Raw genomic sequence first — 70,771 nt, forward strand, 5'->3', positions numbered from 1 at the left:
ATGCAGTCCCTTCAGGTCTGCCTCTGGGGCACCAAACAGGTGGACAGGGATGGAGAGTGCTCTGGAGGACAAACAGGGAATGCCCAGCACAGCAATGGAAGCCTATTATTCTGAGTTCAGGGAGAAGCCACCAGGGGGTCTAAACCGGACAGTGACCTGATTTGGAAGTCCGCAGGCCTCTCTGGCTGCTCTCTGGGGAGTGGGTATGGTGGGGAGGGTCAGGGCAGGGTAGGGAGAGCAGTTTGGAGGCTGTTCTAGTCCTCTAGGGGGAGGACGGTGGCTGGGACCAGGGAGGGCGCAGGGAGGATGGACTGAAGAGCCCAGGCTCAGGGTTATACTCTGACCTGAAATGGACGGGAATTGCTGGTGGATTGGATGGGGGCGGGGGGGGGGGAAGGGGTGTGGCCACCTGAGGAAGGAGCCCAAGGAAGGGAATAATGGGCCACTTAAAGTTCAGGAAGTGCACAGCTCTGTGTGTGACACCCTCTGGACTTGTCCCCTTTGCCCACCCTCACCACTTCATAGGGAAAGGAGACTTGGATAACACCCTTAGGAGAGCTCTATGTGGCATGTGTTTTTATCACAAGTGAAGAATTCACACATCAGAGAGGTTAAGACATCTGCCCAAGATCACACGGCAAGTAGGTGCAAATGGGGATTTGGACCTGGGTCTGTCTGATTCCCGAATACTCTGAGCAGAAGGACTTTGATGAGGGCTCTTGCCTTACATGTTAGATCTGCCCTCGAGACAGGCTGCAAGCACATCACCAACATGGGCAGGCTGTGGCATGCAGGAATTCGGGTAGAGCTCAGCAGAGGTTATTTGGGTTGTTTTAATTCTTATCATTACAGAATTGGGGAACAAGAAAGGAAACTAACATTTATAAAGCTCATTCATTCATTTATTTATCCTCTAATTAAAAAAACCTGTTCCTGAATTCCAGTCTTTTTGCTGGACAGGTGACTTGGATTATCTCATTTTATCCCCCAAACGAACAACCCAGCCAAGGTGAACATCCTGCTTCACCCATTTTGCGGGCCTCCAGAAATGGGGGCGCAGAGAGGGGAATGACTTGCTCAAGGTAACACACCCACCTCTTCTTCCTTCCCACTGAGTCTGAGGCCAGCTGCATGTCAGACTGTAGGGTGCAGAAATCAGGGCGTCTTTGTTCAATTCTTGGCTCTCTTTCGAGAGAGGTGTGACCTCGGTTTCCACATATGTGAAACGCGGTTAGGAACAGTAACTATCTGAAAGGCTGTTGCTGGGATTGATGGGGATGAGGTATACAATGGAACAGAGCAAGGGCTCAGGGCACCTTGACCATCACTGTGATCTCCGTTCCTGAAACCAGTGTGAAGTGCAAATGCCTCTGGAGAGGATCCCCAGCCATCTCTGAGCTCCCTTAGTCAGCAAGCACCACAGCTGTCACGCCTGGCCGTGGTGGGGAGGGGACAGCTGCAGATGTAGGCACGCACGTCAGAATGCAATAGGTACGGTGGTAGAGGTGGGTTCACATCAGAGCGGTGACAACAGGGTCCCCCATCCCAGCCCTTTTTAGTGAGTCACTTCGTTTCTGTCTCATTTATTCCCAGCACTTCCTAGGATCCAGAATCATCTTTCGCATTCCTTGGTTGACTTGTTTGTGGCCGGCCTGCATCACTAAGTACGCCGTCCACCACTGTCCCCTCGCTGTCCAGCACAGTGCCTGGCGTCCGCAGACACTCAGGAAATACCGACTGAATGCAGGAATGAGCTGTCGGGTGAAATGAAGTCCCGCGTGTCCGTGCAAGGAGCAAGCCCTCAGTCACTGTTAGCCACGCCCTTTCCAAGAGTCCAGGACCTCGGCCACCGCCCTCGGCCACCGCCAGGCTCCGCTGCTGCTCCTCCATGGGACCCGCTTTCCAAGATCTACCAGCGGCCGCTGGGCTGCAGCAAAGAGCTTCCCTCAATGCTTCAGACGTGACTCTGAAAAACAGGGAAAAAAACCCTCTGGATTGTTGCCCGCGGCAGACAGTTTAAATTAACTTAAACCATTTCCTGCTCCCACCCTCATCTCGTTATCCTTTTTCACGGAGGCGAGAAAGAGAAAACCTTTGCGGGAGAAGCCACGGGAGACGCTTCTCCCTCTCTTCCCTCCAGCGGATGCCAGACCCGGAGATGCTAAAGTTTGCAGCCCGCGCGCGGCGGCGGGAGCGCGGGCCCTGGCAGCCCCGGCCGGTTGCTAGGGAACGCGTGGGCGGGGCGCGGGGCGGGGCGGGGCGGGGCGGGGCGGGGCGGCCGCGCGCCGTCCCCGGGGAGGGTGCTGCAGTGCCGCGCGCCGCCGCTAGGGTGCAGCAAGGCCGCGCGGATGCCCGGCGCCCGCTCCCCGTAGCGAATGCCGAGCACGTCCCGGCCAGGCGGCGGGATGCAGAAGCCGGCGGCGGCGCTGCGACCCGGGCGCGGCTCTGGGCGGCTGGGGCCGGAGGGCGTCGGCCTGAGACCGTCTTCTCCCGACCCTCAGCTCCGGCGGCCCTGGTCGCCTAGGATCAGAGCTCGCCCAGGGCGGCTTCCGTCCCCGTTCATCTCTCCCGTAATTCATTAACTCATCCTTTCTCCCTTCATTCCTTCAACCCCTCCCCACACTACTATTCCTCCCTTTCTCCCTCCCTGACTTCTTTTCTTCCCTTCCTCCCTTCTTCCTTCCTTTCCACACGCCCACCCACCACCCATCCATTCTTCTATCCATCCATCCATCCATCCATCCATCCATCCATCCATCCATCCAACCATCTCTCCAAATTCTTCCCTCCCTCCCTCTCTTCCTTCTGGATTCTGGAGTCAGACTAACCTCAGACTCCCCTGCCAGGCACACGTCTCTGGGCAGGTTGTTAAATTTTCTGCCTCGTCCCTCGGGCCTCTGGGCAGTGAGGACACCAGGGCCAGCCTCACTCGTGGGACCGCTGTGAGGGTGTAGTGACCCTCCACGGAGGAATCTTGCACAAAGCCTGGCATCCAGTGAGCGCCCTACGTGGGGAGCAGCACCTCACTCTGCTTCTCCACTCCTGCAGCACCTTAGACCCACTTGGGGGAGCTTTTAAAACAAGGCCCGGAGGTGCCTGGCTGGCCAGTCAGAGGAGCATCCTGCTCTCGATCTCGGGATTGTGAGTCTGAGCCCCACCTTGGGTGTAGAGATTACTTAAAATAAATATATAGAAATTTAAGACAGTGCTAATTCCTGGGCCACTCTGGAAACTCCAGTGGGACCCAGACACTGGCACATTCTGCAAGGTCTGTAGCCCAGTGGAGACTTGCTGGGAAGACTATTTGATGGATGCCAGCTAGTGGTAGGCTCTGTGCCAGGCGAACTGGGGTGAAGTGGGGGAGTGGGGACTTAACGTCCTTCCTCGGTCACCTGTCTCCTCTCCTCCCACTCCCTGGTTCCCGAGCCTCCAGCCTCTCTTCAGCATCGCCCTCCCCTCAAGGAACCAAGCACAAACATCTGCAGACTCTTGCATACGTAGTCCCCCTGCCTGGGAAACACCGTACCTCCTAGGCGGGTGCCCCTTCCCTGGGCAGCCTTCCCTGGCCACACTCTCCAGGCAGCCCACATCCCTTCCTTTGCACCCCTAAATCTGCTATCGCAGTGGCCTGTTTGGAAGCATCTCCAGGGCAGGTCCTAGATTTGAGTCTTCTGAGTGTCCCAAGCCTGGCCTGGAGCAGGCACTGATGTTTCTGCTATTAGGACTTGCCTTTTTTTTTTTTTTAAGATTTTATTTGTTTATTTGAGAGAGAGAACAAGGAAGAGGGAGAAGCAGGCCCCCCACTGAGCAGGGAGCCCTGATGCAGGACTTGATCCCAGGACCCTGGGATCAGGACCTGAGCCAAAGGCAGACGCTTAACCAACTGAGCCAGCCAGGGGCCCCAGGACTTGGTTTTGATTAAACCAGCTAACATGGTCACCAGCAAATCCAACCCCCCGAGCCCACATTTCCCTGGGATCGGCCCCTCCAGCTGCCCAGTGACCCTTCTGGGAGAGACTGCTTCCTGGGTATGGCATCTCCTCTCTTGAGAGGGGAAATAGTAAGGTGTTTGGGCCCAGGAACACCCACTCAAAGGGAAAACGTCCTACTTCCAGCCTCTCACTGACCCAACATGTAGCTAGAGCTTCTAAACTTGCCAAAGCTCCTCCACTGACTTTTTGTTTGGTGCACATAGAGTTAATTTTCTTCCTAAGAAATAGTTGTCAACCTTAAAAAGCTGGCACATTTCAGACAAAAATGGGGATTTTCACCTTGTCTTGAAAAACAAGAGCTCTGGCAACATGCCAACCCACCCCCAACCCCACCCCACCCCCAACCCTGCATAACTGGCATGAGTGGGCTAGAGGGAGGAGGGAGGTGGGGAGCTCGGCTAGGATTCTTTATTTTATGGATGAGGAAGCTAGGGCCCAGAGAGGGCTGTGCACTTGGAAAGGGTCACACATCAACTGTTGGGAGGTGCCTGGATCAGATAGCAGAGACACAGAGGAGAGATTAGGTCTTACAAAGGTCTCTTCTGGGGAGAGACCTGAATGGAGGGGAGTCTGAAAATCATGAGAAGGAGATGGGGTTGCTGGGACTCTTTCATCTGAGACAAGAGATGCCTTGGGGAGTGAATTTTTAGTTGTTTCCAGGTGGGAAGGGTATTCTGTGTGCCTTTTGGAGGTTGTGATACATCACAGCTGGCGTGTGCCAGACACAATGCAAAGTGTGTCTGAGTAGCATCCTTCATAACAGCCCAAAGAAATAGACATATTCATACTCTGCTTTTGATAAGAAACGTAGGCTCAGAGGGGCTTAGCAAATTGCTTGGCATCACTGTGCTGGACTTTACTATTAGCATGACTATTTTGCTTTTTTCTCCTTCCTGAGGACCCAGAAAAGCACATTTCTGAGCCCCTTGCCATTGGGCAGGGCCACTGGACTCGTTCTGGCCGGTGAAATATGGGTGGAAGTGATGGGTGCCTGTTCTGGGCTGAAGCTGGGAAAACCTTTCTATAATTATGGAGTCTGTTCCTCTCCTCCCACCCACCCATCCAGGTGGTGGACCGGGCTTTGTTGAGGTGGTGGGACCACAAGTTCAAAGCAGTTAGCAAAAGTAGGACAGCCACCCTGCCCAGTGGCCATGACCTTGAGTAGATCGGCATAAAACTAACTTTTATTGGGGTAAGCCGCTGAGATTTTGCGGTTGTTTGTTACCATGGCAGATCCTAGCCAACCTTGAAGAATACATCACAGAGCTAGGAAGCCGAGTGGCTGGGATTTCAACCCACACCTTTCTGACAGAAGACTCTTATTTATTACTTTAGAAGCAGCATCCATAAGGGGGGGGGGTGCTGCAGAGTCTGCTGATCCAAAGACACCTGTGTCCCCCTCCATACACATTTTAACCTTTCTGAAATCAGGGCTCATCTTAGAATCCACAGTGTCTCGCAGTCTTTGTTGGCCTGGTGACAGTGACATGGTTGCCTGATAATTTCTGGCAAGATTTAAAAAAGAAGCACCCGCGTCAAAACTTGAAGAGTGAGTGTCTACTTGAAACAAACTCTCTGGGACACAGTGGCATGCTCTTTTAAGAAGTGTCACACTACCTACACTCTTGATGTCCCAGAAGAGGATATTGTGTGAAAAATGCAAACATCAAGGAGTCTGAGATGACAAGAGATTCACAAGAGTCAGACTCTGAATGGGAAGAGGTTTTAGGCTAACTTGACCAATTTATTTTGCTGAGGTTTTCCATTTTATATAGGCACAGTGGTGATAGGGGATAAAAATCTGTCTAAATAAGACTAAATGAGCCCTTTCAGTAGATAATGAAAATTCGAAGTGATAATAAAGCATCATGTCTTGGTTTAATTGGTAGTGTTTTTTCTTTCTTAGTGGTACATAAAGATGCACCTTTCAATCGATGGCATCTTATATTTGTGGAAATATAGTCCCCATGGATCCCAGCAGGCTGAATGGCCACAACAGGAAGCCTGGGGCCCCTGCACAGCCTGCTCATGTGGAGGACTTGGCACCATCCTTGGGGCTCCATTTTTCAGGTCTCTTCTATGCTCCAGGAACCCAGCTTTGACTTTCTTCTCCACAGATTCTCTTTCTGACAGCTTCTGGTTTATGGCTGCTCAGTGGCGCTGATAGATCAGGATAAATGCAGGCTCCACAGAGGGAATGAGCAATCCTCCGAATGTAATAAAGAGCAAGAGAGAGGGCTGCCCAGGCCCCTTCCAGGGAAATCAAGTGAAATTCCTGGAATGAAGATGAAGACAACTGGTGTCTTTTTCTGTCTGTCTTCCTTCCTTAGTGTCAGGGGCCTGGGCTGTGGCCGTGGCTCAGACAGTGACTCTGTGGGACCAGACCTGGGAAGGGGGGCGCTGAAAAGGGAAAGGGCAGGAACTACTAATTCCAGTCCTTTCTTGTCCTCATCCCTGCTCCCTGTTGTCCCTGCCAGTGTTCCTGTCCCTGACCATATCAGTCAGGGCAGGCCGTGTCATGATGAGGTAACAAACATCCCCATATCTCAGTCAGTAGCTTGTGACCACAAAGGTTTCAATTTCCATCATGCTTTCTGCCCCTCATAAGCCCCTCTTCATGCAGGGACCTGGTGGACAGAGCATCCCCCATCTGGGACATCCCAGATTGTCTGCTTAGTAGTGACATCTACTACTTCTGCTAGTACATCATGCTAACCCAAGTCATATGGCCACAGCTCATGTAAAAGGAAATGCAATCGGGGCACCTGGGTGGCTCAGTCATTAAGCGTCTGCCTTCGGCTCAGGTCATGATCTCAGGGTCCTGGGATCGAGCCCCGCATCGGGCTCCCTGCTCCACGGGAAGCCTGCTTCTCCCTCTCCCACTCCCCCTGCTTGTGTTCCTGCTCTCATTGTCTCTCTCTCTGTCAAATAAATAAACCTTAAAAAAAAAAAAAAAAAAAAAGGAAATGCAATCTTACCACATAACCAGAAGACCAAGAGTGGAATATTTCCGAAAAACCCTATTGACTGTCACATTGACCACATCCCCGTTTCTTGCCAGGACCTTGTCTGTTACTACTCTCATTGCTGGCCATGCTCTGTCCCTCACAGTCTCCTCATCCCTGAACATGTGCCCATGAGAAGCTGTGCTTCTGAGGCCGTGAGGCCTGGCATTTGCTTCTGGAAATGTAGACCTGTTTCTGTTCTTCTCCTCTGACACCTGCCACATCATACACCTATTTCCATGGCTGATTGCCCTGCTGGGCTGTGAGCTTTCATTCTATAGGACGGTGGCCATTCATTCTGTGCCTCCTGTGCCCAGCACAAAGCCTGGCAGGTGGTGAGGAGGTGAGCATTTGGAAGAAGAATGGGTAATTAAATGAAAAATACAATGAGCCTGTGCAAGAATGAAGTTCTCCTTATGTGGGGGCGTCCATACAGCCTAAGCTGGAATCCCACTTTCTGACCTTAGATCGGCACTGTCAGAAATGCCCAGGGATCTCAGTGTGTGTGTGTGTGTGTGTGTGTGTGTGTGTGTGTGTGATGTGTGGAGACCCTGGTACTTCAGACACATCCTTAGGAGCTGAGCTGTGGCCTGGCTGAGAAAAGGCAGGTTTGGGTAGGTGGATCTCCATGAGTCATCTCATTCCGGAGATTCCTGAGAAAGGTTGTCACCAGATCAACAGAGTTGTTCCGTTTAGACCAATGGTTCTCAACCTCCCTGCCCCCCTCCCCCCCCATGGCAAATGGCATACACATGAGTGCCTTGTTATGGGACATAGCCAGCCTATGATCAGAAGCGCAGACAAAGCAGACCCTGGGTTACATACAATCCCCAGTAACCCACTGTGTACCCACTGCTTTCTTTCTCTGCAAGGAAGCTGATCTGAAAGCAAGTGAGAGAGAGTAACTTTTTTACGGGATGTTTTTCTCAGGACACTTCTTGGCCGCAGGCGATATAGAACCAATTAAAACGTCTTGTGGAAACAAAAGGGAGTTTTGTTTATCCAAAAGTTTCAAGGTAAACGACTTCAGGCACACCTGCATCAAATGATGTGGCCGGATGTCTGCTGATGAGGTTCTTCTGTTCAAAAGAACACACTGACGTTTATTGAGTATTTGCTTTGTTCTGGGAACTGAGCTAACACTTTACATCGTGTCTCATCACATTTAATGCTCACAACCCTACGAAGTAGGTTCTATTATAAATTACAAGACACAGCTGAGGAAAGGAAAGCTCAGAGACGTTCAGTAACGTGCCCAAGGTCACACAGCCAGTAGGTAGCAGAGGCAGGATTCCATTGCTGTCTGACTCTGGCTTTCCTTAGTTCTCGTTACGTTCCCGCTTGAGATATGTATCCCCCCACACCCCTGACTCTCTCGCTCAGATTCCAGGAGGCAGGTTCCCTGAGGGGCACCATTTCAGTCCTTAGGAGCCCCAGGACTAGAGATGTTGTCACCGGCCATCAGCCCCTTTCTGTGAGAAGCTCCGCACAGCCCTTGCCTCCACCTCCCAGCACCGCTTGTAGTGGATGACTCCACCCCTTCTCTTCCCTGCCCCGGCTGATTGGACCAACAGTGGCCACGTGACCCGAGAGCTGCCTATCTACAGGCTGGCCCACCACCTATCACAGTGTGGCTTGGCTGGGGTTGGCCAATCAGATTCGCTCCTGCAATTTAAACTCAGACTCAAGGAAGTTCCAGTTGGGGGTGGCGTTGAACTTGGATGCGGAGTAGATTCAGGGTTGGAGCGGCCGTTTTGGACAGCTGAGTCCCAGAGGAAGCCAGGCGATGACACGGGAGGTCGCCGCTGCAGAAGGCAGAGCAGAGATGCCACGAAGGAGCGACTTTCTAAAGGTGAGCAGCTGTCTCTGCTTTGCCCTTTCATGCACGGTACCAACCCTTCCTGCAGCTCTGGGATGCTTTCCGCACCCACCTGCGGACGGAAGCATTTCCTGTCCTCTCCCTTCGGTGCAGAGGTTCAGAGAGCTCCGTCGAAATAAATCAGATGGCATTGAAGTGAATGCAGCCAGTGGTTTCTGGGCTCCAGCGCTTCGTGTCAGGGACTGTTGCCAGGTTCCGTGAGTAGGGCTGGGATCTGTCGGGAGATGTGGACTCTCGCCCCATTCCTGACGTGTAAGGGTTGCTGAGGGCTCTGCACATAAATCAGGCTCTGTCGTGTCTGTTCTTCTCTGATCATGGGCTGGATATGTCCGTGGGGCTAAGGCACTCATGCGGAGGTCATTTGCCGTGGTCGGCTGGTGGTGGTGAGAGTGGGCAGGGAGGTTGAGACCCATTGGGCTAGACTGACCAACTGTGTTGATCTGGTCACACCCTCTCTCGGGTCTTTGTGAGGCCCAGAGATTGGGTCAGCTGTGTGCGCAGGCCTTTCTAGACCCGTGACTTGGGGGAAGACAGTGGGCTTTCTCCTTCCCTCCAAACCCCACAATGGCCAAGGTTTGAGCAGCGAAGGGGAGGAGAGGGTGCCGACTGTCCTAGCTGGCCCCTACTGCCCTGGCCATGCAGACTCTTGGAGTGTTCAGCCAGCCCGAGGTCTTCTCTATGGGGATCCAGCAGTGAGTCAGAAAAGCCCATGACCTCTCCTGGGTGCAGGGAAACATCTGGTACGCCGGGACCAAGGATGCTCTCTTCCCTTTCTTTCCTTCATACCTTTTTCTTATTTTCAATTACACAAAACAGTGTGTAAAGCACACACACAGAGTTTAAAAAATGACAGTAAAATAAACACCCAGGTTGAGAAATAGAACATTACCAGTGGAACCTCCTAGATGCTCTTCCTCAATTCCAGTTTGACCCCCTTCCCCCAAATTACCACCATCCTGGATTTTGTGCTAATGTATTCATTTTTGCTCCTGTCTGGTGTACTGTTGTATGAATTGACTACAGATTATTTATCCATTCTGTCGGACGGACACATGGATTGCTTTTCGTTTGGGGGGATTATGAGCATTCTGGTATACTTGTTCACAGGTTGATCTAGGTACGTGCCTGGGGGTAAGACTGTCGGGTTGGAGGGGTTGTTTTCTTACCTAAAACTTGAAAGGGAACTCCAGCGTGGTTTCAGAGTGGTTGGACCAATTTACGCCCCACCAGCAGTGTATGAGAATTCCTGTCATTCCACTTGCTAGCATTTGCTAATATTTTACTTTAAAATTTTTGCCCATATGTTTGGTGGGAATTGACATCTCATTGTGGCTTTAATTTGCATTTTATGCCTACAAATGAGATTGAGCATCTTTTATATGTTTATCAGTTGTTTGCATTCCTTTTCTGGAAAATTCCTCTTGGTGTCTTCTGCCATTTTTTTTTCTGATGGGTTTTGTCTTCTTCTTACCAATTCGTGGGAATTCTCATTATAATCTGAACAACAATACTTTGTCAATTTGTTTTATATGGTGTAAATATTTTCTCTTCCATGGATACATGCTTGAAAAAAATTCATGTATGGCTGATACTAAAGTTCCACTTGAAATCCCCCTCGATCCATCCCCCTTTCTCTCCAGATGTAGCAACTTTCATCAGTTACATGTGTTTTCTTTCGGCCGTTTTCTATGTATTTGTGCACACGTGCACATGCACACCCACATGCACGTGCACACACGTGCATTCCTATAGGAATAGTTTATGTTGTTTTCTTCAGTTTGTTCCAATACATATGGGATTATACTGTGCTTATTATTCTATGACACTCTTATGTCACTTAATATGTCTTGGGCTTCCTCTGTCTATGGTCATTCATCTCGATCTAGCTCATTCTGTTTATCTGCTCCATAGTATTCCATAATATGATTGTATTATTTTAATGTAGTCATTTCTAAATCTAGAGACATTTAGACTGCTTCCAAATTTTCACTATTACAGGTGATACTTGCAGTGACCACCGCTGTTTATGCCTCCTTGGGCCTGAATATGAGTAGTTCTCCAGGATACTCACTTAGCAGTGGCTAAAATAATACACCCTTTTAAAATTGTAATAGGCAAAATAAAAATAAAAGCGAAAAGAAAAGGGGCACCTGGGTGGCTCAGTCGGTTGAGTGTCCAACTCTTGATTTCTGCTCAGGTCATGATCTCAGGGTCCTGAGGCTGAGCCCTGCCTCAGGCTGGGCTCGGCACTCAGCAGGGACTCGGCACTCAGCACTGCTTGGGATCCTCCGCGCCCCCCCCCCCCCGCGACCTCCTGCTCTCTCTCTCTCTTAAAAATATATAAATAAAATAGGTTGCAGTAGGTGCTGTCAAATTGCACTCCCTAAACCTACCAGTTTTCATTTCCAGCAACACTATGTGTAAATACCCATTTCTCCACACTGTTGACTCAAGCCTGGATACTTTCAGTCTGCAGGGTTTTTTTTTTTGCCCATTTGATAGATCTGAAAGGGTTTGTCATTGTTTTTAAATTCTAGTCCCGTGATACTTTGCTGGGTTTTCACATGTTAGTCCGTCCTTATTCTTTGCTGTGTATGAGTTGTGTTTTCTATACTTTGTCCATTTTGCAATTGGGTTATTTTACGTTTTCTTGTTGATGGATAGATATGAATTTTTTGACAGTTAATTGTGCCAAAACCATTTCTCCACCCGCTGGAATTTCAGTTGAGAACTCTTACCTAGTTTAGTTCAATGCAGTAATTTTCCAAAAGATCTCTGTTTCCCAGACCAGCACAGTCTGGGAGTGATGAATGAACTGAGGCACCCCAACCCAGATAAGTAGTGGCCCCCCCAGGGGGGTATAAGCTCGTGTTGCTGCCCGGTCTGTCCCCAAAGAAGGGGGTGGAGTGTCAGATGCCTGGAGCTCAGTTACCTGGGATGGCATACGTGTCATCTCAAGAGCCACCATTTAGTGTGGGCCTACTCTGTCCCAGTCACCACATAGACACCTTTCTCCCCTATCCCTACAGCTTTCCTGGGAGACGCACATTGTTATCCCCATCACATAGACAGGAAAACTGAGGCTCAGGGAAAGGAGATCTAGCAGCTTCACAGCAACCTTGTAGTTGGGCCAGGATTCAAGTGTGGCTCTGCCTGACTCGAAATCTCATTCTTTCCATTGCAACATAGTGTCCTTGTGGAGAGGGTCGTCCATAGCGTGAATTGCTAATATTCTTTCTTTATTGCTGCTGTAGCTGGTATTACTACCCCTATGACTAATACTACCAACAAATATTACTCTCATTGCTACTCCTATTACTATTAGTATTATAAATGAACTCAGTAAATGCTTTTTATTTTATTTTATTGAGATAAGAACACTTAACACGAGATCTATCCTCTTAATGAAAATTAAGGGTTCCGTGCATGATTGTTGACTGTAGGTACAATACTCAGGCAAACTGTCCTTCAAAATGAAGAGGCAAAGACTTTAGCAGGGAGCAACACAATAACATGAGAAAATATGAAACTCGTTAATTCAGTCGACTCTTTGCATGTGCCAGACACAATTCCGGCAAACACAGACTTGCTCCTCACTATAAAGGAGCTTACATTTTAGTGGCTGATGATAAAGCCAATATTTTTTGAGTTCTGCCTCTGCTCTAGGTGCTGTGCTTGGTGCTTTCTGGACATTATTTCGTGTAGTTCTCACAACCCCCCTGGGAGTAAGCACTATTATTCATCTCTGGTCTTGACTCAAATGTCACCTCCACCAAGAAGCCTTCCCTGACTCCTTATGTAAATGGATCCCCCCCACCCCATTCTCTCCATCCTGACACCCTGTGTATTTCCATCATTGTTCCAGTCACGTGTGATCATTATCTGTTGGTTGATTGTCTGTCTGCCCCGCTAGGACTGAAAGTGACCCACGTCTGTTGGGCTTACCACCAAATCACAGGCCCCCAGCACAGCATCTGCCCCATAGTAGGCAGCCAATCAACATCTGTGGAATAAATTCTCATCTTGTATATGGAGAGACTGAGGCTCAGAGTGGTGAGCAGCTTTCCCAAAGTCATACTTCCAGGAGAGGCAGAAACAGGACTCCAGTCCTCTCCTTTCTGATTCCAGTGCCCAGTTTTTATTCATGGTATTATATAAGAACTTCCTGATTTGGGGCTGCGTCCTGGACTTGTGAGATGCCATTGGAGATGTGGTCACATCAAAATGCTGCCTCTTCACTGGCTTTATAAAAGCCAATCAGCAGACCAGGCTCGCCTCTCAAAGCAGATGTTTTGAGAGTCACCATGGGCTTCAAGAGGCCACCCCAGATTAGCAAGGAAGATCCCACCAACCTCTCTGATGTGAGAGGTCACTGCTCATTCTAGTAGTCTTAGCCTCTCAGGGTCCGAGAGAAGTTTAGAAAGTAAAGCCAGTGAAAACCTTAGCAACATTCAGCCTCTGAGCTAAGGGGCTGGGTGCCTAGACACCCTGGTGCTGCTGTGAGCTGGGAAGGAAGGAAGGAGTTTGCTCCAGATGTGGTGACTTTTCTGTTCTTCCACGTGTCCTGGTCTCTTACCTCAAGGTCTTTGCATAGGTATTGTCCCCACTGCTGGGAACACCCCTCCACTGCCATCCTCACTTCCTTTACCTGGAAAAATGACCCATAATCATTTATTGCCACTCAGTTTAAATGTTACCTCCTTGGAGAAGCCTTCTAGGGCTCTCCAAGTCATGCCTGGGGATGCTCTGATGTGTTCCCATGGTATCCTGCACTTGGACATTCCAGACTCAGAGCAGGAAGCACCTCTCGTTCACCACAAGAGCTGCAGCACCCAGCTCAGTGTCTGGGATATAGTAGGTGCTCAGGAAATATTAGTCGTATGAACATGGGATGTCTGACTACATAACTACCCTTCCTAACGGAGGTGACCCAAGTCCTCTCTGGACCCAAATCCAACTGGAATAAGCAAAGGAGCAGAGAGGATTTGGGTCAGCTCTGTTTAGAAGGATGCATCTGTGTAAGACTAGCCCTGGGTAGATATGTGAGGGGCAGCAAGCCAGGATGACAGCTCTCACCAGCAACCATACTTTGCAACACTTTGATCTTGGACTTCTAGCCCCCAGAACTGCTAGACAATACATTTCCGTGTTAAAGCCACCCGGTCTCTGGTATTTTGTTGTGGCAGCTGCAGCAGACCTAAGACTGATTATTCCCCTCGGGGAAACTGAGCCAGCTCTCTAGCTGCTTTGCTCTAGCTCAGGCATCTTGGTTTATCAGGAGGCTCTTTCTCAGGGATGGCTCACCTGGAGCCAGTGGCTATGGCCAAGGAGAACCAAGCCACCAGCAATTTCCACCTTTGGAGCTCTTGTGGTCTGGAAAATGCATTTCCTATAAACCTCATTAGGGCTAAATACACAGCAATGTGCCACTAATATATTTAGCTAACTATTTAATTGAGCTATTGGCAACAGTTTCAGAGGAGTCAGATTGAGTAACAGCAGAGTATGTCTAACTATCAAGGAAAAAATTAAAATGTGTCGGCGTGTAGGCACTGCGAGGACATTGCCAAGTCTGTCATCAACATGGTCTACCGGAATCACGTTCTTCGGGTGGGGACCTTGTTTTGCTTTTCTGAATGAAATGTTGCTGTAATTATGTTCACTTTTCGAGCACCGTGAAATAAATGAGAAACCCCAAATACACTAATATTTCTCACCTTAAACTGCCTCCTGCAGATCTGGTTGCTTTACCCTTTGCAAAGGAGGCTTAGTCTTGGAAGAGCAGTGAGGGGACCATTTGCTGCTCTTCTGGACCCTTCCTGACAGCAGACGTCAGGGTCCAAATTGTGCCGTATGGCGCTGGTTAGCTGGGTCCCCCAAAACGTCACCTGTATAACCTATGGCCATCTCTAGCACACCCTCCTTGGAGCCATTCACCCCCAACCCCCACCCCATTCCTAATCTGATACCAAGTTCTGTTGATCTTCCTCTGTGGCCGACGCTTTCAGCCCGGCTACCATGGACAGCTCCACTCCCTCTAGCGCCCATATTATAAGTGCCCTGTGAGGTCTCTGCTTCCTCCAAAGACGCAGAATATTTCCATCATTGTAAAAGTCCTATCAGACAGCACTGCTCCCAAGCCTCCAAAGGTCACTCAGCTGTGTGCACATACTACCCAGATGTACAGGGGCGCTAACACACCTGGGGGACTACTTCCAACCAATGGGTGATGGGAGGTCCTCAGGCTCCCTGTCCTCCAGTGGGCCCATCTTGTCTCCAGTAGCAGTTCTGTTTGGTTCCTCAGCTGGTCCCCAGTGCGAACTGAGTTCCAGGTGCCCACGGGGGTCATTTGCTCTTTGGCATAACTTTTACTGGTTCATCTCCCTTTCCTGTCTCATCTTCGCTCTGGATCTATTAGCTTTCTTTTTGTCGTACTGTCTTCATCTGCTATTGGTGTCAGTGAAATAGTAGCTTCGTAAAGTGAACTGAAAGTGTTATCCTCTTCTATTTTCTGGAAGAGATTGTGTAGAATTGTTATTTTTCTTTAAATATTTGATAGAATTCTCCAGTGAAACCCTCTGGGCCTGGAGACTTCTGGGACTTTTCAAATTACAGATTCATTTTTCTTAATAGTTACAGGGCTATCCAAATCACTGGTTTCACACTCAGTGAATTGTGGTCATTTGTGCTTTTCAAGGACCTGGTTCATTTCATTTAAGTTATCAAATGTGTGTGTGTTGTTTGTAGTATTCCTTTATTATTGTCCTTTGGATGCCTGAAGGGTCTGTAGTAATATCTCTGCTTCATTCCTGATATTGGCAGTTCATGTCTTCTCTCTTTTTGTTTTTGTCAGTCTTCCTAGAAACTTGTCAATTTTATTGATTTTTTTCAAAGAACCAGATTTATGTTTCATTGATTTTCTCTACTGTTTTCCTATTTTTAGTTTTGCTGATTTTTTTTTTTGTTTGTTTTTATCTATATTCTGCTTTCTTGTAGGCTTATTTTTTTTCTCGGTTCTTGAGATGGTAGCTGAGATTATTATTTGACAGTTCTACTCTTTTCTCATGTAAGCATTTATGTAAGCTATAGATTCTCTGTCAACATTTCTTTATCTGTGTCCACAAATTTTGTTATGTTGTATTTTCATTTTCATTCATTTCAATGTATTTTTAATTTCCCTTGAGACTTCCCCTTGGACTCATAAATTATTTAAAAGTGTATTGTTTAGTTTCCAAATGTTTGGAGGTTTTACTGTGTTCTTTCTGTTATTCATTTCTAGTTTGATTCTGCTATAGTCAGAGAACACACTCTATATGATTTAAATTTATTGAGGTCTGTTTTCTATTGTAGGAGATGGTCTATTTGGGTATATGTTTTGTGAGCCCTTGAAAAGAATATGTATTATGCTGATATTGGGTGGAGTGTACCATAAATGTCAACTAAATCCTGCTGGTTGATGGTGTTGTTGAGTTCTTCTATATCTTTACTGATTTTCTGACCAGTTAAGAGGGGGTGTTGATGTCTCCAATTGTGATTGTGTATTTGTCTATTTCTCCTTTCAGTTCTATCCATTTTTGCTGCACATATTTTGTAGCTCTATTGTTTGCTGCACACAAATTTAGGATTGTTATGTCTTCTTGGTAGATGGATTCTTTTATCTTTATATGGTGTTCCTTTCTCGCTGTGGTAGTTATTTTTGCTCTGGAGTCTACTTTATCTGACATTAATATATCTTGCTGTTTTTGGTTAGGTTTTCAGGATACATATCTCTCCATCGTTTGACTTTTAAAAAAATAAGAGATTTATTTATTTATTTGAGAGAGAGAGGGTGGGGAGAGGGAGAGGGAGAGAGAAATTCAAGCAGACTCCTTGCTGAGCACAGAGCTAGAAGTGGGGCTCAATCTCATGACCCTGAGATCACAACATGAGCTGAAACCAAGAGTCTGATGCTTAACCAACAGCACCACCCGGGTGCCCCTCCATCCTTTTACTTTTAATCTACATATATTGTTCCATTTGAAGGGAGCTTCTTGTAATGAGCATGTAGTTAGGCCACTCTGCCAATCTCTGTCTTTTAATTGATGTATTTAGACTACTTATATTTAATGTAATTACTGATATGTTAGGGGTTAAGTTTGCCTTTTTATTTTTTTGTTTTATGTTTGTTCTCTCTGTCTTTAATTTCTGTTTTCTTTTTCTTGCCTTCCTGTGGGTTACTTGATTTTTCGAATTCCATTTTGATTAATTTATAGTGTTTTTGAGTGTATATTGTTGTATGACCTTTTTAAAGCATCAACATTGTATGTATATATACACACAATGTATATATACATTATATATGCATAATTTTTAACAGTCTACTGGTACAGTATTTCATTAGCTTAAGTGAAGTGTAGAAGCTTTCCTCTCTTTACATCCCTTTCCAGTATGATTTTAAATATTTCTCCTACATACATTTAGAAAAACATCAGATAACATTATAATTTTTGAATCAACCATCAAACATAATTTAGAAAACTCAAGAGGAGATGAAAACATACTGCATTTACCCATATCTCTTTTATTTACTCTTTATTGTTCTTTCTTCCTCCTTGATGTTCCAGGATTCCTTCTTTAATCATTTCCTTTCCGTTTAGAGAATTTTCATTTGTTGTTCTTTTAAAGTAGGCCAGATGGTGACAAATTCTTTTAGTTTTCCTTTATCTGAGAATGTCTTGATTTCTCCTCATTCCTGAAGGATATTTTTGCTGAATATAGAATTTGGGGTTGACAATTCTTTTCTTACAGCACTTGAAAAATGTGCTACTTTCCTCTAGCCTTTGTGGCTTCTGATGAGAAATCCATGGTCTTTCAAATTATTTTCCCCATAGATAAAGTACTGTTTCTCTCACTGACTTCCAGTTTTTTTTCTTTAGTTTTCAGGAGTTGCATATGATAAGTTTTGATGTGGCTTTCTTTGGTTTTATCCTGTTTGCTGAGCTTTCTGCATCTGTGGGTTTATGTCCTTTGCCAAATTTGTTAAGTTTCACATCTCCAAGTCCATTTCAGCCCCACCCTCTTTCTCCTCTTCTGGGACTCCAGTGTTAGATCTTTGTTACAGTCCCAGAGGTTCTTGAGGCTCTGTTCAATTTTACTTTGTTTTATTTATTTATTTTTAAGATTTTTATTTTAAGTATCTCTACACCCAATGCAAGGCTCAAACTCACAACCCTGAGATCAAGAGTCACACACTCCACTGACTGAGCCAGCCAGGCACCCCTATTCAAGTTTATAAAGTCTGTTTTCTCTCTGTTATTCAGACTGGATAATATCTATTGTTCTGTCTTCAAGTTCACTGATTCCTTCCTCAGTTTTCTCCTTTCTTCAGTGGAGCCCATTCATTGGATCCTTTCTTCTTCTTTTTATTTTTTAAGGATTTTATTTATTTATTTGAGAGAGAACAAGTGAGAGAGAGAGAGAGAACGAGCTGCGGGGGGGGGGGTTGGTGAGGGAGAAGCAGACTCCCACGTGAGTAGGGATCCCGATGCGGGGTTCAATCCCAGGATCCTGAGATCATGACCTGAGCTGAAGGCAGACTCTTAACTGACTGAGCCACCCACGCGCCACTATTGGGTTCTTTAATTTACAGTATTTTCTGGTTCTAGAATTTCCAGTTGGTTCTCCTTTATATGTTCTGTATCTTCTCTAAGACTTTATTTCTTTGTCAAGGCTTTCTATTTACTCATTTGTTTTAAGTGATTTTTAGAAATTGCTCTTGGAAGCATTTTTATGATTGCTGCTCCAAAATCTTTGTCAGATAATGATAACATGTCCATCTTATCAATGTTGGCATCTATTGATTGTCTTTTTTTTCATTCAAGTTGAGCTCTTTCTTGGTATGATAAGTGGTTTTTTTTTTTTTTTTAAGTAGGCTTTATGCCCAATGTGGGGCTTGAACTCACAATCCTAAGATTAAGAGTTACATGCTCTACTGACCTGAGCCAGCCAGGCACCCTGACAAGTGATTTTTGATTGAAACCTGCACATTTTTGTATTATGTTCTGAGATAAATTTAAATCTTCTGTTTTAGCTGGCTTCCTCTGACATTTCTCTGGCAGGGAATGAGAGGGTCCTAACCTTATTACTGCCAGGTGGGGATAGAAGTCCAGGTTACCCATTTGTTGACACCCAGATGGGAGGCTCCTTGTTACTTCTGGGCAGAGTTGGGAGTTCACCTCCTCACTAGGCCTCCATGGATATCTCTCTGGATGGGAAGTTTAGGAGTGCCTCATTTTTGGTGCCCACTTGGTCTTCATGACACCATGGTCATGATGTCATCATTATCATTGGACATTAGTGAGATTTCTGACTCGGGGGGCAGTGAGAAGTGTCTAATTACTGTCTGATTGAAGTTCAGGTTCTGTATATGGTCTCCATTGATACTGATGTGATGGGGAGCTCTTCACCACCCTGTGGGGTAAGGTTCCCTATTGGAACCTGGGAGAGATTGGGTGTCTTGTTCCAGCCTGTTGAGTGTGGTAGTCTAGGTTCCCCACTAAGCCTTGCTGGCATGGGGTGGGGGACAGGCCTAGCACTTTCTGTGGTGCTTGGCTGCCCTAGAGTGGTTATTGTCCACACAATTTTCTGCCTTGTTAGGTTGTCCTTTCACATTCCTTTGGCTAGAAAGAACCAGCTTCTGTTGGGACTTTTTGTCTGTGACTGATGATGTTTCTGGATTGTTGGCTTTTTCAGCCCTAACTCGGGGATATATGAGGCAAAAAGAAAACCCGGGGAACTCACTGTCATGTCGTGCCTTGGGTCCCAATGTCCTTAGCCATTCTGCCTCCTTCTCTCCACCTTTCCAAGTCTCATGATTGTTTTATATATATATAGGCCAGGGCTTTTCAGGAGAGCTATGAAGGAAGAATAGGGAAAAGAACACCTACTTCATCTTCCTGGAAGCATGTGTTAATAGATAATATTTCAACGCATATTTTTAAAAATCAAAAGTTACTGCAAAAAAATATCCAGGATGAACAAAATTCAAGCATTTTAAATGAAGATAAGCTCAGTATTATTGACTTTCCCTTTTGTTTTGTGTTCTCGTATGGCTTGCCACAGCACTGTGACTGGCCTTATCTTTATTGAAAATGGTTTCCTTTTGTGCCTCATGTAATTTTTGCATTAATTTTGGTTTTTTGAAGTATTGCATCAAAATGTTTATGGTGAGGGGCGCCTGGGTGGCTCAGTCAGTTAAGTGTCCGACTCTTGATTTTGGCTCACGTCATGATCTCAGGGTCCTGGGATGAAGCATCCTGCTCAGTGGGGGGTCTACTTGTCTCCCTCTCCCCCTGCCCCTACACCTGCTTGCACCCTCTCTCTCTCAAATAAATAAATAAATCTTTAAAAAAATGTTTGTTGTGATTTTTGAGTTTTTTTGAGCCCCTAAAGATTATCCCAAGGCAAATGCCTCAGTTGCCTTACCCTGGTTCAAGTTCTGGTCCATGTGGCCTTTTAAACCATCCCGTCTGGTACGGCCCTTTGGCTGGGGGAACATGTGTTTGTGATGAGTCCAGCTGCCTGAGTGTTGGTGGGCAGATCTCCTCTTTCCAAAGCCCTGCCCTTCTTGAGAGCAGAGGCACCTGGGGCCAGGGCAGGGATAGTCGCTCTTTCTGGCTACAGTAGGACTTCGAAAAATCCTCAAAGCCTGCCAAAACTGGTGACACAAATTGCTAAAACTTCAAAAATAGAACAGAAACAAAGATTGAGTGAATTAATTGCCTAGTAAATTGATCATTTGGCAAATTGATTTTCGGTGCATTTGGGAGCATCCCTTGTGAGGTCCCTGTGGCCATGAGCCTGAGGTTGTCTCCGGCGACTCCCTTGCCTTCCAAACAGCGCCCTTCCTGGGTCTCCATCATTTTGTCTACACCTGGACAGGTAGGCAGGAGGTAACATCAGAATGTCCCATGGCTTGTGAAGGAAATGAAGGGACCAAAGTGGCAGTCACTAAGAAGCAGGAGGCCCTGCCTATATGGCTGTTACATATAGGCAGGGCCTCTTTGAGGAGGTGACCACTGGGCTGGAGAAGGAGCTGGCCATGGGAAGAGTATTCCCAGCAGAGGGAACAGCATGTAGGAGGGGATGCAGTGGGGTGGAGGGAAACCATTGCTGGTTTGAACCCTTCCTCTGCCACTTCTGAGCCTGGTGCCCTTGGCTTGGGCATGTGACTTCTTGGAGCCTTAGTTTTCTCATCTGTAAAATGAGGATAATACCTACCTGTGAGGCCTGATACGAGGAGAAAAGAGATTAGAGCTGCTGGGGACTGAACTGGATCCCACTGCCTGCAAACGCATATGTTGAATCCCTAAACCCAACATGACTGTATTTGGAGATAGGACTTCTGGAAGGTGTAAAGTGAGGTCATAAGCATGGGATCTTTAATGGGAGAGGGTTGGTGGCCTTAGAAGAAGAGCAAGAGCACTGTGAGCATGCATCAAGGAAAGCCCACATCTGAAGGCCAGGAAGAGGGCTTCCACCAGAACTGGCCATGCTGGAGCCCTGACCTCAGACTTGCAGCCTCCAGAATGGTGAGACGGGATGTTTCCGCATTGAAGCCCGCCGGTCTATGGTATTTTGTTATGGCAGCCTGAGCTGGAGACTGAGACAAGGGCTGAGCATGACCTGTTACTCATTTCTTAAATCATGGAATCAACACGTATTGAGCTCTCCCACTAATAAGCATGGGGTAGCATTCTAGTCGCTGAACAAAACCCCTAAATCTCTGCCCCTGTGGAGTTAGTGGGAAAGACAACAATGTCATGAAGAGGGGAAACTGAGCCAGGGCTAAGGGATGGGAGAAGTGGTGAGAGGCTGTAAATTCAAAACAGAGTGGTCACTGAGGTGCCTGACTGACTCAGTCAGTGGAGCGTGCGACTCTTGATCTTGGGGTTGTGAGTTCAAGCCCCACGTTGGGGGTAGAGGTTACTTAAAAATAAAATATTAAAAAAAATAGAATGGTCAGGGAGGGCCTCCTTGAGAAGGTGATATTTGTGTGGAGAGCTGAAGGAAGCAAGGGTATAAAAAGTATCGCAGGGTGGGGGACCAGCAAGTGCAAAGGCCCTGAGGTAGGAGTGTGCCTGGGGAGGCGAATGTGACAGAGCACAACGAGCAAGCAGAAGGGAAGTAGAAATGAGCTTGGAAAGGCCGCTGTATGGACTTTTTATCAGAGAGGTGGAAGGCAAAGTAGGAGTTTGAGCAGAGGGGGAATGTAGCAGAGGGGTTTAACACCTCAGTCTGGCTGCCATGCGAGAAGACACCATCGAGGGGCCAGAGTTGGCTGGAAGCATGGAGACCAGAGGGGCCGCTGCAGTGAGTCAGCTGACAGACACAGTGGCTTGGACCAGGGTGGGAGAGGAGGCTGCGAGAAATGGCATCTTGGATGGACCTTGGAGGTAGATCCAGTAGGGTTTGCTAATGAATCAGATATGAAGGGTGAGAGATCCTCGCAGGAGTGAACTTGTCCAGCCCTTCGGAGATAGCCCCTGACCCCAGGGGCCCCTGAGTGTGTTTCGGTGGCCCTGGTGGTGAGGAGATCGCCTCCAATGCCCCCGACATTGGCCATCGAACAAGAATGGTGGTGCCAAGCAGCTCTAATTGCTTTGAGTATTTGCATCAGAGGAAAAACCAGCTCTCTTTATAAAAAAGAGATTAGAAGGAGCTGCTCCACGGGCACAGCGGGCAGGGCTGGGACGCAGGGGGCATGCCAGAGGGTCGGTGCCTGTGGGATGCAGGGGAGGGAATGAGAGCCAGGGCGCGTGACAGTCATGGTCATGGGCTGCAGACTTCCTTGGAGCTGCAACTGGACACACATTGGAAAGGGGGCAGGGACTTCACCTAGATCATTCTTCAGGGCTGATGCCCTCAGCTTCTGGGGCTATACAGCTGCCCTGGGCCTCCAAGCAGATGCCCCTCCTAGAGGCAGCCAGGGCCAGTACTTGGCTGGCTGGGGGGCGTGAAAATCTGGTCTCTTTGTCTCAATTCCGGGCAACTCTGAGGAGCCATTTGGCTCCAGAGCTCAGGGTGGGGCAGAAGGCAGCCTCACTTGCAATCACACTACCAAATCCTGTCTTCCTCACTTCCTTCTGGTGCGTCTCGCCAGAGCACCCCACCCACCTCACTGAGCTGTACCTCCCAGTCATTTTCCAGGGACCCCCATCTAGCACAGTGGGCTGCCATGGTTTCTGACAACTCCATTGGGTGCTCCCCTGACAACTCATCCTGTCTGAGACGGAGTCTGCCATCCTCCCTGCCTCCAGCCTTCCTCATCCATCGTCCCCTACCCAGCTGCCCAAGCCAGAAACACGGGGGTTTCCCTGATACAGCTTCTTCCCTTACCTTCTCATTACCCAGTCCATCATCACGCCCTGTTGGCTGCCCTCAAGTCTCTTTCTCTGTGTCCATTCCAGTGGCCAGCCACCACCATCCCCTGCTTGGACAGCTAGATCAGCCTCTTCACAGGCCTCCCTGCCTCCATCCCAGTCTTCCTCCAATCTGCTCTTCCTAGACTGAATACATTCTGAAAATACAATTCAGATTTGTTCTCTCTCTCTCTTCACGTTTCCTTGTATACATATATGTGAATAAAATACATATATGCATATAATGTGTATATAATGCGTAAGATATATAAAATAAATACACATGATATGTGTCTGTTTATTCCATCTATTCCAGACAAAGGTGATTGTGTGGTTATGTAGTTGACTCTATATTCCATATGATATGGCCGTAAGCTTTTCTCTCTTTTCTTATTGAGGAATCATTTAGATATAGTAAACGGCACAAATCTTAAGTATTCATCAGCTTGATGATTTTTTTATGTAACCACCACCAAGGAATAAGATATAGAACATTTTTGTAATATCCCAAAGGGCTCCCTTGTGCCCTCTCCCAGCTGTTACTCCCCAAAGATAATCCATATTATAGTCCTCATCACACTGGTACATTTTCTGTTAAATGGAATCGTATAGTGTGTGCTGTTTGGGGTATGGCTTCTTTCGCTAAATGTTATACTTGTGAGATCCATCTACGTTGTGGGTGGAGGTAGTTCGTTCTTCTGCTGCGGCTTAGCAATAATCCATTGCATGAATATACCACAAATTTACCCATCTTACTGCTGATGGAGATTTGAGTTGTTTGCGGTTTGGGGTTGCTATGAACATTTCACATATTCCTTTAGGTGGACAGAAGCAATCATTTGTCTTGGATGTATACCCAGCAGTGAAATTGCTAGGTCAAGGGGCAGGGGTCCATTTAGCTTTGGGAGATAGGGCAGTTTCCCAAAGTGGTTGCACCATTTCACACTCCCACCAGCGGAGGATGAGAGCTCCCATTGCTGCACAGCCTTGCCACCGTCTGGTATGATCAGGCCTTTAATTTTAGCCATTCTGGTGGGGATGTAGGATTCCTGGTGTGGTTTAATTTTTTAATGTATTTTTTAGAGAGAGAGCGAGAGCAGGGGAGGGGCAGAGGGAGAGGGGGAGAGAGAGAGAGACTCTCAAGCAGGCTCCATGCGGGGCTCAATCTCACAACCCTGAGATCATGACCTGGGCCAAAATCAAGAGTTCCGTGCTTAGGGCGCCTGGATGGCTCAGTTGGTTAAGCGACTGCCTTCGGCTCAGGTCATGATCCTGGAGGGCCGGGATCAAGTCCCGCACGGGCTCCCTGCTCGGCAGGGAGTCTGCTTCTCCCTCTGACCCTCCTCCCTCTCATGCTCTCTGTCTCTCATTCTCTCTCTCTCAAATAAATAAATAAAATCTTAAAAAAAAAAAAAAAAAAAGAGTTCGGTGCTTAACTCCCTGAGCCACCCCAGTGCCCCTGGTGTGGTTTTAGATTGCATCCCTGTGATGACGTGGGGCCCAGCTGCAGTCTTTTTACCCGGCGACCCACCACCTTCCATCTGATTGGCCCAGCGTGTATACCTGACTGTAACCTGGGCCAATCAGAATTGGGAAGTGAGACTCCAAGATGTTCATGAGGCTGCGGAGCACTTGCAGAAGGCCTTCAAACCAGGGAGCTAAGAGGCGGTGGTCTCCCTGCGGAGAAGCCAGAAAGCCAGTCCGCGGAGGGAGAGGGAAGCAGACACAGGAGGGGACAGGACAGTGAGACATCCGAGTGCCAAGAAGAAGCAGGCGCCGAGAGAACCGTCCTTCGCTGGCCCCCATGCTGTGCCCCAACCTGTGACAGACCCCTCTGTCCTCAGTAAGCTACTCCTTTGTCACCTCTCCTGCTGCCCCAGCTCATGGGGTGGATTTTCCCCCTTGCAACGTATTTGCTCAACGTATTTGCCTCCTTTCTGTCTTTCCCCCTTGTTCTTAGCATGTCTTTTTGAAAATGTCGGCCTCTTGCTCGGGGGAGGGGTAGAGGTAGGGGGAGGGAGGCTAGCATTTATCGGTGTCTTGTTGTGTGTCAGGCCCCCAAATGGGCATCATCTCAGATGTGTTACACGCGAGCCTGTGAGGCAGGGGCTGGTGTTACCCTGTTGCACAGATGTGGGGAGGTGAGGCACAGAGAGGGTAAGGGCCTGGCTCAGAGGTGGCTCAGTGGGGGACGCCCTCCCAGGCTGGTCTGACTCTGAAGCCTCTGTTCTGCCAGGCTCCGGACGGACGTCTGACGGACGTCTGAGTGTTAAAGGTGGGACACAAATGCCTTTGTCACTGTTTGCAGAGTTTGTGTGCCCCGCCCCCCACCCCAAGACCTTGGGCGGCATAGGTTGTGTTACAACAGAGGAGAGCAGCCCCTCACGGGGACTCTAGAGATGCCCTCCATTCAGAATTTCCTCCCATTCATATCTCCCTTCCAGCCATGCCTTGTTCCAAGTGCTCTTTGAGAGTAACATCATATACTTCCAGACAGTTCTTCCTTGGATGCAACTAAAATCCCAGATGGCACTGTAGTGTAAAGGGGGAAAATGTACTGACTATGAAGTCACATAGACTTGGGTCCAAATCCTATTCTCCTCAGTGATGAGCTGAGGAACCACAGGCAAAGATTGGGCCTCTCTGAGTCTGTTTCCTTATCTGTAAAATGGGGCTGATGAGTCTTACCGCGGGGAGTTTTTGTAAGTTACCTAAGTAGGTTGTGATCTTCCCGGGTCACAGGCTCGCTGTCATCCTGTGACATCTAAGCCGGCTACCCCTTCCTCCTTCCCTCCACCCGTCGCCTCAGCCTGGTGACTCGGCCACCATGTTCCAAGGTGCACTCCCAAGGTTTCCACGCATCTGGCTGTGACTGTGACTTGACCGCGGGAGTGAACCCCACCAGCGTGTCCAATGTAGGAAACTGTGCCGGCAATGAAGACATCGTTAGGCCGAGGGCCGAAGCTGGTGCAGACACCTTGGCACTGGTATTGGAAGCTCCAAATCAAGAAAAGGTTTCAGACAATGACATGAAGTTAATGGATTTACATGTTGAACTTGGAATTCCCGAATTCGAGTGAAGCTGTGGAGAAAAGATGTCTTCTGGCGAATGTGCATCGTATACGCTGAGATCTCAGCCATTCTGGGGACCCTGGTGTCACTTCTTGTGCAAAAGATGGAGTGAGCTTTTCTCCAAGGCCAGAAACTTGGTAGTAGAAATATAAAGCTGTGGCAAACGAGTGATGTTGATAGGAGGAGGCTGTCGCCCTAGAGATGAGTGAGCCAAGTTCTGCTAACTTTTGCACTGAGGTCCCCAAACTTCTTTACAGAAGCAACTCCACCCTCCCCTGCGGTCACACTCGGTATGCCTGTGGACGGCCCCTTGTCGGAGAGCAACAGATTGCAGAAAATAAAGCTAAGCTCTCTGAGAACTCCTTCTAAGATGCCAGCATGTACTGAAGAATCTTCTGTCACGAGTGTGTGCCTCTGAGTACCTATGCAGAGACCATTTTCCATAAATAGCCATTTTTTCCCTCCATTCTCTACAAGAATCCAGTCCAAGTCAGATCTAGTCTTGTTAATCTAGAAATACTTCCGCCTCACCTAGAAATACTCCTTAGGATTTTTAGAACAAAAGGGGTTTGACTCTAAATGCAGTTTTAAGACTTGTTTTCAGTTTAAAGGAGTTATTTGAATTTCAAAAGCAAACCACGGGTTAAATAAGTAAAAGTAAAGCTTTTGTTTGTTTGTTTAGCTTTACCCTTGACACGTAAGATGCCAATACATAGTAATCGTTTTTGCTATTTTTATAGTTTCTTTTGTCCAGGGAGTTCCTGATACCTGTCTCTGCATGGCTTAATGGTCTCAGTCTGGTTGCTGAACCCCGACATACCCCTGACCCCTCTGAAATGCTTCCTCAGCAAGGCAAACCTCTCTGTGGGAATTTTGGGGGCAGGATCACTCGCTAGGAGAACTTGGTTGTTGCTTGATGCAGCGAAAACAAATATTGTTTTAGAAACATTAATAATTGAGAGGTTTTCAGCACAGAATTGGCCAGCATTAGGGGAATTGAAAATTAAGACTAAGACACTACCTCAAGCAGATTTTCTGATGAATAATTCACAGAGCTAATGCCCGTGAAGACCTAGAAGAGAAAATACTTTCTGTGTCTGTTCTCCCCACCCCTGCCACTGACTCCATCACCTGACTCCCCCCGCCCCTCCAGCCCTTGGAGGACGGGGTGTGGGGGAGGAAGGGGCATCTGGGGAAGTAAATAAAAGCCAACAACACAGCAGAGTTCTGATTTGAATTTTCATTGCGGTTTTGCCCCCATGTTGCTGTGTGACCGCTGATGAATTCTGTCCCTCTCTGAGTAGCAGTCCTGCCAACTTTGAACCAGACTCTGATTCTTTGAGGTCGAAGTGATGGAAAGGACTTTAAGTACCCACTGAGACCTCCATTCCCAGGGAGATCTATACCCCAAAGCATTTGTAGGATGGGGTCTATTTCATTTCAGATCTCCCTCCTTCTTTCACACATTTGCTGTGTGCCTACTCCACACTAAGCATGGGAGATTTTGTGTCCCCCGTGCATAATTACAATTCACAGTGACTTGGACAAAGATGGAGTGAAGCAGAGGGTAGTGGGTGCAGGAGTGACACCTAAATTCAGCCTGAGGTGTGATCAGGGAAGGCTTTCTGGGGGAGGTAACACGTGAACTGAGTCCTATGGAGAGAGTTGGGCAGGAAAAGAAGGGCAGGAGGAGGGTGTTCCAGGTTAGAGAGAAAATTTGTAAAAAGCTCCAGTAGAGAAAGAAGGAAAAGTCCTTTTGTGGGGACAGCAAGGGGACACGGGGAAGGTGGGGGAGGGGCCCGGAGAAGAGGCTGGATCCTGTAAGGCATTAAGGTTAAGTTAAGGCACTTGCCTTTGGACTTTACTCTGAGGGCAATGGGGAGCCAGCAAAGGTGTAAGTAGGGTGCTGGAAACTCGATTGATTTGTTTTAGAAAGATCCTGGCACTGGTGTGTGGAGCACTTGGTGGTTCCTCTGTTCTGGTGTAAACCCTCAGGGTGTTGGTTTAAACCCTTCTCAGCCTCGTTAAACAGATTGCCTGTCACTATTTTTGAAAAAATTGTTCTTCCTCTTTCGATGGTCCATCCAGTCTCAAGCTGCGTTCTTGTCTCAGTTCATACATTACATCTGTTCTCTGTGGCAGGCGGGAGGGAGTTTGTGTGGGGTTCCCAAGAACCCCCCACCCCTCCATTGCCGAGTTGTCAGCTCAAACTTGATCTTACCAAGTTCAAGGTAGGAAGGCAGCCCGTCCCCAAGGAGAACTGGCTTCCTAGGCTAGACTTAGAGTGGAAGGCTCAAACTGGTGGCTCCGGGGGTAAATCCGGACCTGTGGATATGTTTTGTTGCAGGAGTGTTTTGTTTGGGGGAAAAATGAGAAATAACCACTATTTAAAAATCAGGAGATTTCCAAAAATAAATAAATAAATAAATAAATAAATAAATAAAAAAAAATAAAAATCAGGAGATTTCTCCTAAAAAGTCTGGGATTCTGATTTTCTAGAAATAGCAGATATGGCCACCCTGGTATCCCCTTCCTTCAAAGCAGGCACTGGCTACCCTGTGGACAGTCCCCGCTCTTCCCTATCACCTCCCTGTCCTGAGGCTGATGGCAGCCACTCTCTCCCATTATCTCTGCCAGTTGCAATGCTGGCTTCCTTCTACAAAATGTGGAAGAATGTAAACTATTTCTTGAGATCCACATCTCCATCAAACACAGAAAAACGAAAGATAACAAAGAGGGCCACATATTTCAAGACAAATGGGAGAGCACAGATTTCTTGATGGAAATAAAAAATCCTTGTTATGTACACCAAGTGGGTCTGGTTGAAAGGGTCTAAGATGCTTTGACTAGTAGTAGTAAATCCGGCTCCCACTGCCCTCACGCCTGTTCCTCGCCTGGCCTGGTACTGGTGGGTTTGAGCCTGGGAGGACAGGTGAGATGTGGTTCCAGAATTCCAAATGTCAGAACCATTTTCCTATTGTTCTTCCCAGATTCCTGTGGCCAGAGGCCCCAAGAAGGGGACAAATGTGGGGAGTGGGGGTCTGACTGGCTCGAGCCCTGCCCCACTGCCCAGCCCTCTCCCAACTAGCTCTGCTCATACCCATGTGTGTGTCTACTTTCATTTGGGGTGGGGGTGCAGGGATGGTTTTAAGTACTTTAAAAAAAAAATGCATAAAAGCCATTGATCTGCTAGAGCCCCTTCATGTACCTTGGGGGCAAACTAAAGCCAGAGAAGGGGACTGACCTGCCCATTGTCACCTGCATGGTCCTATGTGGGAAAAGAGCCCATGCCCTGCCTTTTTGTCTCCCCTGGGCAGCAGGCTGCGGGCTGAGTGAGGCCCCTGGCCTCCTGGGCTCCATCCTCTGCACTGTTTGCCCAGGCTTGTAAACTCAAAGGCCTGTGGGCCAAGCCAACAGTGAGTTTGGAGCAGGGGAGGTCAGGTCCTGCTGCTTGCTGGCAGGTGGGAATGGGGGCCAGGGCTGCCAGCTCTCAGGTAGCCAGCAGTTTGGGTCTTTCAAGTGAAATCTGTGGGCTGGCACTTCTAATTTCTGGTCCCAGTGCAGAGCAACTTGCGGGCCAAAGTGGTGCCTTATTCTGACTTGCTTCCCCGCTGCCTAGCGAATGCCTTAGCTTGTGAATGCCGAATGAGTTCATTCATTCATTCCTCTTCAGTTTCTCATGTCTTCCTTCAGCAACCATTCGTCACCACCCACCTTGTGCCGGGCGCTGAGCCAGGAGCTGGGGCTGGGGCGGGGGGATAGAAGACAAGTAACAGAAACATAGCCTGAGCGGTGAGCTGCTCGTGAGGAGAGTCATGTCCACCCTCAGGCTCATTGCAATGCTAACCGTCATTTATTGAGGGCCTATTATGTGCGCTGGGCCCCACGGGGCTTTATACAGAGGAGTGTACTCTTTTCAACAACCCTTGGAGGGACTTCTTTCATCCCCATTTTACAGATGATGACTCTAGTCATCACTAAATGAGCTAGTGTTTGTCAGAACCAAGACGCATGCCCAGAGATTCTGAACCCAGAGTCTGTCCTCGAAACCACTGTGAATTCTAGGATTAGCTTGAGGCCATCCTGTGCCCACACTGAGGTTAACGTGATACGTAAGGGAAGGATTTTCATCAGCTTTCACAGACTACAACTGATATCCATTGAGGTGAGCCTCAGATGAGCCCAAGAGGGATGTCTGTCAACGCTCACATTTATGACCTTGACAAACTTGATGGTTGTGTGTGTGTGTGTGTGTGTGTGCCACTTTCAGCCTCTGTAGGCTCCCATTTTGTCACCTTTCATATTTTGAGAACTAACGTTACAGTCGAGGTTTGACCAGTTTCCTTTGCAATGCTCAGATTCAACACATCCATTCCAAAGTATATATTGAGCACCTACTGTATGCAAGGCAGGCTTCTAGATGCTGGTGACACAGTGACACACCCATTACGAAAAGGCATTGTTCTAAACTCCAGGGACACAACTGTGAGCAAAATAGACCCAGTCCCTGCTCCTGTGGAGTTGAAGACTTATGGGCGAGGCAGATTTTATTCCGAGAACCACACAAGGAAGTATCAAGTGACGACCAGCCGTGAAAGTGCTGTGAAAGAGAGGGACGTGGTGGCCCGAGAGTGTGTTCTGGGGCGATTGGATCAGGTGGTGGGAGCAGGGAAGTGACAGGTGAGCTGAGCTCTGCAAGAAAGAGTAGGCAGTGACCAGGTGAAGGGGCAAAGCATATTCTAGATAGAGGAGTTGCTGCTGCCAAGGTACTGGGTCAGTGGGTCTGCAGAAGTGAAGGCCCCACAGAGAGGAAAGTGGTTTGTGATGAGGCTGGAGTGGTGAGCAAAGGCCAGACCCTTGCTGCTGGTGGTGGGAATTTTGTTCTTTATCCTGAGAGTAAGGGAAGGTCATCAGAGCATTATCAGTTAGCTTTGGCCATGGAACAAACTATCCCCAAACATAGTGACTTAAAACAACCTCGTCTTCTTTAGCTTGGGAGCCTGGAGGGTAGCAGTTTGTGCTGGGCTCAGCTGGTGGCTCCTCCTGTCTGGGTCAGGCCCAGCTGATCTTAGGTGGACTTGTTCATGTGTCCGTGGTCAGCTGATGGGTCATGTGGGGCTGGCTGGTTCATGATGGCCTCTCTCCTCATGTCTTGGCCTCTTGGTCACAGGATGGCTGCCGAGTGTGAAGTGTGTGAACAGAAGCCACAAGACCTCCTAAGGCCTAGACCCCAAAGGGCAGAGCATCACTTCCTGTCGGTCAGAACAAATCACGAGATGTGCCCAGATTCAGGGGATGGAGAAGTAGACGCCTCCTCTCCATGGGAGGAGTTGCTAAGCATTTGGGTCATTTTTGCCAATTATTACAAAGATTTTAAGTAAAAGACTGATTTTTTTTTTTTTTTAAAGAGGGTTAAAAGGTCCCTTTAGCATCTGAAGGGAGAACGGTTGGGGGGCAGTATTTAACTAGTATCTGTTCCTTCCTCCGTTATTAGTAACAGAAAGCCAGTTTTTATTCCTACACATTGCATCCTAGAATAAAGACTGGATTTCCTCCCCTCCTTTATAGCTCCATGTAGCTGTGTTGTGTGAGACTTTTAGAGAGTCTCCTTATAAAAGAAGGGTCAAGCCTTTCTTCTCTCCTTCCTCCCCCTGCTCTCCTTGATGTGTTGGATGGACATGTGTTGTTGGAACTTGGGCAGCCACCTTGGACCATGAGGATGCAGACTTCATCCTAAGGAGGGTGGAATGGAAATCTGGAGGAGCTGGGGTCCTGATCACTCTGTAGAGCCACATATCAGTTTGGACTACCTGCCCCACATGGCCCCTAGTGGTTCACAGCTTTCCCTTCCCTGGGGAGTTGCCCGTTTGGACTGGAGCTGTTCCACTGGTTATGTTCGCTTGGGGTGTGGGGGTACAAAGGGCCTGCTTCCCTTTGATTGATGGTAAGACCCACTAGGAGCTGCAGTAGATGCTCCAGAGCTCCCCATGGGGTTCACCTGAGGCAAGTCTCCAGCCCCATCCCATGTCCCTTACGCCCCTTCTCTTTGGAAAGCCCTTTCCATAAATCTTACAAGAACCCTCATCTCAGGCTCTGCTTCTGGAGACCCAACCTCAGGCACCCTACTCTGCTCCCTGCCCACAGTGAGCCACAGACCAAGAGCCTGGCTTACCCACCAAGCTCCTGGCTCCGAGCAAACCTTAATCACTAGACTCAATCCATTTTGCCCACGGTTTTGCCGTGGACAGAAGAGGAGAGGTCAGGTGCTTGACTCCTGCAGAGCAGGCACTATGGTGTGAAGAACTCGAGAAAGATAAACTTTTTCTGGGCCAGGGGCTGGAAGCCAAGGGAGCGCTCGGGAAGAGAGGCTTCAGATCTGGTCAGTGTGGAGCCCACCGGCTGAGTCCCTCCCATTCCCGCCTCCCTGCTCCAGGCCTTTTTGAAGTCCGTGGGCCGCTGGTCTGCTGGATGGACAGCATTTGTAAGCAACTCTCTCCCCAGCCCAGTTAATAATTCAGGAGCCAGTGCCTGCAGCCAACCCATCATTCCAACCCCGCTGCACCCCGAATGCCAAGCTAGTGGACAGGAAAGAAAAAATCACTGTACCCGCTTGAAAAATGGTCCTTGCTTCAACTGCTTGCTGCGTCCCCTGTGCTGGGGTGGGAGAGAGCTGAGCCGAGACCGATCTGCTGGGCAGACAATGAGAGAAGTGTGGAGCTGTGCCCGGGGCTCAGGCGTGCATGCCGAAAGGTATTTAATTTTCGGATCCTGAGCCACGTTTGTTTTTGGACAGTGGGATGTAGTCGCTGGAGTACAGGCCTTGGAGGATCCATCTTCTTTCTTCTGATTCAGCTATTCATCCTTCACTCACTGTTTCTCATTCATTCATTCATTCATTCGGCAACCATTGCTGCCACTGACGGGGAAGTGGCATTGAAGATACAGAGGGGGCTGGGGGAGTGACACCTGTCCTCAGGGAGGCAGACACATACAGTGGGAGGTGCCACACTTAAGGGGCTCGAGACAAGAACTGGCTGGGGGCTCTGCGTCTGGGGGCGGCCTGTCGCCTGGGTATGTCAGGACCCTAAATGTCCAAAGCAGGGAGGGCAGGGTAGAGAGGTTAATGGTTAAGATCATGGACTCAGGGGCCACAGCGCCTGGGTTCAAATCCCAGCCCCACCACTCACTCACACAGAGTTGGCCTCGGTGTGCCTCAGTTTCCCCATGTGTAAAACAGAGTTAATAATGGGAGACTGAGACAAACGACTTCTTACTGTTAAGACAATGATCAGAGACTTTGTGAAATGAAAAATCCAAACTCTGACAAAGACAAAGTGCTGGCAACTATAAAGTAAAGCCACCTTCGGAAAGTGACTGGGCGGGTTCTTATGAAGCCAAACACATGTCCCAGCCTGTGGTCCCACCCGTGGGTATTCACCCAGATGAAATGATCTGGGGTGGGAGGAACTGACCAAAAGGGGCAACGGGGGATTTTTGGGGCGCAATGAAACTATTCGGTATTCAGGGTGTGGTGGTGGATGCCTGACCCATCTATGTGCGTGCTTGTCAAAAATCCATAGAACTGTACACAAGAAAGGGAACATTTTGCTGCATGTGAATTATGAGAGGTTTGAGGTGGTATATATGGAGGTTTTGGAGGAAGTAGCAGGAGTCCAGGGGAGGAAAACGTAGTTAGGTCAGTTTGTTGAAGAGCCTTGAATACCATGTCAGATCCTTTGGACAGTGGGAAGATTCAGAAGTTTTTTTTTTTTTTAAAGATTTTATTTATTTATTTGACACACAGAGAGAAAGCACAAGTAGGCAGAGAGGCAGGCAGAGAGAGAGGGAGAAGCAGGCTCTCCACTGAGCAGGGAGCCGGACGTGGGGCTCGATCCCAGGACCCAGGGATCATGACCTGAGCTGAAGGCAGCCACTTTACCGACTGAGCCACCCAGGCGCCCTGATTCAGAAGTTTTTAAGCAGTTAAGGAATATAAGCAGGTTTTTGTTTCAGAAAGATCACTGCGTTCTGTTTAGACGCAGAAGCCTTTGAATGTGTGGTCCTGAGACTGCCTTCAGAAATTTTCATCCATCCTCCCCCTTTTTGGAAAGAATTTGAATTTGTGACCCACATTGAAAAATCAGGAGATCTTACATATAGAATTCTGGATTTCTGGCTTTTCTTTGATGGGATGCATGTCCTCCAGTAGGGCCGAGCCCCGTATCTACTCCCTTGTAGTAGCTTTCTGGCCCCTGCGGGTGTCCATTTTAGACCCCAGGGGATGAAAGTGCGTTTAAGGGGGAACAGATCAAGGGCAGCGGTGCTTCCTGGCCCGGGCAGAACATGATCATCACCCGGGGAACTTTAAACCCTACTGGTGCCTGGGCATCTGCATCTTGTAAATGTTTCCCAGGTGCTTCTACTGTGCAGCGGGGGCTGGGAACCACTGGTCTGGGGGGAAGAGGACAGCCTGGAATAGGGGGGCGGCAGTGAGGGAGGGGAGGTGTTAGGGACTGATGGGACATGGGGCTGAGGCAGGGGCAGGGTCCAGTGTGACAAGGGCCCCCGCTGGAACAATGGGGTGGGATGATGTCATTTGCTGAGAAGGGACGCAGGAGGTGGTCGAGGAAAGGGGGTGAGCTCGTTTTGGCCACACTGTGTCCAGGGAGTCTGTGGCCTCCGGGGTGCAGTTGTCTAGTGTTGCTGTGCTTACAACTTTGCCTCTGTGTACCCTCTGTCCTCCTCTGAGACAGGAGAGCCAGGCAGCAATGGGGGTGTGGGGAGGGAAAGCAGCCCCAGAGCCTCCCCAGAAGATCCCCCTCCCCCAGGGCCTGCCTGCGGACAAGGGCTCCCTTGGGCAGGGCTGGGGGCGGGGAGCTCCTCTGGTCTGCCTGGGTCATGGGTGCTCTGCCCCTGCTGAGCGATTTCGCCTGGACAAAGTGGGGGAGAATGTACTCAAAGGCACTCATGCTCGAGAGGAAGGGCCCCCACCAGTCCAGACATGCTGTGCCCTCAAACCCAGAACCACTCACCCTGAAACCTATCAAGCCGTCTGCTGATCCGTCCTGACTTCTAAGCAGATGCTATAGCTCCATTGTTTTTTTGGGGTTTTTTTTTTGGGGGGGGGTTGTTATTGTTGTTGTTTGTTTCTTTTTTTTTTTTTGGTCAAGAGTACATCGTCCGTGTTAGTCATGATCCTTTGTGTGCTGTGAGCGAAGCTAAGGCAGGAACCACTCTGCCCGTTTACAGACAAGCGAGGAAAGGGGAGGAAGCAAACATTTAGGACCTACTACTTGCCAGGTAATTCATAGACATTTTCACGTAATTCACAGAACCATCCTACCTATGTATGAAATAGGGGTTATTGTTCCCATTTTCCAGATGAGGAAACCGAGCCCAGAAAACGTAAGCATTTTGCCCCAGATCACCAGCCTGGAGGTAGCAGAATTGGCAGCTGAGCCCTCCTCTCAACACGGTTCTTTGGTGTATTTGCATTTGTCACTGTGACCTCGGCGGGAACACACACAAATGCACACTTTCAGCCTCTCCAGACACCTTTTATTGTCTTTGGTGCCTCCTCCGCTTTCCTTCTGGAACCTAGTGGATGTCTTCGTGACTGTTCTGACCTCCGCCCCTCAGTGGACACACCTCCCCAGGGTCTGCGTGGTCAGCCCCCGGGGGAGGGCTTTATTGTCCTGAGAAGGGGCAGATGGAGGTCTCAGCCTTCCCACCCACCTAGGAGACGTTCACTAAATGGTGCAGAGCTGTCTCATCCCAGCCCTTCTGGGCTGATTTGGTTTCTGTCACCATTAAGCATTGATCATGGCATTGTCTTGCCATAGGAAGCACTGTCCCTACCATCTCAACGAAGACAATTTCTGGCCTCCTTGTCTCTACCTCCTCTGAGATGCACGTAGAGACAGAGATGGGCATCGGGGAACGTTTGCTCCTGGCAAGATTCTGGGCTGGAACTACCTGGCAACAGTGCTTAAAATTAAAGGGAGAAGCTCACTTGGAGGATGCTCTTCAGGGATGGGGCTCCTTGAACACAGCCATCGTGAGCGTCCTCTCTGGATGCTGCTGGCTCTTGTGGGCAGCTCATCTTACAGAGCTTGGTAGAGATCCAGCTCCCCCAGGGCTGTGGTCCCCCATGGATGGTGTTTCCTTCAGCTGGCTCTCGATGTGGACAGTCCCAGCCAAGACTGGTGCTTGCTTCTTTTGAGCTTATCATGACTGGTGTTGGTTGTAGATGGTGTTCATCACTTAACATGGTTTCTCCATGGGAGGTTCTAACTTCAGATGGTTCTAAATAGAGTTGGTATTTGCTGCTGATCACAGCTGTCCCCACTGATGGGTTTTGGCAGTGGTGACCCCACCATGGTGGTTCTCAGTACAGATGGTTTTGCCAGTGATGGATCCTGTTAGGGCTGGCTCATCACTGGGGCTCACAGTGGTTTGGCCAGTGGAGGTGGATGCAGGTGAACCCAGCACCGGCGGGTCTTTATACAGCCGTTCTTCTCAACAGTGGTTCTCAGTAGAGATGGTCTCACCGTTGATTGCTGATTGTCAGTGTAGATGGTGCTCATCACCCATAGTTCTCGCTACACACGACCCTGCTGCTGATGGTTGTTGCTACAAATGGGGCTATCCAAGTTTCCAACACAGTCAGCGTATACTTTTTTAAAGGTATTTGCTCTGGCAATAACTACTCTGGGTGAAGTCTAGGTTTGCTGGGCCGTTACATCTGTATTTTTCAAGAACCTGGTGGCCGGCGAGCCGACTCATAAAGGCATGCACATCTGGGCGGGCTGCTCCCCCTTGGCGGCCTGGTCGCCGGCTTTGGCCTTGTCCCCAGACTTGTCCTCCTGAAGACTGGTGTTACTTTTCACCCCACTTTGCACATTACCGTCTACCGGGATGTTTGGGCAGCTGCTGGCCTGGCTGGCGGGAAGGCTGTGGGCAGAGCTGAGCAGCCCGCTACTCACCTGGTAGTTCAGGGCGCTGCTGCCCAGGCTGATGAAGCTCATGCTGGTCAGGCTGCTGGCCCTGCTGCTGATGCCGCTGCTGGGCAGGCTGGCCTCACTTTTCCCCTCCAGCCTGCCTGCTGCCGCGGGCTTGGCCGGCCACCTGGCTCCTGATCTGGCTGGGCGCGTAGATGGTGCACAGCTGGCTTCTCGGGGCGCTGCCTGCCTGGGTGTGGAGCCTTCTTGGCAACCTTAAGATTGGAGTGTTGCCCACCAGGCTGACCTCACTGTTCTCCTCATCACCCGCGTACCCGCTGCTCAACAGGCTGGTGTCACTTTCCTTGCATTTCCCCTGGCTGGACTGTCGCAGGCTCAGCAACCCGCTCTCACTGCTCCATGGGTTTCCCAGGTTACCCCTCGAAACTCTCAGGGGCTCCTCCTGAGTTGCTCCTGTGTCATGGTGTGGCCCCGCGGGGGGCTGGGGCTCTACGCTGGGGGCCGGGAGGCTTGGAGCTTGGCCCTGAACATTCCAGGCAGCAGACTCCCCGTTTTTACCCTCGAGGAAGGTGGGGGTCAACTGATCTGGTTTATCCAGGGGGAGGGGGCCCTGGGAGGCCTATGAATGGTAGGTCTGGTTTGTCTGGGGAGAGGAGGCTCAATTTATAGGGTGGCCTTTCAAAGGGGAGTGTTCTGATTGGCTGGCCTGGTTCCCACGGTGAGGGGTTTATGAGGCGGGGTAGGGGTGGGAAGGACAATGCTCTCCCTGCACCAGTTACATTAGTGGCTGGGGCTGGGCATGGGCAGAAAAGGGGCTTAGGGCCAGAGAGTGGGGAGACCCACTTTCCTGGGGACACTTCCTGCAGGGCCTGTGGCCTCTGCTTTGCCATGTCAGGAGACCTGGGTGCGCATCCCAGCCGAGCCCCTTCCGAGCTGTATTCCTTTAGGATGGCACTTCTTCTGAGACACTTGTGCCATTCCGAGACCACTGGGAGGCCTGGGGACAATATGACAGTCATGAGTTTATCCTAAATTCTTTGCTGGATCTCCAAGGGCCTGGCTGGTCTGGCTCCTCTCTCTCAGCCTGGTCCCACGTCACACCCTCCCCCTTCCTCACTTCAAGGAGGTGTCGCACTGGCTGTTTTCTTATTCTGAGCTCTGACCCCCTGCAGAGCCTTTGCACCGGCTGTTCCCACCACCTGGAATGCTCTTCCCTCAGCCCCTTGGCCTTCAAGCTTCAGCTCCAGTGGCCCCCAGGAAGTGTCCCTGGCTTCTACAAGAAGGTCCCTCTATTAGTCTTCGTGTCACTTCCTAGTATATGGGCCTTGTGGCACGAAACACAATTTGCAAGTCTTTTTATGTGTTGGTTACTGAGTGCCTATCCCCTCTGCTAGAATATCATCTTTGCGAGGGCTGAGATTTTGATCTCTTATTCTCTGCTGTGCCCCCCACGCCTAGCATACTGCCTGGGACATAGTAGATGCTCATTAGGCATTTGCTGAATGTATGAATGAATTAACTGCTCTAGGGTGTGCATCCCAACCACCTAGGGAACTTTTTCTTTTTCTTTTTTATTTATTTATTTTTAAAGATATTTTATTTATTTATTTGACAGAGAGAGATACAGCAAGAGAGGGAACACAAGCAGGGGGAGTGGGAGAGGGAGAAGCAGGCTTCCTGCCGAGCAGGGAGCCCGATGCGGGGCTCGACCCCAGGACCCTGGGATCATGACCTAAGCCGAAGGCAGACGCTTAATGACTGAGCCACCCAGGCGCCCCTCCTAGGGAACTTTTTTAAAAAACATGTTTGGATTTTCTAGGGCAGTGGTCCTCTCCCCTGGCTGCACCCCTAGGCATCCCTAGGGTCCCACTTCCAGAGGTTCTGAGTTAATTGATCTGGGTGAGGCTTTGGCATCAGAATTTTAAACCACTCTCCAGGTGGTTCGAACGTGCAGCCAGCACTGAGAATTAGGGTGCCAGGAGGCGAGGCTCAGCCAGATGCACTGCTTGTAGATGATTCTGTGGCTATCCTGGCTAAGTAGTATTGTGGATGAGAACACCCACTGGGGCGCTTATTAGCGGACACTGAATAGATTTCCACTGAATGACTGAATTAAAACAAAATTCATTGACCCTTAAAGGGGTCATAGGTGGGTTTTAAGGACTGGGGGAATTTGTTGAAATTGTAGTAGACTTTGCGATGAGCTACATATATGCTTTCCCACCAGGAAGGAGTCACAGCCTTTGTCAGATTCTTAAAGGTATCCACGATCCTCCTAAGATCAAGAAGCATAATGATTCAGCTCAACTCTTGCCTTAGCATTTGGGAGACAGCTGGCCCTGGTGCTTGGCCTGATGGTATGGGTCTGGAGAGGGCTGGCTGGCTGTGTTTGGGATGCAGGGGGTGGGGAGGAGGAAGGCAGTCCTTGGAGAGTGCGCCACTCAGCCCCTTGGCAGTCATCCGCGCGTCGTGCGTTGGTGCTAATTATCACTGTCATCTTTATTACGAATTCCTTTCCCATTGCCCAGGGCCATTCAGCTTCCCTCTGCTGTACACAGAGGCATCTCTTTTGCTGTGGAAATTCTGATCCTTCTGGGATATGAGGGGCTTCTCATAGCTGTCTGGCTCCCTGTCCCTTCCTTACATTCCCTGCTAGGGACCACGAGGGAAGGGACAGACACAATGGCTAAGCAGTGACTCCAGAGGAGGCGGTGTGGTGGGATTCAGCCATTGTGACAAGCGGGGACCAGGTCTAGCTTTAGGGGGCTGGCAGGAGAGAGGCATGGTTGGGCTCCAGGCAGGTAGGCTGGGGCTCAAGACTGGCTCTGCCCCTGCATGAATACAAAGCAGGGCAGGTGCCCCAATGCTGGGGATTAATGGGGAGCCGACTGGGAGTCATATTCTCTCCTGTCCCCATCCTACCTGCCCCAGGCACAGGACACATGGGCCAGAGGACTCTAGTGAACACCTGAGGGTTTGCGCAGGGACCAGAGCCTTCCCTACTCTCTGGCTCATGTAACCAGAGTCAGTAGTAGCCCGTGCATACGGCAAGGCCGTGTCAATGGCCGTGTCTTGGCCCAGCACTCTCCTTCTGAAGGTTGTTCTTGAAGTCTCAGGAAGACATCTCAGGCGAGCTCTTTATTCTTTGCGTCCAGTCTTCTCATTCCTGCCTGCACCTGAAGCCACCTGAGGGTGGTGCCCTTGTCCCTGCGCAGGCTAGGGGTCAGACCAGAGCTGCCCCGCCTGGGTGCTGTTTCGAGACCCCCCCCCCCAGAGGTGCAGGTGCTCAAGGGCCAAACAGAGCAGCACCCTTCTGAGCCGCAGTGCGTCTGGGGAGAAGGGGGCGGGCGGGTGGTGCTTCCCCACAGGGCCCTTTCTCTTTCTGGGGACCGGGTACCAGCTGCCTCTCTGGTTTCCAGTCTTTCTTGCTGTCTGCCCCACCCCGAAACCCCTCCAGGGCCTACACACATATTCCAGCCTCTTTCTCCAGGTTTCCTTTCCTTCATGACTTTCAGATACTTCATACAGATGACGGGCACCCACAAGACCTCAGCCTGCGTCCCAGGCAAGGCTCAGACAGGAAACCTGGCTACAGATCCCAGGATCTGTGTGTCCCGGAGACCGGTCCCTCCCTGATGTGACAGACCACGCTCCATGTTCCCCAGACCATCCCAGTTCTCTCCTCGGCCCGTAGGAGAAATACAGGTCTAACCCGCTGCGTCTAGGTGGGGCCGTTAGGGCACGGGCGGCAGGCCGGGGATAGAAACCTCTCCCGTGCAGCCGCCTCACTTCTTCCGTTCTGCGGGGGCCTTGGAAGCCACGCGGCAGGCCCCACAGTGGATGGAGTCTGGGTCCCTGAGTGGCTGTGTGCGTGGAGAAGCCCTGCCCGCCACCAAATGCATTTGCACTGTCGGTGAGCAGTGATTTCTATGCTCGGCCGCCACGGCCGGGGGCTTGTTCCTTACCATGGCAGAGTCCGCCTCCCACGCACTAATGTGCCCCGTGCCCACACACCCGCCAATGCACTTCACTGGGTTGAGCTTCCTCTCTGAGAGGGTCTGCAGTGGCCCCCGGAACTGCCTTCCCACCCCGACGTCTACCCTCAGGATCTCAGCATCCAAGTACCCTGATGGGGATGAGAAAGAGCTTCACCAGCCCGGAAAATAGCCCCCTCCCCTTAATCCTAATATTTATCCTGAATATTCCAGCAGAAGCCCTGGCTAAGTCGGGCATCAGTTCTCTGGGTATGACACACTGTGATCACTTCGAACTCAGGGAGGTGTAAAAATATTTCCTGACCTCCTATTCGGGCTTCCCTCCCACCAATACTTGCTAAGTGCCTGCCCTGCGTCAGGCTTGGGAGGGGCTGTGACCTCAGGGATGGATGGAAAGATGTAAACAAGTATTTGCTGTGTGATCATAAACGTGAGCAGGGCGCAAGGACAGAGATGGAGGACGTGGGCACGCGCACATATGATGTGCGTGTCCATACGTGCATGTGACCATTGCAGACCACTGTCCCTTGGGCAGAGCCACCTAGCACCAGGAGGAGAGGTCATAGAAGCAGCCATGGGGAGGCTGGGATCTGTGGCTCCAGGGAGCTGGAAGCCGCTGCAGACTTTTCAGCAGTGATGAGTGGACTGGAGTTAGAACAGGCTGCCGTGGCGGGGGGTGGGGGCATTAGGGATGGGAAGATGGGGCCGGCAGCTAGTTAGCGCTAGCATAGGAATCCCGGGAGTAATGGGGAGGGCCTGGACCACACAGTGGTAAGAGAGCTGGACAGCAGTGCTGGGAACCAGGGTGTATGTGGAAGGCAGGGCTCGACGACAGACTGGATGTGGGGTTTAGAGGAAGAGTGGGGTCAAGGCCAGCTTGTGGGGTCCAGGAGCCTCTGGATCAGGGGCGATTTGGCCTTCTAGAAATGACACAGCTTCCTTCTGAAGCTCATGAATGGCCGAGAGGAGGGGCTGAGCTTAGGGGCTCAGAAGTCAGATCAACATGAGTTCAAGCCTCAGCCTCCCCACTTTGGAGCCGTGCTTAATGATGCCCCAAATGGGTGGTGGGGATTGCATCTTCCACAAACATTAATTGACAGGAAATAAGCGGGAAATGCCCTGTGAGACCCTCAAGAGACAGCCAGGAAGAAGTACCTCCCTGGGTGGACCTCACAATTGAGAGTCGGCAGGAGCACCGGCGCAGCGGGAGGGGGTGGGTGGGAGGGTAGCCTGGACAGGGCTCCCTGAATAGCGTAACTGTCCCTCTCCATCTTGGGGCTCTGGCGTGCCATGGGTCACATCCTGCGTCCTCCATCCAGGTGACATCGTGTGACCAAACTAACCTCTCTGAACCCCAGCTTCCCGGCCTGGGAAACGGAGCAACACTGGTCATAGCACTGCTGGGAGGGATGCCCTGAGGACTGACAGGAAACACCTGTCAGGCCAGGGTCTGCCTGGAGCTTCCAGCACACGACCTCATGGAACCTTCTACTTTAAGACGGAATATAGGTGTTCGTGTGAAAAAAAAACAACAACCACATAAATGCATACACAAGTGTATATGCATACATACACATCTATATGAATATATACATGAGTACATATGTGTATGTATGCAAATACATTCACAGTATATGTGTTTATATAGAAATACATAAGAATATGTGTAGAGATGAATATACACATAAGAATATATATCCATATGCATATATACATACATAAGTATATCCGCATAAAGACATACATAAGGATATATAAACACGCACACTTTCTGAAACCACGAAACCCTCTGGCCTTCAGCACCACCCTGTAGGGGCACCCACTCTTCCCTGAGATTCTCCACGCAGAGCACTCTTATCCCAGAGCCTCCCCTGCGATCCTGTGATGGATGCCTTGTTCTCTTTCCAGAAGGCCCCATCATCGGGCCCCATGTGGGCGAGGACCTGCATTTGCTCCCTATAGAGTGCTGCCGCGTGCTCCCGGGGCCGTGAGGTGCGTGCTCCACCAAGAGAGAGTCCAGTGTGGGCAGGTGAGCATGGAGAACTCCCTGGACTGGTACTAGCGCGGTGGAAGGACTGTGTAGGGAGGACATGTTGCTCATCAAGCCCCGTGCTGGACGTTGGCGTGCATGTTCTCATTTAACCTCATTCCGTCTTCCGTCCGCCCCGAAGCCCAGCTCCTGACTGCCTGCTTGTCCTGGGGATAGTGAGAGGCATTCTTAGGGGCCCGAAGTGGGGGGCACCTCCCTACTCAGGTGCACTTGGCACTTGAACAGGTGGGAGCCGGGGCCGGACCTGGGTCCCTGATGGCAGGACCTTGGACTTTCTACCTTCTCCAGGGAGCCAGACAAAGAGCCAGCTTAGCCATGGCCTGGAGGGATGATCTGTCTAGGAAGAAAGGTAATTCTTCCTCTGGGTTGGTCATGTGATTGATCTCCCTCCCCAGCTGTTAAAATTATTTGAGACATACAAAAACAAAAGGGAAGAATAAGGTGAACATCCGTGTCATCCTTGTATTCATCACTCAATTCAAGAAAGAAGACAATAGTGACAAACCTCCGAACCCATTTACCCCTCCCCATGGTGTCTCTCTGGGGCAATCCAGAATCTCATGCTCATCATTGAATTTGATGCACATCTTAATACTTGGACTATAAAGGGACGTATCCCTAAACCAACATGGAATTGTTCTGCATGCTATTAATCTGGATATAAATGGCATTCTTTATGTCCGCTTCTACAACTTAAGCTCGACATTACGTGTGTGAGATTCATCTGTGCTATATGCATGGCTCATGTTCATTTTCACTGCCGTGGAGTGTGCCTTTGGTGAATGTCCTAATCCATCCATTCTAACTGATGGACATTCAGGTCATTTCCCCCTTCTCCCTCACAGTAAGTGTGCCTTTACGTGTGTCTCTTACAGGACACTTTCCCTGCGGATTTCTGGGGAGTCTCCTGCCAAACAGACTATGGAAGCTTTAACTTGTTTTAATTGCACATAATGAATAGAGCAGACACTTCTCCTCAACCCGTGGGCCTCATCTTCTCTCTGAATGTTTCTATGAGGTTCAGCCTAGGGATGGGCTGAATCACTGGGCTGCCTGCGGCCTGCATTATTTGGTCATAAGACACGGCCATTCAGAATGTTCAGCTTCAGCCGAAGATGAGGTCACAGAGTTGCCTGACATAGGCGGGGTGAGGGGTTGGGGGGCGGCAGGAAATGAGAGGAGGCTGGGGTGGCTGAAAGCTCAGGGCTTATCACCCAGCTCCTGTAATCTGTGGCAAAACAATAGTCTTGTGTTCTTCATTGTGGACTCAGTGTGTGGGGGAGGGAGAGGGAGGATGAAGGAGAGGCTGCCTGAGGATGAGGAGGGACACAAATATTCCCTAGATCAAGCCTAGAACTGTACAGCAAAGTAACCAAGCCCTCAGTATCTGAAGCCAGAGGTCTGAGTTTAAATCTGGGGCATACCACTTCTCAGCTGTGTGATCCTGGGCAAGTTCCCTAACCTTTCTGTCCCAGTTTGGGTTCCCTCGAAAGCAGCCCTGAGGCATGGACTTGGATCCAGTAGTTCATTTGGGAGGTGGCCCCGGGAAGTCCCATGAAGAGAAGGGGCAGCAAGACAAGGAGGGAAGGAAAGCCAGTGAAGGGGGTGTTGTAGAGAAGGTGCCCGTCGGCTTGGGCCCCTGCTTCTGGGCCTGTCAGAGGCTGTGTGGAGCGCATCTCCGGCTCAGCCTGGAGGTTTCGCCGGCTCCCTGAGCAAGCCTCTGGGGTGCCCGAAGAAGTCCTGAGGCGGAGGGGGGCAGGGGGAGGAGGGTAGCAGGTGCAGTGCTTGGGTGAGCAGCCGTCATTCAGCACCATCCGTACCTGAGGCTGTGACCCCAGAGGGTCAAGAGGACATGGATGGAGGCTTGTCTGCTAGAGTTGCCTTGTCTGCAGGCTGATTGTTCCTTAGGTTGTTGCGAGGGTTCCATGAGGCCAGTAAGCACTCAGTAAGCACTAAGTGTCAGGAGCCTGCCTTGTGCTCTCCCAGGTTGTGGGAGGACCTGCTTGGACAAACGGAAGCCTGGAGAGATGAGGTGAAATAGACTCTGGCCACCAAAGTACTGACTGGATACCAGGGCCATGATTTGGGCCTGAAGGCCTTCTTAGAGAAAGCTGTGTCTCCTACAATGGGGGCTTCAGGCTGCAGGGCATGGAGAGGTCAACACCCCCAGAGCTCGATGTCAGCCTCAGGCGGCACACAAGTATTGATCAGGGTGGGTCTCAGGAGCCCACCAGAGGGAGACCAGTGCCCCCCCCCAAGGCAGAGGGGAAGGGGGATCCCTCTCTGGCTAGCAGAGGTCGCTAAGCACAGAACCCGGGGCAGTAACCAGTCTGTGGCAATTAATGTTCAGTACGTGACCGAGGGGGTTTCTGGGATGTGGGACTTTTCTGTCTTAAAACTGAACAGTACTGACTAACCTGGGATGAGCTGGCCGTCCTAACGTGAGCTGAAGTCACATGTCATCAGTATTGATGAGAACCGGCTGGTGAGGCGCCAGGTTGTGGGAAGTCCATTCTCTTGCCAGCCCTCGGGCTCTAAACCACCCGCAAGCCCTGGGCGGTGTGGCGGCTCTGGGCGAGGGCTCTGTGGTGTGAGCTCTGGGGTCAGACAGACATGGCCTCCACCCAGGCCCTGCCTCCCACCGGCTGTACCAGCTGGACCAGTGACCCAGACCTCCTCAGCCTGCTTTCCTCTTGTGAGCAAGGGGGCCAGTAAATGCTCTTGATGGCCTTGAGGTCGGGGAGGGCGGGTGTGCTGACAGTGCTGAGGCCCCAGAGCCTGGAGGAGGCACGCATGTTCCAGAAGGTTTTGCTGAATGAATAAATGGAGAGCCTCCAGAGCAGTTGACTGATACTTGGGGCAAGTTCACTAGGTTTAATTACTCTTCTTCTGTTTTGATATAAAACCTCTTTATCATCAACAGAAGGCAAGCCACGACGTGCTCATTTTGGAGGTGGATTAAATGAGAGAGTAGGGTTGTATCTCACCCAGGTGCTGCTGAGTCCTCAGGCCAGAGGGATTGGAACGCAGGTTGGGCGGGATTCTGGTGCTGGGGTGGGGTGTCAGGGCGGGGGAAGCTTTGGAGAACAGCCCGGGCTTATGAAGTCCCAAGTGACAGATGAGGAGACTAAGTCTCAGTGAGCGGAAGGCATTACCTAAGGCCGCGTGGCTGGTATGCAGCGGGGCTAGGGTTCGACCCGTCTTCTGGCTCCCGGTCCAGTCTACTCCAGGGGGCACCCGGCATTATAGGTTCACAGATAGGGACGCAGGTTCTCCGAGCGGGGAAGCATTGCCTGAGCCACGAAGCAGGTGAGGGGCAGAGCTTGAGGGAGAGGCCACTCGTGTCGTGGAAGGCTCGGTGTGGAAAGTGTGGGGGCTGCGAGCTCAGGGACATTGAGAGTGGCAGCATGGCACAGCAGGACTGGGAGGGCCCCAGAAGCCGTCGCCCCCAGGCACTCTGGACTCTGGTGCCTCAGTTTCCCTGTTTGTAAAGGGAGGCAATGCTGCCAACTGCCTCTCTCCCTGGGCTTTTGGGGTGCAGGTAGGGAGCCCCCTGAACTTCTGGAGAAGAAAGCATCACCCAGGCCGCAGTCAGGCCCTGGCCACCTGCCCTGTGGCTTCCTGGCGCTTCTCAATTAACCCCCACCCAGGCTGCTCACAGGCAGAGTGCATCAGCGAGGGCTTGGCTGGCCCCGAGTTAGCACAGCCGGGGCTGTCCTTGGAAGGAGGCCACTGCTGAAGGGCCGGCTTCCTTTTCATCAAATTATTCCTCCACGTTCGCAGAGTGGAGGAATTATTGGCAGAAAATGAGGCTATAAAACCCTGCTAGAGCCGAGCACCTTTTAGGGGCCCTGAACGCTGAGCACTTGGATGCTTTCCAGCAGATTGGTTCATTTTTAATGGTCTGGGACTATAGTTCATCTGTTTAATTCAAACAAGATGACATAATATCTTTCATTTGGACTTATTACCAGCACGGTGGTGATTCAGCACCCAGCATTCTCTGGGCAGGATATTCTGTCATTACTGCACATTTTCTTTTTCTGGCCAAATTGAAAGTCCGCGGGAAGGGCTCCAGCCTTGGAAAGGAGAGATCAACCGAGAATAGGTCACATCGGGTATTAAGGAATGAAAATGAATTCATTCTTTCCTCCATTGAATAAGCAGCTGTACTTGCGTATCTGTGATCCATGAAATAGGCTGTCAGGAAAATAGGAAATGGGCTGCATTTGAACTTCATCCGCCGATTCTGCCCCGTTGCCTTGGAGACTGGTACTGCAGCTGGGGCAGGGGCAGGGGCAGGAGGGGCGCTCATTCATGGGGCACCCACCCTACGCCAGACACCTGGCTTCAGCGGTCCTGGGAGGGTGAGCCGCCTACGATCCCCATTTTGCAGATGAGGACATCAAGGCTCAGAAAGATCCAGAGACTTGCTCAAGGTCACTTAGGCACAGAACCCGGCTTCCGCTTGAGGTGCCCAGCATCACGGCTGGGAACTTGGCCTGAAGAACCTCAAACCCTCACTCTCCCGTGGGCAGGCTGTTCGACCTCAGGGATCAGCTTGCTACATAGTAGAAATACCCACGGTCACTGTCCTGCAGTGAGGGTGACCTGAGGGAACGGATACCTTGGGCTCGGCACCATGTCTTTGTTGTTACGAACTTTCGCTTTTTCCATGTGTCCGATGATGGAGTGCAAGAAGGAAGCCTGGAAAGCAAGTGACTTGCCCTAAGACCTAGTGCAAGTGGGTCACAGGGCTGGGAGCTGTCCTTGGAGTGACCCAAGAGCCCCTGTGCCTTCTGCTACACTGGGTAGTAGAGAGTCTGGTGTGGGGAGGGGGTTTGGAGATGTTTACAATGGAATTACCCTCTTCTCTCCTTTATTTCCCTCCATCAGACCCTTCACCAGCCCTCTATATTTGACTTGGTTATTTGGTTCATGGTTTGTCTCCCACGCATCCTGGCATTTATGTGAGGGACGGACCGGTTTTGATCAGGTCACTGTTGTATCCCCAGTGCTTAGAATCCCGGGCTGGGGATGGGTGAGGCAGGTGAGGCAGGTCCTGCAAGCGCAGGCTTAGATCCTCTCTGTGATTAAAATTTGGATGTTTTGTTCATTGTAGATACTTTTGCATTCATTTTTATTTTTAATGATATTGCATAAAAGTATTGGTTATCCTGATTTCTGAGTTGTTTTTATCATTCTCTTCAATTTTGCACTTGAGTTGAGTACCCCACTTGTCTTACCCTAGTCCCAGTTCTGCCCTAGAACAGTGCCTGTCACCTACCGATATTCAGTAAAGATTTGTAGAACGAATGATGCCCTATTACATATCAGGACATTTCCTGGGTTCCCAGGGAAGTTTTCCAATGGGTATTCCAGGCTCTTTGGGTCTGAAGGAAGCCAGAGCCCCACACGGAGCTCCTTTTATTTGGCTCCATAATCTGGGGATGGCTGAGTATTTCTGCTAGTGGTGAGCTAAAGAATAAGGGCGTGTCCCTTCCAGGATCTGATTGAGGAACCCATTAGAACTCAGACCTCTACGACTGCCTAGTGGGAGAACGGAATGCAAGAAATCCATGAGGCTCTGAAAACCTACATGGAATTTCATGCTGTCATTATAGACCACTGCACCTCTCCCTCTCCTGGATGTGTCTTGCAATTAAAAGCCACATCGGTTTATACTGACAATCGTTAGCGTAATGAGATCCGGCTGTATGTGCTACAAATCCCCTTCTCCGAGGTTGAGCACACCTGGGCTGAGCCAGTTCACGCTCTGCTGTGATACCCGAAGCTCCATTTCGATGAAATAGCGGATCTTGCCTCTACCTTTGGCTTTGTTTCCCTCCAAAGCTGAGACTCCATCGAGATGCATTTTTCTAATTAAGGCGGGAGTAAGAAATAACCTCCTATATAACTTAAAATGGTAAAATCATTGATACCTTTTCCAGCCTCAGCTTTAAATCTTAGCCACCAATGACTCCCCTATTAACGGGCCTAATTAAATCCATTTTTCAGGACGTCTTTGGCAAATTCCATTTTAGTAAAACTGTAGGAAGCTCAGTTTGATGTGTCTCTGCTTCCCAGGACTCTCCTATGAAAATGAGGACGGGGTGGATGCTTATCTCTTGTGTCTCATATTCATTGATTCACTCGACAAATATTTACTGAGCACCTACTATGTGCATTGGCATTGAACTAGAAGAGGAGGAAGGAGAAGTGAAAAGATAATACATTTCCTATCCTAATGGCCAAAAGGGAATGGGGCTCATTCATTCATTCATTCATTCATTCAACAAACATGTATTGAGTCTACCAACAGTCTACTAACTGTGCTAAGCCCTGGTGTTAGGGTGATGAGGTGCTGCCGACAGTTCATACTCAATGTGGTAAATGTTCTGATAGGCTAAAGCAGAGGGGACTGTGAGAGCTCGGAGGACATCTCCTAGCTCAGACTGGGAAGCTGGGGGTCAGGAAGCTTCCCCAGAGCTGAGCTTTAAGGGATAAGTAGGTGTCAGCCATGTGAAACAAAGAGACAGGAAGGTGTTGCAGGAGCAGGGGTGGATGGGCACGAGGCATGGGAGAACATGGGATGTGTGGGGAATTTTAAGCCGTTCACTGTGGTTAGGGCACTGTGGTTAGGTCTGGGCCCTCTCAGCTCTGGGGGCACATTGGAATCACGTGGGGCCTTTGAAAAATACCAGTACCTGCACCTCACCCTTGAGTGTGTCACTCATAGTTTCTGGGGGTGCAGGTCAAGGCTTTGGTATTTTTTTAAAGCTCTCCAGGTGGTGCTAGTGTTCAGCCAGGGTTGGGAGTCACTAGGCTAAAGCATGCAAAGTGGTGGGAGGTGAAGTTGGAGAGGTAGGTAGGGGCCATATCCTGGAGGGAGATGGAAACCTGTGAAGGTGTTTGAGCCTTACCTGAGGGTGCTGACATCATGGAAGGGTTGAAGGCAAGGGAAGAAGGGGTTCATATTACACTTCAGAAGGAATTACTCTGCCAGCAGTGTAGGTGATGGGTGGGATGGGAGTCACTGGAGCCAGAGAAACTAGTAAAGAGGTTATTACAGTGACCTGAGCAAGAGATGATGTGGTCTGGACCTAGGGTCATGACCGTGGGGATGGAGAAGAGAGAGATTCAGGAGGGGCAAGGTTGACAGGACTGGGTGGTGAATCGTGCATCCTGGGTGAAGTAGGGGAGTCAGTTTAGGATGGCTCCAAGGAGCGTGGGTGACTGGGGGGATATTTGTGACATTAATTAGGGAGGGGCAAAGAAAGGAGCAAGGGGCAAGGGAAGGAGTAAAATTTTTATGATTCTCTCATGTTCCTGATGAAGAACTTGGAGGACCAGACAGAGTAAATGCTCATATTATTCATACAGCAAGTTGGGGCACAGTCTCCTCTGCTGTTTAGCTATTGTTGTGTAAGAAGGAGCTCCAAAATGAAGACATGGTTGAAAGCTGTGAACACTTATTATTTCTTGATCCGCAGTTTGGTTGTGTTGTTCTGCTGGTCTAGACCAGGTGTGGCTGATCTTGAGCAGACTCATTCGTGGTCAGCTGGTAGGTTGGCCTGGGGCTAGCCGGTCCGGGATGGCTTCAGCTGGGACAGCTTGGCGGTGTTCCCTGTGATCTAATCCTCCGGCAGGCTAGCCCATGGGTTATGGTCCAGGCAGAGGGAAGAGCATGTGCAAAGACCCCGAGGTGAGAGCAAGCTTGGATGTTTGAGGAAGATAGAGGAGACCAGCCTGCACGGACGGGGACGGGGTCAGTGGGAGATGAGATCAGGGGGCTGGGGGGGGGGGGGGGGGGGGGGGGGGTGGTATCATGAGCACCTTGTAGACCACTGTAAGGACTTTGGTTTTTTTTACTTTTATTATTATCATGAGACTTGTTTTCTGCCCTGCTACCCTGGCTGACTCCAGTGTCTTCCACTCCACGAAAGAGGTTTTGCATTTCATCTGGCTGTGTTGCTGGGGACTCTGCTTCTCCCCTCCCCATGCTGACACGTCCTACACCTTGGCCCCACTGCATGATGCAAGATAGCTCAGTGTCACGGGTCCAGAAATCACACCACTCTTGCTCCTAAAATCCCCGTCCTCCAGGACAGGAGGTTATGACCGGCAGGTGACATCTGGCCTGCTGCCTGTTCTTCTAAATAAAATTTGATTGGAACGCAGCCATGCCCATTCATCCACCTGTTGTCCGTAGCCACCTCTGTGCTACCATGACAGAGCCTGAGCCTTGTGCAGAGCTGTGGGGCCTGCAAAGCCTAAAATATTTATTGTCTGCTCCTTCGGAGATAAAGTTAAACCTTCTGGAACTTAAGAGGGAATGCCTTCAATTCTCTCCTGCTTTGAAGGTGGGGGAAGTTCAGGTCGGTGGACTGACCTAAGGGCAGTGGAAGGTGTGAGTGCCTTCCAGCATCTTGCCCCTGTCCTCCCTGCCTCCCTGGGCTGACCTGCAGCCCCTGCTCCCGCACAGAGCAGTGCTTCTCTTGTCTTCGTCTGCTCCGGCTGCTGTAGCAAAATACCGTAGACTGGGCGGCTTCCACACACAGATTCGTTTCTCCCAGTTTTGGCAGCTGGGAAGTCCAAGTTCAAGGTGGCAGCATGGTCAGGTTCCCAGGGAGGCTCTCTTCCTGGCTGGCAGACGGACGCCTTCTCACAGCGTCCTCACATGGTGGAGAGAGAGAAAGAGCGAGGGGGAGAGAGTGAGAGCACATGCTCTGGGGGCTTCCTCTTCTTATAAAGACACCGAAGTCATTAGGGGGTCCCCATCTTCATGACCCCGTCTAGCCTAATGACCTTCCAAAGGCCCCGCTTTCCAATACCATCACATTAGGGCTTAGGGCTCTGATGCATGAATTTGGGGGGGGGGCACAAACATTCCATCTGTCACACTGAACATCTATTCTCTTTGTACCTGTGCCCTCTCTTGGAGCTAATGGGGGCTAGCAGGGCAGGGAGGGTGCTGCCAAGAGCACAGTCACCGGAGTTAGGCAAACCTGCATTCATGTCCCCTGTAATCAGAGCGGGGGGAATCCCAGAACCCCAGCGGAAGAGCTCATGGTAATTCTCCTCTCTGTGGGGTGCTGGGAGGCCTCAGGGAGCGTCGCTTGGACAGGGCTTAGCAGTAGTTGTCAAAGAGTAAGTGCTCCGCTTTAAAATTGATCTATAGAACAAATGTTAGGAGACCACCTTTCTCCCCTTTGCAGGAAGACAAGAAAAGTCCGTGGCAGGCAGAGCAGGTGGCATCAGCAAATCCATATTCATCCCCCATCTCAATAATTTCTGCAACTCTGGGCAGGATACCCGAGTTCAGAAAAGTGGGGGGTGGGGGGGTGGGGGGTGGAAATCAATAACTCCGAGCTTGCAGCCAATAAAATCTCAGGAATAGCAATTTCATCTGTACCGCGCCCGCCCGGATCACTAACAGTGTACTCAACACGAGGGTGGTGAGGAGTTTGGGGTAAGGGAGGCTCGTAAAAACACCCGATGCAGATATTAATGATTTAATCTGCTAACATGGCGTGGCTGCCTCCGAGAATCCTATTCGTCAGCATCCAGGAACCCATCAGGAGGAGGCTGGGTGAAGAGCGCTGGGGATAGCGCACGGGGATGTGGTACGAATGAAGATGAATCGCGGAGCACAGTATTGATTTGCCTTGCCTGGAACGGCTGCTTTCTGTTTGGAAATATGGAAAGCAAATTAATGAATAAATGAGCTGGCTCGGTGAACTGCGCCCCGCTGGGAGCCCCGGTGGTTAAGCCACAAATGCCAGCAGGCTCTGATCAGAGACTGGGAAAGGCAGGGTTTGCCGAGAGGGACAGCGTGGCTTGGCGTGGTGGCCCGAGAACCCGCACCCGGAAAGGCTTTGGAAAGCAGGGGCAGGTGTCTTGGGGTCAGACAGATTCTTGCTTGGATTTTGGCTCTGCTTCCTGCTAGCTGTGGGGCCTCTGAAATCCATGCAATCTCTCTGAACTTGCGTTTCTTCCATTGGCAGAAAGGGGGCAGAAGGGGACGGATGGAGAATCACATGAAATCATGTATGTGCTATATTGGCTCTATCTCTTACATGCTGGGAGGTATTGGGCAAGTTTTCTGACCTCTCTGTGCTTCACATGTCCCTCCTATCATACGGAGATAGCAACACCTATCCCTGGAACACAGTGTTTTTATAGCTACTCAGCACTGGACAAATATTAAGCACTTACTATGTGCCAATTAGTGTGCCAGGTGCCTGGGGTAGGGCTCTGTACAAAACAGAGTGAGGGGCGCCTGGGTGGCTCGGTCCGTTAAGGGTCTGACTCTTGGTTTTGGCTCAGGTTGTTCTGTAAGATTTTATTTATTTATTTGACAGAGAGAGACACAGCGAGAGAGGGAATAGAAGCAGGGGGAGTGGGAGAGGGAGAAGCAGGCTCCCCGCAGAGCAGGGAGCCCGATGGGGGACTCGATCCCAGGACCCTGGGATCATGACCTGAGCCGAAGGCAGACGCTTAACCGACTGAGCCACCGAGGCGCCACTCGGCTCAGGTTGTGATCTAGGGGTCATGAGATTGAGCTCCATGTGGGGCTCCTCTCTCAGCACAGGGTCTGCTTGAGACTGCCTCTCCCTCTGCCCCTCCCCCTGCTCTTGCTCTCAAATAAATAAATAAATCTTTCAAAAAAACAAACAAAACAGAGTGACATCCCTTCTCTCATTGAATTTATTATTATTTTTCCCATGGCTACCCAAATGCTCCAGCTCCATTTATTGAAAAAACTGTTCCTCCTCCATTGAACTGCCTTTGCACCTTTGCCAAAAACCGGTTGGCCATACTTGTGGGTGGCTGTCTGTGGGTCTTCTGTTCTGTTCCACTGATCTCTGTGTCTGTCCCTCTCGCAGTCACACACTGTCTTCATTTCCGTAGAGTAAGTCTTGAAAGTGGGGAGTATAGTTCCTCCCACTTTGTTCTTTTTTTTTTTTTTAAAGATTTTATTTATTTATTTATTTGAGAGAGAGAGAGAGTGAGAGAGCACAAGAGGGGGGAGCGGGAGAGGGAGGAGCAGACTCCCCGCTGAGCAGGGAGCTCGATGTGGGACTCGATCCCGGGACTCCAGGATCATGACCTGAGCCGAAGGCAGTCGCTTAACCAACTGAGCCACCCAGGCGCCCCCCTCCCACTTTGTTCTTTTACAAAATGTTCAAATTCTAGTTTCTTTGCCTTTCCATGTGCATTTTAGAATAAGCTTGCTTTTACCTACCAAAAAAGATCTTTCTGATAGGAGTTACGCTAAACCTGTACATCAACTTGGGGAGAATGGATATCTTTACTACGCTGAGTCTTCCAATTCATGAACACGGTATATTTCTCCATTTGTTTAGATCTTCTTTTTTTTTTTCTATTTATTTATTATTTTTTTGATGTAGTGTTCCATGGTTCATTGTTTGCATATAACACCCAGTGCTCCATGCAGTACGTGCCCTCCTTAATACCCATCACCAGGCTAACCCATCCCCCCACATCCCTCCCCTCTAGAACCCTCAGTTTGTTTCCCAGAGTCCACAGTCTCTCATGGTTCTTCTCCCCCTCCGATGTGCTATGGTGAGCGCTGTGAATTGTGTAAGACTTATGAATCACAGACCTGTACCTCTGAAACAAATAATAGATCTTCTTTGATTTCTTTCATCAACATTTTGTAGTTTTCAGCATAGAACCCTTGTAATATTTTGCTTGATTTATGCCTAAGTGTTTCATTTTTTCTGGGTAATTGTAAATGGTATTTAATTTTAGATTCCACTTGTTCATTGCTAGTATATAGAAATGCAGAGGATCCTCGTGTGTAGCTCTTGTAACCTGTGACCTAGCTGAACTCACTTATCAGTTCTTGGCGGGGGTGTGTGTGTGTGTGTGTGTATGTGTGAATTCCTTGGAAATTTCCACATGGATAATCATGTCATCTGCAAACAGGGGGTTAGTTTCATTTCCTCCTTTCTAATCTATCTGCTGGAATTTGTTATTATTACAGCAGAAATCCTACATCCAAATGCCTGAAAGGGCCCATGTGGCAGACACTGTGGCAAATGGGAGTCCATGCCAGTCAAGAGGGGCTGCTAGTCCCCGGCTATGCGGGTCCAGATCTCTAGATTGTGTTGAAAGAGATTTTGTTGTTAGATTTTCTGGTATTTAAATGTTGGTAAGTTATTCAAATATTTAAACACCTGTCAGGCCAAACAAAACACATCTGTGGGCTGGAGTGAGTTTGCACCCGTTTACAACCTGGCACAAAATGGGTGTTCTGTAAGCAGAAGCACCTGCTCCTGCCGCCTGATGTCTCAGGTGGGCGGTGCTCAAGGGATGTGTCAGGCAGCACCTGCGGCTGATCGGCCCCAGATTTCCGGGATGGACGAGAAGGCCTATGGGAAAGCGGCATCTGAAGGTTATCTCTGGGATTCTTGTGGCTTGGAACCACCAGGCTGGATGCTTCACTTTCTCTCTGGCAGCAGTATAGCTGCGCCTCTGGTGGGTGAGCTGGGGGATGGGGCTGCGGACTAATCCACCACGAGGCCTGATGGCTACGGGGGTGGAGTCAGGACTGGACCAGACAACCCTGGGGAAAACTACAGAAAGTGGCTGGGTTGTCAGGGGGCAAAATGGGAGATGGGGTAGGAGGGGATGAGTGAGTGCTGAGCATCTGTAATATGCTGGAGATAATAAGGTTGGTCCTTCTCTCTGTCCTTCCCTCCCTCCAGTCCTCCTTCCTTCTATCCTGCCTTCCTTCCTTCCATGCAACATGCATTTATCCGGGGCCCACTCTATGCCAGGCCCTGGGCTAGGCACATGTTTCCTATGTATTCCTTACATATTCCTACAAGATAGGTGTCACCCCTCCATTTCACAAATGAGGGAACTAAGTTTCAGAGAGGGTGAGTGACTTGCCTGGGGTCCCAGATCTGACTTCAAAGCTTGTGCTCTTTGCATCACATTCACCTTGCTGTCTCACCAAGGGCCCAACAGATGCTTCTAGTGTCTTCTGGCAGTCTGGTTCCCAGAGCTCCAGTGGGGGGCGAGGAATGCAGCAGGAGCAGAGTTCAGGTGGCTGCTAGGTCCATGAGTCAGGCCAACCACGAGATGACTTGTCTACAAAATGGCACGAGGCACCAGCAGGAGGAGAACCTGGGGCCACTGTCCTTCTGTAACTCATCTACAAAGAGACAAGGAGGGATCAGGCAGTGCCCGACAGTCTTAACCCCGATCTCACTCATGGAGTGATCGGTAGCAAAGGAGGCTTGAGTACAGGGCTAAGGGAGGCTTTGTCTCGGATCCTGGATGGGAGATTTCACTCCAAAGCCCACTGGATGCGCTGAGCCGAGCTGCGGGGCCATGTTGCACCTCAAGCAGATTTGTCTCGGGTAGGGAAGGTTGGATCTTACAGGTAAGCTTGGGACCTGCCACTGAGGCTCTCTGGGGAGAGACACCCTCCTCAGGCTCCTACCACTCCTTCTTCTGATTTCTGTCTGCTTCCTCACGGGTAATCAAACAAACAGTAAGAACTGAAGGGAGGAGGATGGCTTGAGGGAGAGTCTGTTAATCAGGACTCTCTGGATTACAAGTGACAGAAGCTCCGATTTTAACTTATTAAGCACACACACAAAAAAAGGGGGGGGGGTATTTGTTGCTTTGCATAACCAAAAGCTCCAGGGGATGGAGTCTGTCTGCAGGCATAGCTGGATCTAGAAGCTTGAACAGTGTCTTCAGAATATGTTTCCATCTGTCATGTCTGCTTCCCTCTGTGCTGGCTTCTTCCTCTGGCTCCCTCATGGCCTCAGGGTGCCACCAGCCCTCATCCCGGCAGTCCGTGCTATAGAGACCATCCTTGGCCCAGAGGTTCCAACAAAGGTCCTAGAGATCGAGCCCTAGGGGCCTGGCTTTGCTCTATGCCTGTCTCTGAACCAATCACTGGCCAGGAGAGGCATGGAGTGAGGTGATTGGCTAGGCTGCGTCACGTGCTCCCTGTTGGCTTTGGTGGGAAAGAGTGGGGCCAGCCTCGGTTGAGCCACGCGAACTGGCAGGAGAGGGAGTGCTTCCACAAAGGGAAATGGACACAGTCTCTTCCCTCTTGGGGAATGTCATCAGAGGCTGGCCTCACAAGGGACTGAGAAGTTGAAAATGTTCAGTGATCTGGGGAGGGCTTGGCTTCTCGTCCCTTTGCTGCATACAGCCTATTTTATTTGTCCTGCTCTCTGCCTCTGTACACACATCATTGCCTTGAAGATTCCTAGCTCATATCTCCATCCGCGGGATGAGCCCGCGTTGACAGGTGTGGAGTCCTGATCCCCGAGAGACTTGCAGAATGTCTGTTGGGGGCTGTCCAGCAGTCACCCACTCTTCTGGGAGCAGCGCCTTGATTTTCTGTTGGGGAATGCCTCCCCACCCCTGCCCCTGAGTCCATGCAGCTGAGGCAGGACTCTTCCCCTCCCCACGTGACCCAGGTGGGGTCAGTCACCACCTTCTAGCCCCTGGTCACTGTGATTCTGTTTTCCAGGATAGTCATATGAGCTAGATAAGGTCCTCACCTTGGAGCTTTTGCTAGGACTTTTGGGAGAGAGACATTCTCTTTGTGCTCAATTGCAAAGGTAGTAGGATTAGCCAAGCGGCACTAGAGGTCACCCATGACGCTGAAGAATAAAGTCAACCTAGGGGGAAGCAGAGTCAACACAGAGTCTCAATAAATTGTTTTTGAGCCTCTGGAGCCAGCTAAGCCTCGGCTCTTCTCTCCTAGGATTTTTGTTCCCATGAGCTCATACATTCCCATTTTGCTTCCGCCAGTTTGAGTAGGAGGTCTATCTTTTGCAACCAGGACTCTGTGGCATGCACAGAGAGGGTCCGAGTGATCCATTTTAGTTGGCTTGTGGCTGTGCCTATCAGGGTCCTGTGGTACAACATGGCTGTGGGCAGAGGGGCAGTTTCCAGGGAAGAGACTTGTCGGCTGGCCCAGGTTTTCTGGTTTGGGGGATCATGAGTGGCTCAGGGCATAGCTGTGTTGAGAGGGCCAGGGAATGGCCAAGGAGGTGCCAGAAAGGGAGCCTGGACAGCTCCTCAGAGAGAAGCTTGGCTGGGTGGGTCAGGCCAGGATTTGGAGAGGCAGGGGCCCTGGGCATAAGCTGTCAGGGCCTCCTCCAGGCCCTTTTGGTGCTCTCCCTGGGGCAGCAAGGCTCCTTCTAGTTCTGTCCACTGTGAGACGGCATTTCCAGCGTGGTCAGGCCTGGCTTGGGACCTCGACTGGAGATGTGCCTGCGGCTTGAGGACTTGAGGCATGGAGTGGGATGCCACAGCCCTAGGATCTGACACCTCCCCACAGACTCAGCGAGAAGCTCGGAGAACACTGGGTAGGTGGGCCACTGCATGCCGCCGCACCCCTATGGACACAGCCATGCACGTGAGAGCCCTGGAATTTGCCCAGCCCAGGTGCCATGTTGATGGACCCAGCCTGGTTTCCAGTGTGGTGGTGGGACAGCTTGGAGTCCGCCCTCAGAACACCCCATCACTGGCCAAGGAGTGCCACGAATAGCCTTTCATTCTATCCCTTTCTCCTGCCTGGGTGTCTGTCTGGACAATCAGGAAAAGACAATTCAATGACAAAAAAAAAAAATAATTGCGTTTGTCAAATGGGCTTGAAATGGTCCGCAGGCTGTTTCTCTGTCAGCATAACAGACAAGGGTCTCAGAAAATGGACACTGTTGACTGTTGAGCTATGGGTCATCTGCGATGCTTTTGGAGAGGTGGGGAGTGGAGGGTGGGGTGTGGAGGCGACAGACATGGCTGTCTGGGAGGAGACCTCTCCAGACCTCTATGGGTGACTGTCTCCTAGCTCTGTGGAGAGCGGACCACGTGCCAGGTGTGTGGCATACCTTAGCTTTAACCTTCACATCCGGGTAAGGAAAGTGTGCCCAACTCCCATCTATCTCACAGCGGGGGAGACTGAGGGGCAGAGATGGGAGGTGATTTGCCTAAACGCAATGCAGCTGAAAGCCAAGCTTTCCCTCCCGCGCTGTGCAGACTCCGGGTCCTCTGAGGTGAATCCTGTGGCCCTAACTTGTGCCTTAGTTCTGTGCCAAACTCCCAAAAGTCCTAAGGACAGAAGACACATATGACACAGCCACTTAGGTTTTGGTACCCTGGAGCAGGAGGGCCTGGTTGCTTGGGGGAAGGGACCCCCTGGGGAAGGAGAACAGTGAGGAGCAGGAGAGAGTAGCTGAGCGCTGAGGAGCATCCACAAGACGGTGGTGGATTAGTTTATTGTTCAGAAAATATTCCCACTCCGCCCCTTGATGTCAGGCTTCCTCAGAGGTTTGTTTGGGCTAATAGATTGTAAGCTAAGGGACCATGCAGGAGTTCTGAGCCCAGGCCTTAAGGAGAAGAATATGTTCTGCTTGCTACTCTGGGAGTGTCTACCTTCCGGCCTGGGAAAACTTTCCCCACATAGTCACTGCCCCTGGAGTTTGGGCCTCAGTGAGACGCAAGGAGCAGAGCTTCTGTGGTCAACTTGCAGCCCTGTGAGTGAGAGAAGTGATGGTTTTAAGCTACTGATGTAGGTGAGGCTGGTTATTCAGAGCTCTATTAGTATGACTAACCGATACACGGAGACACAATGAAACCAGGGGATGTGTGATGTCTGCTCAGCATCATTGGGTGGACTGCCCCTCTCCCGTTCTTGGTTCGAGGGGACACTGCATTAGCCTGTTAACTAGTGTTCCTGACTCCACCTTTGCCCCCCTACAGTCTATTTACCATCCAACAGAGGGCAGATCCTTTAAAACATAAGTGCAACCAGGACCCTCGTTGCTGATATTCCTCCTACGGCTTCCCCTGGTGCTGGGAATAAAATCCGAACTGCTCACCATGGTCTATAGGACCTCAAGTGATTTGGCCCCTGGCTATAACTCCAAGACCTCATTTCCTTTGATAGTTCCCCAGTTCCTACGGCTTAGAAACAGTGGGGTGACCTAGGAGGAGGTGGAAAGGAGGAGGGGAAAGTCCTGGTGGTACTTTTCTGCCTGGGATCAGCTGGTTGACCACTTGTGAGGTTTAAGATGATCAGTTCACGATCAATTTAGCTCCCGTCCCTGAGCTAGTTTCTTCATATCTTGCCATGGGAGCCCCCGCCCCCTTTATTCCTATGCCTTAGCAACTCTTAAGCCCTGCCCCCACTTCCTTGGCCTGGGTATTCTCTAGGATGAGGAGCCCAGTGGGTTCACTGTTGGGCAGTGATGGGCAGCATAGGGATTCGGGGTTGGACAATGGCGTCCCACTGCATCCATCAGCACGGGGTAATGAGCTGGGCCCAGAGAGGCCCCCTCCCATTCCCCTGGGGAGCTCTGGGGCACATTGTCTCACCCAGGAGGGGGGGTCCTGGACATGGCCCAGGGGTTCCAAGACTCATTTGAGTGATCTAGGGCAGGCATGATCTCATTGGGGAACAGTTCCTTCTTCTGTAAAATGGGTATGAGGAGAGGTGGGCTACACTGGATCAATTTGTGACCTTTTTTTGAGCAATAATCCTCTAAGAGAATCTGATACAAGATATGGACTGTTGCCCCAGGCATAGGCAGGTACACCTCTGTGGGTTGTTGTTATTTTATATATAACTTAGGAGGATGGGGACCTCCTGAAGGCTTTTTATGGACCACGGGTTAAGAACTTCTGGACGTCATGAGGAACAGCATTGTGACTCTAAGCAAGCTATCTGGAGCCAGTCTGCCCGGGATTGAATACCTCTCCAGCACTTACTAGCTGTGTGACCTTGGCCAAGTTACTTAACGTCTCTGTGCCTCCTTGTCCCGATATGTAAAAGGGAAGTGATGAGAGTACTTCCCACCCCACAGGGTTGCTGAGAGGAATAAAGGAGATTTTATGTATATGGCACACAGCCCAATATGCCTAATGGACCTTGTGAGTGCTCTCAGATCACGCAATCATTCAGGTGGGGCAAATCTAGGACCCAGAAGCTTCTCTCTTTTTGCCTCCTGCTGACACCCTTTCAGCTTCTCTCTCCCAGTATCAAGCCTGGCAGGAGATCTTGGTTCGAGGGTGGGTCTTACCGGAACAAATAATTCATGACTTACTGACTGCCTCCAGGCAGGCACCCCTCCTGCTCCAGCAAATGCGGGGGCGGGGGGGGACGGGCAAGAGGATGTGAGAGACCAGGTGAGCATGTCCGCTGCCTCCTTCCTTCACCTTCTCTTCCTGTTTCTGTTCTTCTTGCTGCTGTCCATCTGCCCCGAGGTCTCTGTCCGTCTGTCTGTCTGCTCTCAGTTGCTCCCTCCCTCCATGTCTCCCCGACTCCCCCCACCGCAAGCCAGCTAGTAATGAACCTGCTGACAGGTGGAGGCCCCCCCTTGGCCAGGCCTGTGCTGTGCGCTCTGCGTCATTGATTCATTAAATCCTCATGACAGCCTTATGCAGTAGGTACTGGTTTTTATTCATTCACTGAGTCTTTATCAGGCCCCGGGTGAGATGCCAGACTCTCGTAGGTGTGGGTGGTCCCAACACTAACATAACGGACAAAAGGCAGAGCCTGTAGGAGCTGGTCTTCTGGCCTCCGGATGAGGAAACTGTGCTCGGAGAGGTTACGTGATGTGTCATTAGTACGAGGCTATGTCAAGCGTGGGTACACCGTCTCTAGAATCAGACTCTGGGTAAGGTCTCAACCGCCACGTTAGACAGCCTCTCCTAGAGCTCACAGCCCGGTCGAGAAGGAGATGATCAAATACGCAAAGTACGGTAAAGTAAATACTAGGAGACGAGCGTGCCGGACAAGAGTGGCAGCCCCTCCTGCCCCCCACCCCACCAGGACATCCATATTCCAATCCTGCAAACACATTACTTCACTTGGCACGAGGGCAAGTGTGATTAAGCTGAGGACCTTGAGATGGGGAGATTATCCTGAGGATTTGGGCAGGCCTGGTGCAATCACAGGGTCCTTCCAGGGGGAGGCGGGACGGTGGGAGGCAGAGTTAGGGATGATGTGTTGACTGCTGATGGAACCAGGGGTGAGAGAGAGAGGTGCTGGAAGCTGCTACACCGCCAGGAGCCAGTGAGAGCAGGTGGACTCTAGAAACTTCAAAGGCAGGGACTCGGAGGAAGCAGACTCAGCAGGTGGACTCTAGAAACTTCAAAGGCAGGGACTCGGAGGAAGCAGACTCTCCTGTCCGAGAATGCAAGCCTGCTGATGCCATGACATCAGCCCGATGAGACCCACATTAGTTAGCCTTGACCTCCAGGGCCGAAGGTAAGACATTTGTGTTGTTTTAAGCCGCTAAATTTGTGCTGAATTTTTACCGCAGTAACAGGAGAGTGAGGTCACTGGCGGGCCTGTCGTGCTGGGCACCACGAAAAAGGGCACTGTGGCGTTTCACTAGAAGCAGCAAGCGAAAGCCAGGGACACCTAATGCTTCGATCAGCACCACGTTCCCAGGCGCATTTCCCACTTGCCATGTGTCCGAAGGCGAGAATGCTGCCCAGGGTTCCGTCAGGAGGTAACAGGGACCTGCTGTAACAGTCACATGCTCATTTCCTCCTGAACCCTCACTCTGTCCTCTCCGTCCAGACTTTCCTAACAGCCTGTCCAAGGCAATGTGGGCTCTCTCCAACACACCCCGTAAGGCCCACTCAGCGCCTGCCTCTGCCTTGTCCCCAGCGCCGGCCCCCCATTTCCACACACCTGTTCCAGCAGAGCTTCACTCCCAGGTACCAAAGTCTGCGTCACCTATTAATGGCCGCAGAACAAATTCCCCACGCCCCCCACCCAACACCGAGGCTTCAAACAGCAATCGTCTTCGTTTGTGGGTCAGGAATCGGGGTCCCCTAGCTGAGGCTGCCTCCCAAGGCTGCACCTCCAGGATCCCCGTCTGAGCTCCCGCACGTCTCCGCTCACTGCCAGTGGGGGAGCCTCGGGGCCTTGTCACGCAGGTGTCCCCTTAGGGCAGCCAGAGCTCCGGAGGTGGAAATAGTCCAAGCTGTGGTGACCGAATCTCAGAAGTGCCGTCCCAGTACTTTTTCCATCTCCTGTTTGGTAGAAGCTGGTCCCCAGGCCCGGCCCACTCTCAGGCTGCCACACAACGGCGTGAGCCCCACGCAGTAGGGGGTCACCGGGAGCCACCTCAGGCTCTTGTATCCCCAGAGGCATGCCGCAGTGCTGGGGACCACCACCGGTGAGGGGCTGAGGGGGTGCTGTGTCTGTCCGTTTGCCCCGGGTTACAGATGGGGAAACCGAGGCACAGAAAGGCTGAATAATATGCCCCAAGTCACTCGGCTCCTAAGAAGTGGCAGAACCAGGCTTGGGACCAGGCTGCCTGGCTCCGGAGCCCCCACTTGTAACCCTCAGACTCCTCACTCTGTCGGGCCAGGGGGCACCCCTGCTGCCAGCGTGCTTTGCTAGTAGTCTGCTTCCTTCTCTTCATCCTCCACCTGCTTCTCTTAAATCTTCTGCCCACTTCGGTCCATCAGCTGGGCTTCCCCACACCTTTCACCACGCTTGTGATGTCACCCTGTGTCTCTTCCTCCTGGTCACTGTCCTCTGCTTCTTTCACCTCTGCCTCCGTCTCCCCGTCTATCCCGACCTAGCTCATCTGTCTTGACATCTCATCTGGTCCTAGTCTCCCCATCTGCCTCTGTGTGTCTGGTGTGTCTGTGGCTCTCTCTGTCGCCATGTCAGCCTTGGGCTTTGTCCGTGGGTCTGTCTCCTTATTCCCACTACCGTCTGTCTATCTGTCCCGTGTCCCTGTCTCCCTGTCTCTCTTTGAGCCCGTTGCTTCGTTTTCCCCTCTGCCCTGTCCCTCTGTGTGTCTGTCTTTCCCTCTGAGTGGGTCTGTGTGTTTCTCTCTGCATTCTTCTGGATGCTGTCCATCTCCTTCCTTCTCAGGCCACAGTGAGCCACTTCTGGGTGGATCCAGTCTGGGAGGCCGTTTGGATTATTTACGATGCTATCACTTATTAATCAGTATCTTTATAATAACATCAAAACAACAGGCTCCGAGCCCCGACCCACCGGCGGGCAGCGACCTATCAGCCTCGTCCTCCTGCCACGCAGACGGATGGCACCTCCCTGTTTCTATTCATCAGACTTCGATACGCATCTTCTTTGGAGACTGTCAGCTCCAATGTTACAATCACAGCAATATTAAAATAACAACTTAAAACCAATCATTTTTATGGGGACACACACAGTATAAAAAGACCTGCCTATCTGAGGACACATATAACATCAGCAGCTATTGTCCCATAAAGCTGTCAGTTAGAGAAACATCTTGGGGAGTCCTTGAACACCATCACCCAAGTTTAACGAGAGAGAGACAGAGAGAGAGAGAAAGGAGAGAGGAAAGAGAGGAGAGAGAGAGCTTTGCAAATCATTTCTCATAGAGGTCTAGGGGAAAAAATGTGAGCGATTGATTTCCATGGGGAGCCAGCGGATTTAGTTAAATGGCTCAGACCTGGCCCCAAGTGGTACTTGACATATGTCTCCTGAAATGATGGAGCAGGCTTAGAAAGGGGCAGGGCCAGGGGGGTGCTCAGCATGCATGGCCTGACCCGCTTCTAGGTTCAATTTCCCTGAATCAGACCCTTGGATGAAGTTTTGTGTGTTAAGATTTTTTATTAGGAAGCATTCCCAGGGAAAATCAGTAGGGGAGTGAAGGAGTGACACAGAAGGGAAGAAGGCCAGGGCAAAGGTGACGTCAGGCAAGGCGGTCCCCACGCAGTGGACCTTGGGCTTGGTGCCACAGGGGGGCCCCTGAGACATACTGGTGACCCCTCCTCATCGGAGCTGGACTGGGAAAGGCAGCCGGGCTATATATTCTCCCACAAGATTCATTGGTTAAGGGCTTCCGAGGGGCAGGTGGGATACAAGCCCCCAGCCGCTCCTGGCTCTTCCCACACATAAGCAGTGGTTCCGGCCGCCGGGGAAGGTGGGCCTCCTGAGAAGACGGGCAAGTGCTGTCTGGCGGGGTAAACCATATTGGCAGCCGGGGTGCCTGGGACTGGGGAAGGCAGCAGAAAGCGGACATGCGGAGGGTTGATGGGGCCCTGGCCAGTGCTTGCCCCCAGTGGCAACATGGGTCTCTGCTGCTTCAGCTCTGCTTGGGATTGAGGTGGAAGTGGACAGGGCTGGGATTCCCTGGGCTGATGGACCCCCAACTGTAGTCACAGCGGAGGATTGTCTTTTTTTTTCTTTTCAAGATTTTATTTATTTGTTGGAGAGAGAGCACAAGCACGAGGGGCAGGCAGAGGGAGAAGCAGGCTCCCTGCTGAGCAAGGAGTCTGATGTGGGGCTCCATCCCAGGACCCCGGGATCATGACCTGAGCAGAATGAAGGCAGTCGCTTAACCGAATGAGCCACCCAGGTGTCCCAGGGGAGGAGTTTTTTTTTACCTCCGAAGAGCTGGGTTTCCTGGTTCCCCTTGAGGCTCCTGGGTGAGTGATAGACTTTTTGAGATACAAACCCTCATGAAGAAAAGTTCACCACCAGGCATTCTGCGAGAGGACCAGCTTGCTTGCTTTCCTTCCTTCCTTCCTCCCTTCCTTCCTTCCTTCCTCCCTTCCTTCCTTCCTTCCTTCCTTCCTTCCTTCCTCCCTCCCTCCCTCCCTCCCTCCCTCCCTCTTTCTTTTTCTCTTTCTTTCTTTCTTTCTTTCTTTCTTTCTTTCTTTCTTTCTTTCTTTCTTTCCTTCCTTCCTTCCTTCCTTCCTTCCTTCCTCCCTCCCTCCCTCCCTCCCTCCCTCCCTCCCTCCCTCTTTCTTTCCATCTTTCTTTCGATTTTATTTTATTTTATTTATTTGTTTGAGAGAGAGAGCGAGAGCACGAGCACCGGGAGGGGCAGAGGGAGAAGCAGGCTCCCTGCTGAGCAGGACGCCTGATGCAAGGCTGGATCCCAGGACCCTGGGATCATGACCTGAGCCTAAGGAAGACGTTTAACCGACTGAGCCACCTAGGAGCCTGAGGATCAGCTCTTTGGAGATGAAATGAAGCAGGCATAAGTCTTGGGCTCAAGCCAATGGACAGACAGTGGAACCAAAGGCCTAGTTGAGCAGCAGCCAACACAAGCAAAACCCTGACCTGTAAGACGGGGTGGGAGTGGGAGCAGCTTTGACCAGGTCACTGTTATTCTCCATGGCGCCTTTGTGTAAATTAGAGCAAGTGCCCCCTGCTGGGTGGATGTGGCACTGCCAGCGCTTGGCTTGGCATGTCCAAAGGCAACTTTCTTAACAGAAAAGATGTCTTTTGGGATGGATTCAGCTAAGTGCCAGAGCACAGGGTTTGGTGAGGTGAGGGAGAGGTGGATTTCAGCCCTCATTCACCCCTTCGGTTGGGTGCCATTGTGCAGTGTGCACACTGTACAACTGTACATGACAGCCCTGAGCTTTTAGCTGACTGTGTGCTCAGCATTACTAGCAAGAAAATGCAGATTGTGCATTTCATGAAGGCAAAGGATAGGTCAGGACTATTTACCACTGGTAAATAGTGTCTCCTGGCACTAAATATAGTGTTTGGTACAGAGCAGGCTTTCAAAAATGCTTGTTGAAGACATGGATGAGTGGATTTTAAATGTCTCATAGATTGACTGACATACCACAGTCAATAAGTGTTTGCCAAGCAAATGAATGACTACTCCTGTCAGGAGTCTTCTGTGAACTTCTGTGGCACCATAGAAGGAGAGACAGTAGAGCATACAAGCTTGAACAAGCCTATTTGGATTAAATCCCAGTCTTCCACTGATTAGCTGTGTGATCTCGGGCAAGTTACTGCTACTCTCTGTGCCTCTGTTTCATCTTCTGTAAAATGGGGCTAATTAAGGGGACTTACTGTCAGAGGGCTCTTATGTGGATCAAAAGAGTTAATACATGAAACAGTTGGCAGCCAGGAACACCTCGATAAATGTTAGCTACTTATTGTTATCATCAGAGGTGACAGGTCCCCAATGCTCTGTGCTGGTCAGACCTCCTGGAGAGCTGGGTTCCCTTCTGGGTGTCATAGTCTAAAAGAGACATTGACAGCTGTCTTGACCATGAGCACCCCACCGAACTTCCCTATAAATAATGGTTGAATGAATAAAGTGTATCCCACAAAAATTGTTCAGAGTAGGGGTAATTTAGTATGGATAATATAATTTTTAGTATATTTAGTATATGATCTTTAGTTCATCTGTTTTCTTTCCAGTCTATGCACTTTGGCATAAACTTTTTGTCTTGAATACTTCACTAATTAAAGAAGCCCCGCTTTGTCCCACCCCACCCCACAGCCCCTCAGTGATTGGAGGGGAGAGACCCACAGTCCCAGGAATGAGTTCTCATTGAATTTACCCAATCTGTAGGAGTCATTCCTCCAGGGATTGGTTCAGAGATGGACATGTGACCTGTTTTGGACCAATGAGAAGAGAGAGTGTCGGCTGGAGGGTTCTGGGAGGAGCTCCCTGGAGATGCACGCTTGCCTGCCCCTTGCAAGAGGAAGGCCCTGGAAGCCTCCGACAGCCGCCTTGTCTCCATGGAAGGCTCCAGCTGTGGGTTGGAGCAGTCCCCATTGAAGGCAGGGAGGGCGGGTGGACCACGTGGGGTGACGCTGTTGAGCTCCTGGGCCAGCCAGCTCTGAAGCAGCTCTCCCTCTGGCCCTGTCTGTCACCTGAACCAGTGAAGTCCTTTTGAGGTTTTAGCTCACTCGATTCGGGTTTTCTCTTATCTGCTGGAGGATAGATGGTTCCTGGCTGCTACCCTGGCTCTTCATGTATTCTTTTTCCAATCTGTTCCGTATGGTATGAACCTTGTACCTTGAATTCAGCAGGGCTCAGTGTTTTGAAGTTTTAAAGCCTTGCTCGTTTCTTGCATCTCATTTCTTCCTCGGAGCCCCCTGTCCCCTGAGTCAATACGTATGTGACTCAGTAGCAGCAGGGAGACAAAGGGCTCCAGAAAACAGAGGGGAAGAGCATGGGTTCAGATCTTAAAATAGTAGCTGCCACACTGTGTGAGGCAGGGTACCAAGAGTTTCACCTGTGTGCTTGATGTTCACTTTTCCAGCCCCATGACAAGTTACCGTGATTGTTCCCATTTGCAGGTGAGGAAACCGAGCCCCCAGCTTGTTTGTCACCCACTCAGAGTCACACACCTGATAAGTAGCCTCATTTTGTGTTAAACCCACAGAGCTGATGGGCCCTAATCGGTGGCTGTGCCCCAGCCTGGGAGAGAGCTGTGGCTAAGAAGCAGTCCAGGCCCTGAAGATCCATATGGGAATTGCACACAGAGTAATTTTATAGACAATTAAATCTGTAAAGATTGGCCAGTATGTGTACTTAAAGCTGTGTGCAGAGGTAATTGCCAAGTTTCCTTCCATCTGCCGAAGAGATTTTAAACAAAGGGGGATGGTCTAGCAGGCTGAACACTCAGCAGACCAATTAGTGCAAGGGAGAGTGGGGCTGGGCTCCCAGGAGGTGGCATGGAGAGGGGACAAGGCTGGGGGTGACCTGCCCTACGGACCCTCTCTCTCAGGAGTTTGTGTGCCCGAAGCAGCCGGGGCCTTGCAGTCCGACTGCCCTGGACTGGCCAGTGCCTGCCATCCCACTCACCGGCTGTGGGACTCCAGACGGGCACGACCTCCTTCTGAGCCTCAGTTACCCCATCTGTGCAATGGGGACAAGACATCTACCATGTGGCGTTGCTGCCAGGATTAGATGGGATCACGTCCAAACTGTCCTGCTGTGCCATGTTGTCCAGAACCTTTGTTGTCTGTTCTACCAGCCCAACCTGGGGGTTTGTGGATAACAGTTGGGAAATCTGCCAGAACTGAACTTGGTATTCATGGAGTTTTCCAGCAGCCTCGAACACTTGAGGCCAATCTTGCCTAAGCCTTCGGGTGACCTTCTCTGAGTGATATGGTGGAAAGTGATCTGGTATGACATTACTTAGAATCATCCACTCACTTGGCCAATAGTTTTCGTTACTTCACGTCCTTGTCCTTATGTTGTACCCTCTATCAGTTACGTATTGTCATTGTAATGCCACGTAACAACCCAACCCAAAGTTCGCGACTTAACAACCCGTTATGGTTCCTCATGAGTCTACGGGTCAGTCAGGTAGGTTGGCTGTTCTGGGCTGGGGCGGCTGCTCACGCATCTCCAGTCAGCTGGTGGATCAGCTGGGGGCTGGCTGATCTAGGATGGCCTTAGCTAGCCTGGACGTGTTCTCACGGCAGAAGCAGAGTGGCAAGAGAGGGAACCCAAATGCACAAGCACTTTCAAAAATCTCAGCTTGCGCCGAGTTTGCTGGAATCCTCTTGGCCAAAGCAAGTCCAGTGGTCAGTCCCAGAGTCTGGTGGGAGGGCAGTGGCAAAGGGCATGGATAGAAGGAGGCAGGAATAACGGGGGTCAAGACCACAATCCGTCCACCGCATACCCTCCTGGAGACCCGACCGTGGGATCTCCAACTTTCCCCTCTGACTTTTCATTGTACAGGCAAAGAGAAGAACCCACCGATACTCTTGGAATGATGGTGCTATAATCTCATGGTCTCCAGTCTCAGCTGCATCCTCTGTGTTTCCTAGAAACCCCCAATGAGCTCTTTACCCTCCCATTTCCCCCGTAACAGACGACACCTCCCTCCCTCTTAGCAGATGATCTGATCTCCTAGCTCATAGAGATGATAGAAACTGCCAGAAGGGTCTTTGAACTTCCTACATCCTTTCGTTCATTTGTCCTTGATTTATTTTTTTAATTGAGCACCTACTGTGTTCCCGGCACTGTGTTAGATGCTGCTGCTCAGTGATGAGTGGGACGGAGTCCTTGACCCCATGGAGCTTGTGTGTGAACGGAGGGAGCCATAATGAACAAGCGAGCAAGTGAATCCATTTACACGGTGATTCAGGCAGTGCTGAATGCCGGAAAGACAATGGAACTGGGAAGAGGGATAGGCATGCCTGGTTGTATACACGCGTGTGCTCACTCTGGGAAGGCCATTTACGGAGATGTGACTGTGAAGGTGAGCTCTGAACGCCACCAAAAGACCAGCCTTGAGGAGGGCTGGGGAAGGGTGTTCTCAGGGAGGAAGCAGCCAGTGCAGAGCCCCTGGGGCTGGAATAAAGGGGGCCCATGTGACTGGAGCACAGTCCGTGAGGAGAGTGGGGGAGAGGAGATCAGAGGGGCAGGGGCAGATCGCGCCGTGCCTTGAAGGCTGTAGTGAGGACTCTGGGTTTTCTCTAAGGGCAGTGGAGGGTTTTGACTAGGCAAGTCCCATGATCTAGTTGATAATTCTATAAGGGCACGCTGGCTACTGCGTGGAGAATGAGCTTGCCTCTGCCTGTACCCACTCTTCATGCTTTCTTCCTCATGATGTCCTTTGGACTGTCCCCTGCACTTCAGCCGGGCTCTGGATGCATCCCCTCCCCCTCGCAGGCCTC

At 50.5% G+C, this 70,771-nt stretch overlaps 1 protein-coding gene and 1 pseudogene across 1 annotated transcript; one reads left to right on the top strand and one right to left on the bottom strand.

The window, feature by feature from the left end:
- The first annotated feature begins 22,160 nt into the window (after window positions 1-22,160).
- Window positions 22,161-31,567, top strand: LOC117999257 (annotated as a pseudogene).
- Window positions 31,568-35,773: 4,206 nt separating this feature from the next.
- Window positions 35,774-42,595, bottom strand: CUNH16orf82 (chromosome unknown C16orf82 homolog). The gene is made up of 3 exons (XM_034988195.1): window positions 42,478-42,595; window positions 41,274-41,434; window positions 35,774-37,927 (listed from the first exon to the last, which is right to left on the bottom strand). Exons 1-3 carry the CDS (start codon window positions 42,593-42,595, stop codon window positions 37,427-37,429), a joined length of 780 nt encoding a protein of 259 aa, XP_034844086.1. The 3' UTR covers window positions 35,774-37,426.
- Between the last annotated feature and the right edge of the window lie 28,176 nt (window positions 42,596-70,771).

This window comes from Mirounga leonina, unplaced genomic scaffold, assembly GCF_011800145.1.
Source record: "Mirounga leonina isolate KUSES-001 unplaced genomic scaffold, KU_Mleo_1.0 Mir_454, whole genome shotgun sequence".
NCBI lineage: Eukaryota > Metazoa > Chordata > Mammalia > Carnivora > Phocidae > Mirounga > Mirounga leonina.

Excerpts from the sequence above, each read along its gene's own strand:
- CUNH16orf82 (XM_034988195.1), bottom strand. The coding sequence starts at position 42,595 with ATGGCACGCCAGAGCCCCAAGATGGAGAGGGACAGTTACGCTATTCAG. Across the intron at positions 41,435-42,477 it reads GCTCCTGCCGACTCTCAATT|GGTACTTGGATGCTGAGATC; the intron begins GTGAGGTCCACC and ends CATCCCCATCAG. Across the intron at positions 37,928-41,273 it reads GGGAGGCGGACTCTGCCATG|GCCTCCCAGGGCCCCCTCCC; the intron begins GTAAGGAACAAG and ends TACCATTCATAG.